This window comes from Caretta caretta, chromosome 2, assembly GCF_965140235.1.
Source record: "Caretta caretta isolate rCarCar2 chromosome 2, rCarCar1.hap1, whole genome shotgun sequence".
Taxonomy (NCBI): domain Eukaryota; kingdom Metazoa; phylum Chordata; order Testudines; family Cheloniidae; genus Caretta; species Caretta caretta.
Genome location: NC_134207.1, coordinates 54,177,998 through 54,250,086, shown reverse-complemented (window position 1 = coordinate 54,250,086; position 72,089 = coordinate 54,177,998).

Sequence of the window (72,089 nt, the reverse complement as noted above, 5' to 3'; positions counted from 1 at the left end):
ATGTTCAATAGTGATGTATAAACAAAATTTATGGTTTCTGAGAATTTGATTATATTTACACTCACAAAATCTCACTAGAACTAGGATAGTTTTAGTGTTCTGTGCTGACAGGGGTCAACCTTAACAACCATTGAGGAAAAGAAAAACAGCCTTAATTTGGTAAATACTGAATGTAGCAATATAATAAAAATAATAATAAATATAAAAAAATGAATGGAGTTTGATTTTTTAATTTAATCATTTTTATCATTTTTCTTGTGTGTTCTTTAGTCCTTGGAATTTTAGCTTTTGTGAAAGTGGTTTATGAAAATATAAGGTTTCCTTACAGATCTCTGGCACTCTGATGCTAAGTGGGACAAAATGCTAACAGGGCATTCCCCGTTAAAATTTTAATGCCACCTCACAATTTTCTAATGGAGCTATCAGAATTGCAAAGCAGTGTAACTCCACTCAAACTAACAATAAATCAGGTGTTGTGACCAGCACCTCCTGCAAATAGTGGACTCTAGCCAAGCAATGGGAGACTTACAAGGACAATTGGTTTCTTTCACTTAAAAGCATAGACTCCTTTTCTCAAAGTGGCCAGAAAATTAATGAGATACAGTATCTTCTTTATGTTTTATGCAGAATTTTATTTTGTGTATGTTAAAGAGCAATTAAAAATAAGCAAATGTTGAAAGTTGAAATAATATTTTTGCCTTAGACATAGTACAAGGCAGGACAAAAATAAAGTTATTGGTATATATTTATTACAATTTAAAAATGCTCTATTGCTAATATATTCCTTCTCGTCTTCTAGACATATTGTGAGTTTTGCTAGAGATGAGCCTGAAGAAACCCCTGAAGCAAGCCCTGTCCCTGAAAGCTCCTCCTCTAGGAGCAAAGGAGAGGACTATGGACCCTGAACTCTCCCTGCAACTGGGAAGGTTTCAGAGATAGGCTAGATAGGTGACTTCCTGGAGTGCCACTTTTCAGGGAGGCACCATAGCTAGGGTAGGTGGTCCATTGTAGCAAGAACCTTGTCAGCAAGGGTACCCCTGCACTTTGGGAGCTCATTATCAGACTTCAGAATTGCAAATGGTAAGGGAAAAATGATGAGAATGCTGGGAACATTTTTAATTGCAGTTACATCTGGAAGAAGAGTGAAAGACACTTTTCCCAAAACCCCATTCTCATTCTTGAGAAACTATACTCAATACCCTACATGTCAGGAGGCCTTTGAGTGTTTATTTCAATGGACCCGCAGCACTTTGACTTTTTGTAGCCTTTGGCATTCAATGTAAAGGGAATAATATTTCCACTCCGCTTGCCTAAATGAATTAAACTCTATATCAAGACATGTAATGCATTAGCCAGTGTGTCAGTACCTCAGTGTCTTAGGGATCACTCTTCCAGGGTTAAGGCAGCAACCATAACCTTGCAGTCATGGTTCTCACATAGAAAATCTGCAGGATTACTACTTGGAGGTCAGCACACACATCTGCCATTTTGGGCCAGTCTGAGTCACATCACCCTACCTTTGTTTCAAATATGCAGTGTTGTGAGAGGCTGGAGACACCAGTTTCCAGAAGATTCCTTAAGCACAGTGCCTTCAGGAGGTGCATCTCATAAGTATTAATAGACAGAAGCAACACTCTCAAATAACCATAGTTAGCATTTTTTAGGTGCTCACACTGTCGGGTCTGTGGCACACAACTGAACAGTTCTGATTCCAACCGAAAGAGGACAGGGGTACACATGCTGCTAGTCAGTTCATTATACTCTGTTAGTACCAGCCTATTGTTGCTGAGGACCTGAGATTAAATCATTGTTGGGGGTCACAAGTGAAAATGAGTTTGACGGTCTCATCTGAGACTTCCATTATTTATTTCACAAAACTACCACAATGTGCCATGGTGAGCAGTGTCTGCCCAAGGCCCATAACTAGAATAGCAGAGTAGCTGCAGGTCAGAACTGAGATGTATTGAAAGAGATGTGTGGAGAAGCTTAGCCCCTCACTTTCATGAGCACTAAATTCACTCAAGATTTTAATAATGAAAAATGCAGGGTTGTCTGACAACATTCATATTTTTTTCATGAACCTGTCTTCTCAAATTCTCTGCCTAATGCCGCACACAGTGACACAGTCGGTGTCACTCATGGCAGTGTTTACCTGCATTGCAACAACATGACTCATCTGTCAGCCCTAAATGTTTGACAAACTGCTTTTTTTTTTTAAATAAATACATAAATAAATGCAAGGTCTGGGAAATTGTTTTTTAAAGCACTGGCACCAGGGCTAGTTGGCTTTGTGGTTTTGGCCCCAATGCAGGTGGCTCCATGGTGGGCGGCAACATGTCAGTGATTGTAAAAATGAATCCCTAAAGAGTCCTAGCTGAGTCCTTCCCACCACAGCCCTGCCGCATTCTGAACTAAAATGTCCACAATCCACAATGTAAAACTCTCTCTCCAGCATGCTGTGCAGTAGTTTATGGGTAATTGTTTTTTTCCAGGATGCCAACTTTGCAGCATGTAGGCACATGATCTAGTTATACTGTGTAAAAAACAATGCAAAAAAACAGATAAAACATTATATACCAAAGAATAAATAGCACTATGATTTATATGAAGGCTTTTACAGGTGAATGCTGGAAGCAGAATAACACAAACTGAACATTCTCCATGGAGAGTTGTCTCCCACTGCATAGAAGCCTAATGCTACAGCAGACATGGCAAGCATGGCATAACCAATTTTCGAAAAAATGCCATTGTTCTGCATATAGTATCTTCTCTAATGAAAGCAAGAAAAATATAATGGATTTTTGTCCTTCCTCCTCCTTAGCTGATATGGTGAGAGCTCTCCCTCCTGTTTCAATCTACTGTAACCGCTGAGGTAATGCATGCTGGACAAAAGGAGGATACCTTGAGACGGTGGCTCTCAACCTTTCCAGACTGTACCCCCTTCAGGAGTCTGATTTGTCTTGTGTACTCCCAAGTTTCACCTCACTTAAAAACTACTTGCTTACAAAATCAGACATAAAAATAGAAAAGTGTCACAGTGCACTATTACTGAAACATTGCTTACTTTTCTCATTTTTACCATATAATTATAAAATAAATCAATTGGAATATAAAGATTATACTTACATTTCAGTGTATAGTTTATAGAGCAGTATAAAAAAGTCATTGTTTGTATGACATTTCAGTCTGTACTGACTTAGCTAGTGCTTTTTCTGTAGCCTGTTGTAGAACTAGGCAAATATCTAGATGAGTGGATGTACCCCATGGAAGACCTCTGTGTATCCCCAGGGGTATGTGTACCCCTGGTTAAGAACCACTGCTTTGAGGTATAGTCTCATCTCTTCCATTGGTGTTGTTAACTCTGTGCACTTCACGGCCTGTATTATTAACCTTGGGAGGTAGGCATTTCACTTTTGGGTGAAATTACAATCTCAACATTATATAAATTATTACATAAAAAATAAATTAAAGCAAACAGTTATCCCTGGTTAATAATTACAGATCTAGGGCCAGATCCCCACATGGTGTTAAGTGGTGTAGTGCCAAATCAATGGAGCTATAATAACTTGCATCAACTGAGGATCTGGCCCAGAATGAGGAAATTTGTTTAGTTTGGGTCCACAATGGCAAGGGCAGAGGTGCATAAAACAAAACAGCCTACTACAGCAAAAATATACATAAAATAACATACATGCAATAAAAGTACATATCTAAAGGGCTGGTCCAATAGTGAAAGACTATGCAGCCTAAATAATTTGTCTCAATATCCATTAAATAAATTATATGCGCAACCATCTATTTCATTTGGTCAAATATATTTGAGATTAATTTATTCAAAGTAATAAGCCAAAAATTATTCAGTAAATTATCCACAGTAAATAACATGGCCAACTCTACCTACATATAGTTGTAGATGCAGCACGTATACACAGTAAATCACTTCAACATAGCAGAAATGCATGTGAGTATGCAAGACAAAAAAATCCAGCTATGTGCATTTTTCCCATGTTAGTCCTAGTTTATTGTGTGCATGTGTATTTTTTCCTGTATTCATGATGGTTTGATCGATGCCTTTTTATGTATTTTTTTCTGTGCTACTACCAGATTACTATATTGTCTTATGTGCATTTCTGCAGAGGAGGCCCACAGTAAAACGACCCCAGCATAGTTAACTGTGTTTTTAAGCACCCACAGGACAGAAAATGTATAAATGCATTAAAATTTAGTTCAGGTAAGAATCTTAAAATTCAGATGCTTATACTGTGAGTCCCCACCAAGTTCAATGACCCTTTGTCCAAACACAATCCAGTTCCCCTTTCCCAATGTACCGAAGCTACAGTTCCTTCTTCTCACCCTTGAAAGTCCTACACCATCCTTATCTGGGTTAGCATTTTCAAAATAGGCATTTTCAAAACAGTTGCCTGCTTCTCCCTCCGTCATCATCTTGGAGCAGATAGCAGGCCTACACTATCTCCTGTCTGTGCCCAGGGCTCATACCCTTTCTCTTTCCCATCTACAGAACAGCTCCTTGCTTCTGCCAGCTCCACAGGGCTGTAGGCTAGAGATGCTTGGCATAGTGACTGGAGAGTAGTTGCTATGGAAACTCCAGGGTTTCCCTAGCTACTGCTCAGGTCTCAGAACCTAGGAACATGGGAGAGCTGCGGGGTTGGCAGGGAAGAAATACAGTTTCCCCCCATAAATGCAGAACCTGAAATTAGGACCCTTCTGTCATTCTGGTTTGTCCAAGATTTGGTTGTGCTTATACAGAATGCGCTCTGGGTCAAGGATTGACAGCATAAGTAAGAGTGTACTAGACTGGGGAAGAATTCCTCTTGCTTTACACTATAGGAACTGAGATAATTCAAAACCAGCTGGCATGTCTGATTAATCCCATCACAGGGTCTCACATGTGGTTTCCTAGTGACGGACACTGATAGCAATATATTCTAAACAAAAGCATACAGATTTTCTGAGGTTACTTCCATCCATTGCTTGCCTATTGTTTTAATCTGATCAGGTTGAGTTTACCTGGCAGTGAACATCAAGAAATGACCACATCATCTGAAGTACACAGTATGCACATGTACTTTAGTCACTTGATGATAGTTTGAGAGACTCTTGCCAAAATATAAAATGCAAAGACCTACTTGAACAGCTCATTCAAGACATACAAACCAGATGGGGTCCCATCTACTTACATAATTGCAAGTAGGTAAGAAAGTATTCTTCCTCAGCTAATAACAGTCATTCCGTGCATCAGGGAAGATTCAGAAGGGATGTTTAAGGTGACATAAGTTAGACTTTACACTCATTTACACCTCATAGATCTACTTAAATCTGCTCAAGTAATATATTAAGGGAGTCTAAAGGAGTAACTTGCACAGAGGAGGTAGCTCCCATCTAAAACTGAACATACATAATTTTCTGTAGAGACCTGAAGAACAATACAGTGCCAAAGGAGCTTGGATAGGGATTGTCCTTCAGTGGAGCGTTGTCCCTTCTCAAGCTCCCTATTGTGTAGGGGGAGTCTGCAGGTTGCATCATCCTATAGGATGGAAAAAATAGAGCCTGGAAAAATGAAGTCCAGCAGGCAGTGCAGCTTGCTTCTTTGAGTGTGCAGTCGTGCAACTGTGGAGGAAGGAGTAGAGCCGTGGCTTCCATCTCCCTCCCTGCCTCCTTTGGGGTGATGAATCCCAAGGCTGCATGGATGGAGCAACCCCTAGGTCAGAGACTGCGATGGTGAATGGCCCCTGTGTTGGATGCAAAGTGGAGGAGGCTTCTTGCCTCCTCCCCTATAAAGTCCTAAATGTACCTTTAGTGATTTTTTTTAACTGAAAATATCTGTGTCACAGACCTTCATTTTCCAAGGCACTCTCTCATGTTGTTACTTCCTGTCCATATTTCCAATTGGTTTAGTCATTTTCTATTATTCCTTTATCCTCAGCAGTGTTTGAAACACCTCCCAAGTTAGTATCAAATTTATTGACATGCTGCAAGAGTATCAAACCAAGATGGATTTAACACTGATCCCTATAGCATCTCCTTGGACACTTATTCCAATTTGATACATTGCTTTTTACTTTATCTTTGCCCATCTTTCAACCAGTTGCAGTCCATATGGCGTATGATCATAGCCAATCCAATCCAATTCAAATAACATTTCAAGAGGTACAAGCAACTGTCTAGATCTTATATCTATTATATCTTCTGTAAATTAATTAGAAAAAAATTCATCAACTTTATGGCCATAATCTGTTATATAGAGACCCATCTTGCTGGTTCCAGTATCCTCTAGCTGCATACATATTTTTTTGCTTTATGTTTGTTTCTTTCCTTTACGAGGGACTGAAGTTAGATATACTGAATTGCAAGATTGCTTTTGTTTCTTCCCTTTTCCAAAGTCTTACCAAGCCTGCCTTATTCCAGTTCTCTGCTATATCCCTATTTTTCCATAGTTTTTCCACAAACAGTATTTTGAAGGGCAAAATAAAGAGAAGGTATAAATGTTTAACATTGTGACAAGTCTCAGCAGCACTTTTGTCAGTAGATAGCATGCACTTCTTCAGGGAAGACTTTGAAGAATGACACACATGCAACAAGTGGAAGGCGACGGCTTTGTAAATGACAAGCATTTCTGATAAGTTGCATGCCTTCTTTTATATCCTGAGGTACAGAAGTTCTCTCTGACAAAAGTCACAATGTGCCCTCTAAGTCTCCTAAATGAGGAAGAGAAAACAAAATAAAAACCTACAGCAAAACCCAAGCTGCTTTGTCCTCTCCTAGCAAAGACAATTTATATAGCACTTCTGCGTAGTGCCCGTTCCTGTACCAGAACTTCTTGCAAAAGGAGATCTGTAAGAATCCCCCATGAGGAATGTTCAGGGGAAAAAAAGAATGAGTCAACATGGAGCCATGGTGTTCTGATGCACTGGATCCACTAAGTCTGCATCCCTCCCCGCAACTCCCCTCTAACTCCTCCAACAAAAAAACAGACCCAAAACCATCCGGGCAACTGTGATTATTTGATGTGACTAACCAGAAAACATCACCTTTAGTAATTATCTTCAAAGTGAATTACTGGAGAAGCTGGCTGCGTTGAACTGAAACAGATACTAAAACTGTAAATCCCTCAAACTACATGATGGAAAGGTTGGCTGGGCAGCAATTAGATCTAAATGTATACAAAATGCACATACCACCATTTGTCACATAAATTCACAACCTGGGAGCCTAGTGAGAGTCCCAGCTCCCATTTAATGATCACACAGTGGCAGTGATCTGGATTTGTTCCTTTGCCACCTGGCCAAGACGCCACCAGGTCAGACTGGCAGCCCACTATCCTGTTTCTAATATTGACCAGTACCAGATGCTGCAGAGGAAATTTCAAGAAACGCCACAATGGATAATTATGTAACCAACCCATGGGGAAAATTTCCTCCTCCAATATATTTTTATTGGACCAATTAATTTTCGCTGAATGTCTCCTTTCTATTTAGAGAGACAAGGTGGGTGAGGTAATATTTCTTATTGGACCAAATTCTGTTGGTGAAAGAGAAAAACTTTTGAGCTACACAGAATTCTTCTTCAGAACTTTTTTGTTTTGCTTTCTTTTATTTCTTTATTTTACATGAGAAAGGTAAATAGAAATGCCTAATTTACCTTCTCAATACCTTACTGTACCACCCATTATTTCGTAAACATTCTGTCCTCTTATTCATTTCCCCTCTACAATAAACTGTACTCATTTCAGTCTCTCTTCACATGGGAGTATTTCCAAGCCTCTGATCACTTTTTGTCACCAGTCTCTGGACCATTTCTATTTCCACTATGTCTATTTTCAAAGAGGGTGACCAAAAATGTACTCAAACTCAGTCGACCATCAGTTCATATAAAGACATCCCATTATTTTCTATCATATTCTTTATACATCATGAAAATGAAACAACACAAAGAGACCTAGAGAGAGGATTGGAGCACAGTAAGGAGATAAAATGAGATTTGATCTAGAAAACACAAGTACATAAGTATTGGCAAAACATATGGGGTAAGCCTACAAAACAGGTGGGAGTTTGCTTCCCAGCCTGGGTAGAGAGACTTGCACTTGACGATGCTAAAAACAGCAGCAGGGTCATTGCAGCATGGGCAGCAGTTCAGGCTAAGCACTGAAGTTCAGACCCCGGGAGTCAGGCGGCCTTTGACTTCGGTGTTTAGCCGGAGATGTCACTTGTGTTGCAACTGATATTTTTACCACACTACCTCAAGCAGTGCTACCACAAATCTGTCTACCCAGACCGGGACATACCCCAGAGTAGACATACCCTTACAGAAAAAACAAATATCAGAGCAGCCCAGGTTTGAACAGATCAACTGATCAAGACCAGCAGAAAATCTTCAGAAGAGCTGGATGCTGTAATGGGAATACTACTAAAGAAAGGAGAGGGATGCCAATACTTATGTAATCCAGTACCTAACAGAATGAAAAGAAGCTTTGAGATACAGTGAGTAATATGAATAGGTACTGTAAGAGCTTCACTCGTACAGAGATTTTCTCCTGTACCTTGACATACAAAGAGGTATTGTAAGTGAGGCAAGAGACAAACACAATTTCATGAGTGTCACTCTGATGGATGTAGGGGGGGGCTTGCTAATAAACATTGATCTATGCTCCAAAATGTGTTTTATGCATTGGATTTCTGAGGCGGTGTGTTTCAACATCAGAAGAAGCAGACAGTTTCAGCACCCTCTAATTGCCAGACAATGGAGCAACCATCACTGAGGCATCGTCTTGCATGGCCAAGCTAACTAATGGAAAAAAAAGAGTCTCAGGCAAAAGGAAAAAATCATACATAGGCCCTGTAGCAAAAGCCATTAAGATAGACAGTAACTGGGCTCAGGTTCACACAGTGAGGGTGGCGTTTTGTAAAAAAGGTGTTTTCCCTGAGAGGGGGAAAATAGACTGGGGACTTGTCTGCATGGTGTATTAATCTGTTACAGCAAGGTGTAAATTCTAGTCTGCACTAGTGAGTTGCATACTAACTGGCCTGTGCGGACCACTATGGAACTTTTAGTGTGCTACAGCAGGGTCCATGTGGTCCAGTAAATGTATGACAGGCTGGTGCAGATCACACTCCACTGGTGTACTCTAATGCTGGAAGGCAAATTGAGACCAGGCTGGGTCCCAACAGTCCCTGGGCTTGCTAGTAGTCCAGCAGTTCTGAAGACTTTCTGCTGGTCTTGATCAGTTGTTCTGTTCAAATCTGGGATGCTCTGATGTTTGTTTTTTCTCTAAGGGTACGTCTACTGTGGGCTCTCTTCTGTTCCTGGAGCTCAAGAAGGAAGCTCATCTAACACAGCTTGTAGTTAACTGTAAGATTAGATTAATCTAACCATGTAAGTAGGCTGTTCGTTGCTCTAAAATCATTTTCTCTTATGTTTTGTTCCATTTGCTAAATAAACCTACTTGTTTTAACAAGGCTCTATGTCAGTGTATAGCACTGGTCATAAGCACTTGACAAGAAGAAATTCAGGTGTCCAGCTGGACCTGTCGGTAATAAAATATTGAGATAGATGGGGTGTTGCACCCTGATCCCAGGCTAAGACTTGAAGCTCTGCAAACAACACGAGGCCTAACACCTGAGGGGTTGCCCTCAGAGAGGGGACAGAGGTATAAGCAGCCCCATAACCATGACAGTCACACAGCAGTCTGATTATCACCCTAAAAAGCAACTAGAAGTGATATTCAAAAATAGCTTTAATTCTGGGTTTAGTAAAGATCACACATTGTCAGCAACCTATTGTTTCAAAGTTTTACCTTGGCTCAGGAGCTACACCATCTTCTAAACTAGAACAGCACCATCTAGATACAGGCACCCAATTCTGATTAGGAACTTTGGGCACTACCATAATACAAATAATAAATTTTAATACATAACACAATACAATAATACATAATACAAATAATAAATAAATGATCATTAATAATAGAATAATATGTGGCTTTCCTCACAACTTGAGAGACACACATTCCTCATCTTCATAGCATCTTCTCTCACCAGTCAGTCCCCTCCCCAACCCAGTGACATCAGCAACAACAACAAAAATCAACACCTCTCAACCCTTCCCCAAGTTCTGCCACTCTCAGAGGGATTCACTAACCCCCAACCCTCCCCATGGTGGCACGCTCTTGGCTGGTGAGGAGGAATGAGGAGGAAGGTGGAGGCTGGAGCACAGTATCCCAGTGGCTCCCAACCTGTTCCTACCCCTAAGCTTGGAGTAGGGGGCCCCTCTTAAAAGGACTCACCCCAATGATGGGGCAGTCCCATATGGGGTATATGTATGTGTGTGTCAGAGGAGAAGAAGGGGGAAGTGTTGTGGCTATGACATCCAGAGGGCTCCCAGACTTGTGGCTGTGAGTTGGTTGTTGGATTTATCTTTATTTGATTTAATCTTTTAAGCAAGTTTAAAAGGTGCTGCAATTTTAAATATTTTCCCATAAATTGAAATTAAACAGTAGATACAATCGATAAATGAGTTTGGACAAATGACTGGATTTTGTCACGTTGAGCTGCGGCTAAGTTTGATGTCAGTACGAACCAGGCTACTTGCTGTCAGCTAATCCCTTTCATCAGTTTTCTAGGAAACAGAATGAAAACTTTAAAGGTAAGACTTTGAAAAATATAGTGTGAAGCCAGTTAATGTTCCATAAAAGTCTTCCCATTACCTCTTAGCTACATTGCCTTGGATGGAAAAGACAAGTGCCAATAACATACCATACCTCACTCAAAGTGACCCAAAGTAAAACATAAATGGTGCAGTGATTTCTTTCTATAGAACTAGGTCGCCACTCATGGTGTTAGTCTCAGGTCCTCAGCTGCAGATCATACAACTTTGAGGTAGTTCTACTTAAACATACTTGTTGAGTATATCACTCATTCACCATTCCCAAGCACATTAAACTGTCTGAGCCTCTGTTTCTCCATTAACATCTCTCCCTGTACTATCGGGACTATTAATGTTAGTGCATGTGCAGATATACAGAACATATAATTGCATCCTGCATATCTGTCCATACAGTGACATATACTTACTGTTTCTCTCCATTTTCCAGTTAGACCCTAATAACGTGAACAGCCTGATAGGATTACAGATAACCTTTTTATCAGATGCAGAGAGCTTGCCAAGCCAATTTGTGGCAGCCTCATCAGCGAAGTGAAGAACTCTCCTATCACCATTACATCTGGTCAAAGGGCAGTCATCAGTGATGTGAGACATTGTTTGTCTTTGGCCCCGGCTGCATGTGGGATTCTTTCACTAGCCCCAGGTGTGAAGGCTGGCTGCACAACAATCCTGGCCAATTCCAAATTGGTTCAGAAAAGCCAATGAGCAGCATGGCAAATCAAAGATGGGCTTATGCATGGTCTGGTCAGTTATAGGAGATTGGTTTCTGATATCAGCTGCAGCCCATTCTTCATGCCACAGTGACACTGAAGAGAAACCTCGGCAGGAAAAGTGAGCCTATAACAGGTGCCTCAACAACAAGCACTTTCTTGGATGGTTGAAGAAGTCTGTGTATAGTGGTAAGCTAAGATTTGCCCTGATCTTTTCAATCATTCTGGCTGTAGCAGCTTCAAGACAGATGTGTGTGGGAATGATGTGGCTTAACATGGCATGGGTCGAATCATCCCCGTTACAATGGACATGGTTGAATATGGTTGTGTGTCAACCAGTTTGAGGTGAGACAAATGGAGCCAGACTGGAGCACAGTATTCTGCCGTAGAGTGACAGAGAGTATGATTGGAGAGTTTGAGCATTTGCCCACATGAAGTGCTGGCCAGTTTGCTTAGAAGCAGTTTATGTGACCTTGTGACAGGGTGCACCTACCCTGCCCTTGTTCTGCAGGGGTTAACTGTGCATTGCAGGCTGAGGAAGCCACGTCCCTTCACCTCTGCAGGGCAAACTCGGTACAGAGGCCAGGTATAAAAGGAAGGAGCCAAACTCAGTCTAGGCAGGCTGCTTCAGGGAGAGGATGCAGACTCTCTCCAGGGAGCTGCTACAGGCCCCAACCCCAAAGTCAAGGCACGCAGGGCCCTAGATGGATTCCAGGCTGCAGGCAAACCCAGAAAGGAGGCCATGCCATCTGGAGCTATGAGGACCCCAGAGACCCGTGGGAGCTGTGGACCCTTGCTAGTGACAACAGGGTAAGAAGCAGCCCAAGGGATTTAGACTTTGCTCTGGTGGGTGAACCGGGAACCCTGTCAGCATGTTTTGGGAGGATCCCCACTGACTTAGTGGTGAGTAACCCCGCCACTGCCAGGGTCCTGGGCTGGGACTTGGAGGATCAGGGAGGGCCCGAGTCCCCCTACCCGGGGTGCCACACCACTTCCCCAATGGGCCAATAGGCTATGCAACACCACAAAGAGATAAGATTTTATTGCCTCTGGCTACTGGGCCACACTGTCCTGACTGTGAGGGGCTTTTGTAGTGACTTTGGCCATCAAGCCACATTGCCCTGATGGTGAGGGTTGCTTTAATGATTCTGGCCATTAGGCCACCTTATCCCAACTGTAAGGGACTCTTGTATTGACTCTGGCCAGTAGGCCACGCTGCCCTGAGTGGAAGGGTCACTTTATTGACTCTGGGCATTGGGCCACGCTGCCCTGTATGGAGGGGTGGCTTTATTGACTCCGGCCATTAGTCCGTATTAACCTGTTTCATTGTAACAGACGTTCTCACCAGGCCTAACCAGCAGTGGTGCAGCCTCTTCCCTCTCTTGTAACCACACACCCCATGACAGGGTGTACCTACCCTCTGACAGACCTCACCTTAGCCACAGTTTTCTTCAGATGGTTAAGATATGTAAGAGAGCTATCAAGGGTTATTCTGAGGTGGGATTCATGTTTCTAGCGATGCCCATTGAGAAAGATATTCAGTTATTGGGCTGTTCTGGCATTGTAATAGTGGAACACACTTGAAACTGTCTTGGTCACACTTGGTTGTAAATGACACCGACTACAGTATTTGGCCATCTTAATCAAGTTAATATATAGGGCATCTTCAAGTTCAGGAAATGACTGTGCTTGGATGCCTAAGGAAATGTCATCTGCTTATGTGAACTTGTAGGACTGGGTAAGTGGAAGGTCATTTGAGTACAGGTCGAAAAGCACGAGTGCCAGCACAGAGCCTTGGGGTAGACCACTGGTTTGTCTTCTCCATGTGCCAACTCTGTCTCCCAAGTGCACTTGGAAAACAGCAGAGGAGAAGGTCAATGACATTGGCTTCTACTGCTGCGAGTGCTCTTGACAATTTGATTAAGAGCCCCATGTGCCAGACCAGGCCACATGCTGCTATCAGGTCCAGAAATATGGCTCCCATCTACAGGTTTTTCTGAAAACCATTTTCGATTAATATTGTCAAAGGTACTCCCTGATTGCAGGTGCTCCAACCTCTCCAAAAGCCTGGTTGCTCAGTGTTTACTCCAGCACCTTGAATGGCACAGACAACAGAGATATCGGTCAATAGCTTGCAACATTATGCAGGTCTCTCCCTGATTTCAGGAGAGCAATGATTTTGATATTCACCATGTCTTTGGCAGTTGCTCTTCGTTGACTGCTCATGTAAAGAACAGCCACTCATGAGCACAAGTCCCAAGGTATTTCAGGAACTGTGGCAATAGGTTGTCATAGCCAGCAGTAGTGTCACTTTTAATGTCACTTAGAATTCTGTCTAACTCTGTGGCTATGAACAGCTGTATAAGTTGCTGAGTTGTGTTTCTTCAACGGAACTGATGCCATTCATGATGGACTTGTTGTCAAAGGCCCCAGATAATAAACATGTCAGACACATTCAACAGACTGCAGGTTGCTTGGTTGTGTGACAGGTGGTTGACATCGGGCTGGTGGTTTTTGAGCTGTGCTGAGATGATGAATTAAATTCCAGCATTTCTGGCATGAGTGACTGAGATCTAGATGCCAAGTCATCTCCTCACATCATGCCCATCTAGCAGCATTCAGTGACTCAATTAGGTGATCATCAATATTTGAATTACTAGAAGATTCATATTGACTGGGCAGTTTAACATCAAGACCAGAGCCAGCCTTATGGAAAATGGCGCCCTGGGAGAACTTGTATTTTGGCTCCCCTGACCCCCGTGCACACAGCGTGCTCGCTGCTCCCCCAGAATGCTGCTCCTCCATGCACCCCTAAAGGTCTCTGAGGGTGGGAGCGAAGAGCAACATTAGGTGCTCCCTGCATTCAGATCACTTTCTCCATGTGGGCTGCATAAGGGAATGGCAAGGAGCAGCAGCTCCTCCTACTTGCCTCACAGCACAGCACAGATGGGGAAAGTGACCTGGACACAGGGAGCACCTGACGTTGCTCCTCGCTTCCTTATTTATATTTCCTCACACTACTAATACTGGTGTGCCCTTTTCCCATAGGTTACTAGGCCTTTTACCTCAAGTTTATTAGAATAGATTCTATTAGTCAATTAATTAGTTACGATGGCACTCTTGCAGTCAGACATCTATGGATTTGCCTAACTTAAAATATCCCAAGCTGGGTATCAACTAGAATCCGGTGGTTACCTATTAGTAGTTTAGTCATTACAGCATTCTCTTGTGATCTGGGATTACTCCTAGTTAATGTGTATGCTAAGGCATTTGGGCCTTATGCTTTGTTTAGTTAAGCTATTGGCTTACAGGCTTGAGGACTGTAGGCTCATTGCTTTACTGCCTTAACATACGCCTATGACATACCTAGCAAATAACTACACAGGCAGCTTTGAAGATGGCTCCTTGTAATCAACTGAAAGCTTCGTGGACCAGGATGATGTGGGATGGTATGAAGACTATCCTTTTTTGTTTGTTTGTTTGTTTGTTTGTTTTTTTAAAGCATTGGTGTACTTCTTCCAGTCTGCCTTGCTGAAGCTCCATCTTAGTTTGCTAACGGTTCTAATGATTGGGAGTTGGTAAGCCAATTACAGATAATGAACCAATGATTATTTTTACAATCATGCTCAACTGTTTTCTCTTACTTAAATATGTTTTAAAATAACAAGCATTCATTATGTATTTTATTCATGATCACACTTACACCCACAGTCAGCCATGCACACATCAATATAATTTGAATGCTTGTTGCTCATGTCACTGAATTTTTAAACTAGCAAAGTAACAACCTAAAGTATTGATGGTACAACTGTATGGTCAGAGTCTGTGCTAAACCTTACTATAGAATCCCTCATTGATTTCGTATCAGCCAAGAAAGAGACATAGGCAGTGAAACATAGAAGTTGTTGGTTTTTGATCAGTGAGAATATTGCAAATGTATTTCTATGCATTTTTGTTTCAGTTTTTAAAAGAATGTGCTTTGACTGCGTTCATGCCCATTTTGTGATTGATTTCCCCAAAATTTCCAAAGCATGAGTTTCCTGGCAGAAAGATTTGTGGAAACAGGGAACTTTAAACAAATATTGGATATCAGCGAAACACGAATTTTGAATTTATAAATTAAAGTATTTCCACAAGAGACCTGATTACAAGGCCTATCCTCAACCAATCAGGGAATAAATGCATCACATGACTTAGGCATCCAACCAAAACTAAACAGTGTATCTTGAATGTTGAATACTTACAGTGCAATGTTGGCAACACTACCTACAGATCAAGAATTTTCCCCCAAAATGATTAGGTATATTATGAATTCTCCAATATGAAAATTATGGATAACAAATATATTTGAGAAAATCATAAGTTTTTTACAGACAAAAGATGACATAATAAGAAGCTAAATTCATTAGACAAAGTATTCACTGCAAATTTTTAACACTGTTCTATTTCTATTACATATATGTATGATAAATAAGGAGTACAACCACATTACCTGTGAGCCTGTGTGCCAAGGCTGCCTGAAGAAAATACCTGACATTTTGCAATTCTAAAGAATTGTTTCTTAGCAGATATGAACTCTGTATAAAATGTAAAAAAAAAAAAATTACTTGTGCAGATAGGTCAAGGTTGGAGAAGATGTGTCTCAACACTCACAGTATTTCTCTCCAGTAGCCAAGTGACAGCAAACAAATGCTGTCTTGGATGCAAACAGGCAGAATTTCAAAGGAGCTCAGCATCCAACATGCTGAGCTCTTTTGAAAAGCATGGGTGTGGAGCACTTGAAAATCTGACCTTGAGCTCTTTTCTAATCTGTTCTCTAGAATAGAGCTCTTTTCTGCCCTTGGACACACTAGTACAATTTGGAAACAACTGGACTCTTAGAGCCTTCTTCTTTATACTGCGGTAGTTCTCAAAATGTCCCAGCCACTATGGAGACCTGTAAGAAGACATAGAGGTTTCACCAAGCAGCCTGCACCCTAAGGCCTTGATCCTGCAAAGATTTACACACATGCTTAATTTGATGCACTGTGAATAGTTCCACTGAAGTCAGTAGGACTCCTCACACCGCACAAAGTTACACATGTGCATAAGTCTTTTTCGGGATCAGGGCCTAAATAGAGACTGCAAGACAAGAGGAGACAATACAGAGAAAGGAGGCATAGGAATGGGGAACAAGATGATAACACCTCTTGTTTATTTTATTCAATTCCCAAAAGTTGGCCCCACTCCAGACACATGATTGGTCAGGCTCCTGACCCCGTGGGCCCACTGGGAAGGGTTGCTCAGTTGGAAACATCATGCACTGAAAGGCTTTCTGTGCGCACTGAGCCCACGGGCTGAGGGGCAAGGGCGCACATCAGCTCAGGCAGCCTCCAAGTGCTCTAGCTTTAGAATGTTACAGCTGGATAACAGCATTTAGCCACAACTGGCTAAATGTTAGGTGTTATGTACCTAAGGAATCTCAGGAGGCATTATTCCCAGGTAGCCTCAGTTCCTACAAGAGTGCTTGGAAACACAACTGCTGCACCACCCTTGAAAAGCATGAAGTTCCTGCTCTGCTCTGTGTGGAGATGCTGTGGTGTTAGCCTCTTCTCTTTTCCATTCTTTCCCACCCCACTTTGCAGAGGCGGGTTCTATCAGGGGTGTGAGCCCTGTGTAGCCTTCAATTTCCCTGAACATAAAGGCTCCATATGGAGCTCCTGTGCTCGGGTGCAATGAGGAAGGGACTTTGTACGGAGTCTGACCCAGAGTGACAATTTGGTGCAAAGAGGATGCTTTACAGACTGGGAGTGCTACAGCACAGGCACTTTGCAAGACGAAACTATATTGAGTCATACAAAATGTGTTTAAATCTTAATTTGCTACAATACTTGAAGTTGGTTCTTACAAGCTAGAAGCTCATTTACAAAATGGCTGCTAATGAAATCACAGAGAAAATATGTTGGCTTGAAAGCAAAAATAAAATAAAGACAAATGACGGAAGAATTATTGTTTTCAATAAGTTCTTTTCTCATGTGCTAATTACAAGGTAGTAAAGTGATTCAAGTATCTCTTAATCTATTGTCTCTTTTTTTTTCTGCCAGGAATTTATAAAGAATGTGAAAATGAAGAGCGATGGTAATAATTTAATTTATGTTTTAAAGCAAATAATCAGAGTAGCCAATATTTAATATCTGGAGCCTGAGGATGCTATTTGCATGGGTTTGAAGGACAAATACATTATTATCATTGATGTCAATGACAGGAAAGATGGGATCTCAAGCAGATGTATTTATTTATATATAGATACAAAATCATCTCATCAAAGGAAGAACTGACACAGGAAAGAAATCCATTGGGATATGAACAGATATTCATTTTGTTATGATTACTGCCATTATTCAGATTTTAGAAAAACAGAGCTTCAGTCCTGTTAACTGGGATATACTTTCTATGCACAGTCAATGGGGAAAAAATGGCAGTTTCTACAAGCATTTCAGTTTCTAGGATAAAAATGCCTTTTGAAAGAATGTACTTATTACAATGGGGTGAATGTTGCAAACTGCAATCTCCTGGCATACTTTAAGTGAATATAGACACATTCTTGTACTTGGGAATTAAAAGCAGAGAGGACAAAAAACATTCACTGTGGTAACTACTACTAAAAATAATTCTATATTAAAGTACCTTTTAAAATAGGGGATAAAATTCCTCTCATTTTTAAATGCTGGTGGACCCTGAAGACTGATAACATACTATCTTTCTGGATTTACCTAAAGCACCTTGCCACAATTCAATCTAATTTTGCTTAGGTGCTTTTCAAAGAGACCTCTGTTTCAGTTCCTCTCAGTGCATAGTGCTGCAGTCAGAGCTCTTACTTGTATCAGTATTAAGTTTTCTCAGCACATCACTCTCGTAGTTTGGGCTCTGCCATGGATGCCCATTAAATCTAATATTACATATAAAATTGCATTGCTGACCTTCAAAGCGATGCACCAATTTAGTCCCGCTTTCCTCACCGACCTCTTATCTAACTATTTGCTTAGTCATTCCCGGAGGTCCTACCCTGTTGGTCTCCTGTCAAACCCTACATTTAAAGTGAAAGCCTTTGGCTCTCATACTCTGAGTTTTCTGCGCTCCTCAGACTTGGAATTTTGTTGCTGGTGAAGGTTCACAAATCACAAGGCTTTTTCCTCTTTGTTTTACAAATATTGGTTAACTCTTATACGCTTTCTTTAGTTTGTGCTCAATGTGCTTTAATACAAATGCTGCAGGCTCTGACTTCTTACCTTGAACTGGTGGTTGTATTTAAAAATAAATCCTAAGAGCCAGGAAGAGGCGGAAGGTGCTACACAGGCAGAGGGCCTGGTGAACATAGAGCATTTCTCCTGAATAACCCTGAAAGAAACCACCTTCCAGCCTGCCCATCCTAGCCAAAGAGATTTTCGCTCCAGCATGTAGCCTTTAAGGACTTTAATTACTAAAAAAACTTCCCAAAATAACCAAGGGCCTGATTATATCCCAATCCTCTGTGCAGCTGCCACAGATCACAGAGCATGCTATGCTTTGTACTCCTCTGCAGTATCTTCAGAGTGCACCCTTCCTAATGATAGGCCCTGGGCCTTCCCTTCACTTCACTCCCAGGGGAGTCCCATGACTCTGCCACTCTCAGATTGGGTCCCTGGGCTTCAGCACTCCTGTTCCACACCATGGCTCCTTCAGCAGAACCAATATGGCTGGGTCCCTGCGGGAGGCTTCTCTCTTGTAGCCAGCAAATGTATGCAGTGAGACAATTAGGTCAGGCTTGACAAAGCCCTGGCTGGGATGATTTAATTGGGGATTGGTCCTGCTCTGAGCAGGGGGTTGGACTAGATGACCTCCTGAGGTCCCTTCCAACCCTGATATTCTATGAATTCAGCCTTTTCAAAACAGTGTCATTTATTAGTCTACAAGAATACAGTAGTCAGAGACAAGGATTAAAATAACGAAGAAGGCCTATATGAAGTATTCTTACATAACCTTTTAGCTTCTCTTTTCATAGTTTAGTAGCCCTGATTAGCCCAGGAAGCCTTCATCTTTGGGTTGGGAGAGCCCACTCACCTGCAGTTCCTACCCCTGACTCTCTGTCAGGAACTCCCAGGGTCCTTTTTTTTCCCTGTGTGACAAGAGTTGACCTTTTATCCAGTTCAAAGGTCTTTTTTTCCCAGATCTTCCCTCCATCCTTCCTCCTCCTAGGCCCTTAATCTGGGCAGAATGCTTCATGCCTCTCACTAGGGGACTTCCTCCCTCCTGATTTTGCTAGCCAGACTCCCATGGTAGGGGAGGGGATTCAGGCGTTAAAGGAATTCACATGTGTATTGTCTTTTGAATATGGTAATAGGGTTTATCTCAAGTCATTATCAGCACATCCTTCATACATTCTAGAGGATAGCTCAGGTCTGACTTAACCCTTTCAGTCAAAGTTGGCAGCAATATGAAATTGAGCAGGCACATATAATAATCACAGAAATAATATAGAAATCTTCCATGTTCTCAACAGCATCATTCATGCTATCATATAGGTACTGGGTGGACTGAAAGGGAAATAGAAAAGGAGTACTTGTGGCACCTTAGAGACTAACAAATTTATTTTAGCATAAGCTTTCATGAGCTACAGCTCACTTCATCGGATGCATTCAGTGGAAATGTGCATCATACCCTACCCCAACCCATGCTGTGTTGATTCTACAAGTAAGAAAACACAGCCCCAGGAGCAGCTGATGGCTGAGAATGAAATCCCTTCCCACATAGTTTGATTAGAGATTCATTGACCAGGAGCTGAGAGGAGAGAGATAGCAAGTGCCACAGAGTGTGTATGTGCATGGCTGTTGACCCACACTGATAACCCTGGCCATGATATATAAGGCTGGGGACTGGTTTGTGGCTTATTCACCCCTGATAAAACAACTGGAGCGAAATGTCGCAAAGATTTCCTCTTTACTCTTCTCATTTACACCCACACACAATTTTTTCCATGGGAGGGGACAATTGGGCCCCAAGTTTTTAACATTTTCAAACTGGGTACTAAGCATACGCATTAAGTTTTAAAAATAAAATTCCTATTACTCATTGGGAAGCATGTATATTGTATTGCCATAATAATAAGCAGAGATGAGCAAATAATTTGATGAATTTCATCGCTGTTTCTGTTCACAAAATTCATTGCAAGCAGTTAACAATGCTCTTGAGTTTGTTCTCATTCATCATTATTCCACCAATTATCTCAGTGACTTCATTTCAGGACTGTAGATTGTGCATGTAAATGGCAGTTTATTGCAAATATTGGAAATTTGAAATGTGAGCTACATTAGTTAGTTTGGATTGGACACATGTCACATAGTGTGTATAAATATTTAACATAAATACATTTCTTTATTTACACATATAAATACAAAAGAAAATGACTTTTATTTAGTCTCCATTTGCCAAATTCAGCCCTGTTGTTAGCAGGTGGGTTGTCACTGAAGTCAATGGAAGTTTCATCATGGTTAAATTTGGCACAGTGTGAAATTGCAAAATTCTAACTACAATTAATGGTAACAGAATTTATTCACTTAAAGTCACCGCACACGGATGGATGAATAGCAGTTCCCTACATATATAGCTTATGGTGTCACAAAACAGGCCTAGGTTTGTCTCCATCCTGGTCCAAATCCCAGTTCTGATCAGGTCACTGAGCTGTGATGATTGTTGGTTCTGGATCCATTTCCAAATAAACCCCATGCTGTTCTGATGGGACCGTATGACCTAAGCACATTGGCACAATTTAAGAGTGGAGCAACAGCCTTAGCTCAGAATTTTAGGATGTATTAGGTTTAAATCATCATTTAAGCTTTCTTTCTCATTAATAAATACATGTTTAAAAATAAAAAATAAATAAGTGCTCACATGGGTGGGTGTTGTTTTCCAAATATGTGATTCATTATGAAAAAGATCTTTGATTTATGCAGACATATAGTGGGAAAGGTTTTAGAAAGCCCATATTTTCATGTGGAAATTAAATATAGGCATTGGGAAAACCCTTTTTCTATATACAAGACTTGGTTGCGTGGTTAACATCTGGAATATATTAAATTCTTCTATAAACTACATATGTCTCCCCTTCTACTGCATTCCTAGAGCAGTGAGCAGCAAAGAGGCGTTAATGTTAACATGCCTTGAATCACTTCTACCCATTTTCATCAGCCGCCATATGCCAACAGCATGTCATTGGGCATGATGTCACTAAGCCTACCCCAAGCAATTCAAAAGGACTGTTTTACTAGAAAATGGGCCTTAAAAGATTGCCATGTAACTGTAAACTGTTTGTTAAGTTAAAACAAAGTACAGGCAGCTCTTTGACTCTCAGCTGCCTTTCCACAGTTGCAGTGGTGCAAAGGGCACAGAGCTGCCTCAAGCAGGCACCTGAGGATTCCTGCAGCACCAGGGAATCCTTAGATGGAGTAAAGCTGGCACCGTGACATTAAGAACCGCCCTAGGCAGAGGGCAGATATCTGGTAATGAACTAAAACCATGTGAAACAATTCCAATGTACCCCAATTCTTTAATGTCATGAAATGCATCTGATAAGCGTCATGCAAGGTGTCAGTGAAAAGTTCATGACTCACTAGTTATTAATATCATTACACAATGTAGGTGCAAGCAACTGATGAAAAATTATGGACAAAACCTGCAATTATAATTCTTAAAATGTCTTTGCCAGTCAAGCAGGAATTACCCAATCCCAGGAAAGGAATGTGGTTTCCCCACCTGAGAGTTTCTTTCATAGTACTTTGAAAGACAATGAGAATGTATATACACATTGCATAAAAGACCCATCAAGCTAACAAGGGGTGGAGGCAAAACTCACACTATCAGGTTTCAGAGTAACAGCCGTGTTAGTCTGTATTCGCAAAAAGAAAAGGAGTACTTGTGGCACCTTAGAGACTAACCAATTTATGTGAGCATGAGCTTTCGTGAGAAGTGAGCTGTAGCTCACGAAAGCTCATGCTCACATAAATTGGTTAGTCTCTAAGGTGCCACAAGTACTCACTATCAGGGTTGGGGAGGAGATTGTCAATTACATGGCTGATGTTCATTCATCTACACAAGAAGGGTCTGGAACTAAATAATTTGCATTTTAGCAGACACAACTCAGCAGGGGAAGAAGCAGCAGTTCATCTAAGTGTTCGATAATCTAGTTCTTTACTATAGTTTCAAACAATTTGCCTGGCACTGAAGTTAGGCTTACCTCTGGAACCATTTTAAAAATTGGCCCTACATTAGCTATTCTCCAGTCATCTGGTACAGGGGCTGATTTAAGAGAGAGGTTACTTGCTACAGTTAGTAGCTCTGCAATTTCATATATGAAAGACAGACTCCATGTTGCCTATCTCACAGCTGGAAATAGACATTTATCTGGAGGAATCCTTCAAAAAAATCCATTTCAAAGATTCACTGAACTATAAAAGAGGGTCCAAGAAACCCCAAGTTATCTACCTTTCATCTAAGAACATAACACTGGCCAGACTGCGTCAGACCAATGGTCCATCTAACCCAGTATCCTTCTTCAGACAGTGCCAATGGCAGATGCTTCAGAGGAAGTGAACAAAACAAGGCAATTATCTAGCTATCCATCCCCTGTCATCCAGTCGCAGCATCTAGGAGTCAGAGGTTCAGGGACATCCAGAGCATGGAGTTACATCCCTGACCATCTTGGGTAATAGCCAGTGAGGGGAGGGACCTATCCTCCATGAACTTACGTAATTCTCTTTTGACCCCATTTATACTTTTGGCCTTCACAACATCCCCTAGCAATGAGTTCCACACTGTGAAGAAGTACTTCTTTTGTTTGTTTTAAACCTGCTGCCTATTAGTTTCAATGGCTGACCCCTGGTTCTTGTGTTATGTGAAGGGATAAATAATGCTTCTTAATTCACTTTCTCCACACCATTCCTGATTTAATAGACTTCTATCACCCTCCTGCCCCCATTTAGTCATCTTTTTTCTAAGCTGAACAGCCCCAGTCTTTTCAATCTCTCCTTGTAGGCAAGCTGTTTTATATCCCTAATCATTTTTGTTACCCTTCTTGTATCTTTTCCAATGCTAATATATCTTTTTTGAGATGTGGCAACCAGAACTGCATGCAGTATTCAAGGTGTGGGCATACCATGGATTTATATAGTGGCATTAAGATATTTTCTGTTTTATTATCTATCACTTTCATAATGGTTCCCAACATTCTTTTAGCTTTTTTGATTGTAGCTTCATGTTGAGTGAATGTTTTCAGAGAACTATCCACAATGGTTCACATCACAAAAGCACCATGAACACAAGTGGCACTGGTTAAGCAGTATCAGTAAAGCAGTTACAGATCAATAAGACAGGGAGACAAAAGTACCTTTTCATCCCCCGATGTAGTCCTTCTAGGATATAGATCAGGCACGTTGGTGATGTGGAGGTGTATGTGGCTGGGGAGACTGCATGCAAGAGGGAATGTGAAGCATGCACTGGCCCTACTTTTTTATATATATCCCTCTTATTATATCTCTTCTGCAGTAAAATAGAGTGAACTGTAGTCTGCATAGCTGTTAATATGCAGTCTATTATGAGCACTACATTCACTAAAAATTCTGCAAAACATTGGGGCACTGAAAACTAATGCTACCTCACACAGCTGTTCCTACTGATAGAGAAAAGATGGCTTTTACTACACCTGGCTTTTAATATAAAATTTAAAGGTAAAAGGGCACATGAGATGATGCAATATTTTGAGAAAACCTCCATTCTATAGAACCTCAACAGAATATTTGAGGGCTACTCTCCATCTCAAGTTTACAGGTGATATTCAGAAGAAAAGTTCTTTTCGACTTCTCCATTTTAAATATTGTTTACCTTGATTTAATGCTCAAGAAATCTGATCAGAAATCTGTGATCTGAGTTAAAATGTAGTCTTTAATTACATAACTTAATATTTTTCAAATAAATATAGCACACCATTTTTATACCATCTTAGAAGCAAATGTGTAGCAGCATCTTGTAATTTTTTAAAAAGTCTTGTATATTTGAACTATCTTCAAAATTGTTCTGTATAGCTTTACTGACTTAACCTTTGTATATGGCAAATTCTCTTATCGCTGAGCTATATATTTTAATTATCTAGGTAGTACCCATGTACAATACATTTTCTTTTCAGTCAAAAGCACAGTTTCCCTTAACTGCCTCATCACTGAATAGCATCTAAATGTGTAACTAATTTAGCTGTTGTTTTAATATTTAATATGCTGTTACTTAATTTGTATTATACAGTGTATGAGTTACTGTGTATTTTTCATAAAGAAGACTTTATGAATGCCATTAATGTGGGATACACAGAATATCACAGTACTACATGATGCTACACATGTGTATTTAAATGATGGAAAAAACTGATACTATAGTGTATCAACTCAGAAATAGTACGAAATTAAAGACCGCGTCATAAGACATATGTACAAAGTTCCACATGCAACCTTAACTTTCATATTTATTGCCAACTGCTTAACCTTAACTCTCTGTTAATATAGGAAATTCCATAGAAAAACTAACTTTTTAAAATTAAAATAAGTGATAAAAAGGGAGCTTCATTCTCTGGGAGTTCAAAACTCTATAAACACCATGTGTGAACTCTATTAACTAAAAGTAATATATGTGACTAAACACCACATGAATGCCCCATAGAGGCTCTGCAGTGAGGCAAGGTACCCAGCACTGTTGCACCTTAACAGGTTTGCAGGTTAAAGCCTTTCTTTAGTTCATATTGGGAGCTTTAGAACTATCACTTTGTGACTCTTCCAGCTACAGAGTTCCTGAGGTATGCTGGAGCTTAGCTCTTTCTTAACCAAGGGTATCACTTTTTCTGTGCATCTTAGCATCTCTGAACCACCTACCCCAGAAACGTATCTTTAAAGGAGGTTCCAAGTTGGGTTCTCTAGTCCAGACATTATTTAGAGTCTCATACACACCCATACCCACTCCCTTTAAAAAAAAAACTGGGGGGGCTGGGAGGGGCAACTAACATGCCAGGGGCTTCCAAACACCTTTCCTTAAAAAGGTACCTTCCTCTCTAGTTAGTCTATGTGACATACAGTGTTATTTTGGTACCAGGTGAGAACTAGTATTTTCATCTGATTTGAAGACAGAGCTGCTTCTGGCAAATTCAGGTCCTGTAAGGCCATTGTAACTGGGACTCTCTACTGCAATGCCCAAGGGTCACTGTGCAATCTTTCTCCATAGAATATAAGGGTTGGAAGGGACCCCAGAAGGTCATCTAGTCCAACCCCCTGCTCGAAGCAGGACCAATTCCCAGTTAAATCATCCCAGCCAGGGCTTTGTCAAGCCTGACCTTAAAAACCTCTAAGGAAGGAGATTCTACCACCTCCCTAGGTAACGCATTCCAGTGTTTCACCACCCTCTTAGTGAAAAAGTTTTTCCTAATATCCAATCTAAACCTCCCCCACTGCAGCTTGAGACCATTACTCCTCGTTCTGTCATCTGCTACCATTGAGAACAGTCTAGAGCCATCCTCTTTGGAACCCCCTTTCAGGTAGTTGAAAGCAGCTATCAAATCCCCCCTCATTCTTCTCTTCTGCAGGCTAAACAATCCCAGCTCCCTCAGCCTCTCCTCATAACTCATGTGTTCCAGACCCCTAATCATTTTTGTTGCCCTTCGCTGGACTCTCTCCAATTTATCCACATCCTTCTTGAAGTGTGGGGCCCAAAACTGGACACAGTACTCCAGATGAGGCCTCACCAATGTCGAATAGAGGGGAACGATCACGTCCCTCGATCTGCTCGCTATGCCCCTACTTATACATCCCAAAATGCCATTGGCCTTCTTGGCAACAAGGGCACACTGCTGACTCATATCCAGCTTCTCGTCCACTGTCACCTCTAGGTCCTTTTCCGCAGAACTGCTGCCTAGCCATTCGGTCCCTAGTCTGTAGCTGTGCATTGGGTTCTTCCGTCCTAAGTGCAGGACCCTGCACTTATCCTTATTGAACCTCATCAGATTTCTTTTGGCCCAATCCTCCAATTTGTCTAGGTCCTTCTGTATCCTATCCCTCCCCTCCAGCGTATCTACCACTCCTCCCAGTTTAGTATCATCCGCAAATTTGCTGAGAGTGCAATCCACACCATCCTCCAGATCATTTATGAAGATATTGAACAAAACCGGCCCCAGGACCGACCCTTGGGGCACTCCACTTGATACCGGCTGCCAACTAGACATGGAGCCATTGATAACTACCCGTTGAGCCCGACAATCTAGCCAGCTTTCTACCCACCTTATAGTGCATTCTTCCAGCCCATACTTCCTTAACTTGCTGACAAGAATACTGTGGGAGACCGTGTCAAAAGCTTTGCTAAAGTCAAGAAACAATACATCCACTGCTTTCCCTTCATCCACAGAACCAGTAATCTCATCATAAAAGGCGATTAGATTAGTCAGGCATGACCTTCCCTTGGTGAATCCATGCTGGCTGTTCCTGATCACTTTCCTCTCATGCAAGTGCTTCAGGATTGATTCTTTGAGGACCTGCTCCATGATTTTTCCAGGGACTGAGGTGAGGCTGACTGGCCTGTAGTTCCCAGGATCCTCCTTCTTCCCTTTTTTAAAGATTGGCACTACATTAGCCTTTTTCCAGTCATCCAGGACTTCCCCCGTTCGCCACGAGTTTTCAAAGATAATGGCCAATGGCTCTGCAATCACAGCCGCCAATTCCTTCAGCACTCTCGGATGCAACTCGTCCGGCCCCATGGACTTGTGCACGTCCAGCTTTTCTAAATAGTCCCTAACCACCTCTATCTCCACAGAGGGCTGGCCATCTCTTCCCCATTTTGCGATGCCCAGCGCAGCAGTCTGGGAGCTGACCTTGCTAGTGAAAACAGAGGCAAAAAAAGCATTGAGTACATTAGCTTTTTCCACATCCTCTGTCACTAGGTTGCCTCCCTCATTCAGTAAGGGGCCCACACTTTCCTTGGCTTTCTTCTTGTTGCCAACATACCTGAAGAAACCCTTCTTCCATATACCCTACGTCCATTCACAATGACAGCTGTTAGAGCGAAGGGCTATAGGAAATGTGGTTGTGACGATGGAAGCCACCCCCCTCCATAGACTTCAGAGCACAAGCTCCAGCCTGAGCCACAACTTCAAAGTGCTGTCTCTGTCTTTCAGCTCTGGGGGCCCCCAGTTTAACCACTAGCCTCAGCGAAGATGGTTGGTGGCACTGGAAGCAGTAAATAATGCACTAGCATTTCCTGGTGGATGAGGCTCCCAAATATGCAGGTACTTTTAGTGGATCCAAGTTCAGCAGCCTTTTCTGAGCTGACCCCATTTGGCGATTTCTGTCTTTGGTGTTTCATATCACACTGTTTTGCTTTTTTAAAGAGGGTTAATACAATGTTTTTTACAAATAAAGGAGCAAATTATTTGCTTTGGCTGACCTGCACTTGGCAGATGACTAAGAAGCAGGGGCAAAGGTGGTGTTGAGCCACGTTTGTACTCCCCTGGTCTCTGTGTGGCTGGGCCTGTCCCCAGCATTGCCCCACAGTTGATGACCCCCGGGAGCTTTTCTGGTAGGTGAGGAACAGCAGGACACAGCAGCATCCCAGCCACACTGCGCATTCCCAGGCACTGTAATGAGGTGGCATGAGGAGCCACTACATCTGTCCTGTGTTACTGGAGATTGGTCAGACAATCTGTGGGGAGAAGATCTGCTTGCTTTCCAGCTGCCTTTTGCCACCAGAGTGGCACAAAGAACCTGGAGCAGAAGCCAGGAATTGACCTTTGGTCTAATAAAACTAGGGAGAGGGGGATTACTTTAAATATGATATAAAATAAAAGCAGGCTTCCTGCCACATGTGTAATTTGTAAGAATGCAGCAATGTCTCCAGGAAGCACAATCTGGACCATCTCCCCCACCCCCACCACAAAATTAAGGCAGTGTAGCTAACTATGCACAGAACCCACTGAACTCAAAGTAGCCTTCTAAAAACAAACCATTCCATTCTTAAGCAATCACTGTAAACTGCAAAAGCAACAAATGTTTTAGCCACAAATGAAGGAACCACTGACTGTCCGCAAAGCTTCTTAAGAAATTTGCCACATACTAAGGAAACATAAGAAGCCATTTGCTGGTGCTAAAGCAGAGTATGATCTGTGCTTTCTGGGAGGTATGGAAACCCTATTTTTCTGGACACCGTGATAGGTGAAGATAATGTAGGAAAATCCATGCATTGCAGCTGTCAGACGCCATTTTTTTCCATAATGGAATGGTTGAGCAGCAATGTCCTTGAAGAAGTGGAATTAAAAAAAAACGTAATCATTTTGATTATTGATGAGTCCAGTGATACAGAGGATACCATAAGAAAAGCAATACCACAGAAGGGTTCCTGAAAGAAAACACACTGAATGTAGACAGATTATGATGAAAAATACTTACTACAATGTGGGATTTATTTTCAGAAGCATGAGATTGCCTCGGACAAGCCTCATTAGTGTGATGAGGACCTTTCTATGACAGATCATGAAGATTTGTTGCTCTGCTAAGTCAAAAAGTTACCATTCCAACTTTTCTGGATTAACCTTACTTTGGTTAAAGGATTGAAGCTATAGTGAAAATATTCAGCTTCTTTAGTAGTGATAATTGTGAATTTCCTGCCCTAAAAGGTAGAAATGTGTTTTATTGTGCATTGTTAAAGAACTACCACAATCCACCTCACAGGTGGCTGCATTTCCTTTGTGAGTGAAGCCTGACCCTACAAGCCCTCCTAACACGGAACTCCAGTTGATTTAAATGAGGTTTGTGTGTACACCATGTTTGCAGGGTTATACCCTACATTTGTAAAGTGCTATGCGATGAACATCTTCATATAACTGCAGTACCCAGCACAATAGGACTTTGATCCTGAATAATAATATTACACTACATCCAAAAGAGCTGATCTATCAGGTCTTTGCAAGCTTCCCTAAGGGAAGCTCATTACCAGCAACTTTCATTTCGATAGTGAATTCATGGATCATAGGAAAGGAGATCACTTCTGAGACTTCTTACTCTTCTCTTGAACTCAAGAATGTAGCCCAAAATTTTCAAATCTAGATGCCGAAAATTAAGTATTTAAATCTACATTTAGGCACCTAAATATGAAGACTATGTACGAATCCCAACAGACTTCAGGGACAGCAACCCAGGATGATAAATTCCTTCTCCTGGTAAAATTCCCATAAAGACTCTTATTTGTGAAGTATTTTAAATAAAAAAATTTGGGAAAATAAATTTTTCCTTGAATAGTTCAAATGATGCTTGGTCAGCTGCCACAACTGGGAAAACAAGAGGAAAGGGAAGGAGAGAGAGTGAGACAGAGAGAAAGATGAGCAGTGAAAGAGGAGAAATAGGAATGGGAGGAGAGAGGTAGAGAGGGAACAAAGAGAGGAGATTCAGAAAGGAAAAAAAGGAATGTGGCAACGTAGAGAAACAGATATAGAAGCAAGACGTGAAAGGAATGGGAACGAGAGATACAGAAGTAGAAAGATGATAAAATGAAGCAAAAATAGAATTTTTAATTTTGAAAGAAAGAAAGAAAGAAAGAAAGAAAGAAAGAAAGAAAGAAAGAAAGAAAGAAAATGGAATCTGGACAGAAAGACATTAAGATGGAAAGTAAATGACAACCCAATAAACAGCAAAGGTAAGGAAAATATCAGTGGGGTTTTTGCTTGTTTCATATATTTAATAACTAAAGATGCATGAATTATTTGCTGTGTGTTATGGGGACAAAAGCCACCAAGATTCTGATTGAAAACACAGCAGAACTATTCAATCATTTGATTTTATTGTACAGAATTTAGGGCCAGCACCTTCTTTAAGGTTCTCCTACCCTTGATGTCAGGGGCCATGGGCTCATTAACATTCTTAGGGTCCACATGTCCTCTTGATTGCCCTGCTTTAAGTCCAAATGGATGTTTAATCTTTACCTCTGTCATCACTAAAATCATCCCTGTAGATTAAAAATAAAAATCCCAAACCAGCTAAATTATATAGCTGTGGGGTGTTTTTACACATACTTTTAAAAATGTGCATAATTTAGTATTGTGGTTCATAATAACTGTAGAGAAACATGGCCCCCTTTCAGGAACACCTAATCTTAAGAAGGCAGATATTCAAATGTCTAGTTTTGTTTATGGAAATACATAATTTAAATATAGAAAGTGGTTTGGGGTTTTGATCTTCTGTTTAAAAGGAAAAAAGTGATTCAATAAAATTAGTAACACTTGCAGCACATCAGCCCACTTTCTTAGAGAAATGCAATTTAGCAAAATAGTGTGTGGTTGGAAAGTCAGGTCAGAATAACAACTACTTACTTCAGATCCACCCAAGGCTTGTATGGGGGCCATACCAATTAGCATAATAGTTGGGTTAGCTGGAAAGTGAGGTCTTTTTTCTTGGGATGCTTCCCAATTAAAGATTTCTATTTGAAGTGGGATTTAATTTTAACATTTCAATGCCAGAGTATTTACTTACAATGTCTGTTTTTTATTTCAAGTGATGGTGACATTACATTTTCAACTTGGCATTGCTGTCATCAAGTCTCCCCACTGTTTTTATTTACTGAAAAGGGAGTGACGGTGTGAGGGGACAGTGCCAGGAATTATGGTTTTCCAAGTTTAACCCAGAACGAGTTGTACAGGATCTCAGTCCTGCAGATCTTACTTGGGCAAAATTCCCACTGACTTCAATTGAAGAATTTCTTGTGAAAGGACTGAAAGACTGGGTCCATACTTTGCACACTTTATATTTAGGCTCAGAGAACTGCACATGAGTAAAGAAATTATCCCTTCTAGATCTGAGTAAATAATTCACAAAGAACAACATATTCACTGACCCTAACTTGTTCATGGCCAATCCATGAGACAAACTCAATTCTCTTGATTTTATCCATTGAAAAGTATCTTTAAAAAATTTATTCTATGTACTATTAGTATTCTATATACTATTTGTTGTGACTGGTCAGATGAGTCATGTGATTCCCTCCCCACCTCCCCCCACCACACATACTAAAAGATATGCTCTAGTTCAAACAGGACTTAATTCAGGGAAGTCCTATGGCCTGTGTTATACAGGAGGTCAGCCTATATGATCACACTGGTCCCTTCTGGCCTTGCAATCTATGAATTTATGCTGTATATGCACGTTGACTGGATGAGTGTGCACAAAACACTTCTGACGCAAAAGCTAGCATGTTAATTAAAAAATTAATTTCCAAGAAAACTCACACATGACCATGAAATTCACTTTCCACTAACAGATTTACCAGTGAAATATGATTGCTTGAAATTTCACAAAGAGGACCCTGAACATAGTTGAAGCAAATTCATTGAATCCCAGATCTACTGGGCTCTAATACAGCTGAGCAAGGGGTTATTGTTAGTACATAAACAAATAAGTGAAGTGGAATAAAAGATAACAGTTGACCCCCAAAGCCACTAGCATCCAGGTTATGGACAGTATGAGAGGTACAAATGGCATTTAAAAATCAATATGACATTTTATGGATAGCTAATATGAGTTCAGGGAAATGTACAGATCAAGTTCAACTATGCGGAGAAGATGCCTGACATAATTTCACAATTAGAGAATTACACACACACATCCCGTTAAGAGCCTAAACTAACACCTGAGTGTCCTCAACAGATACTACTGATTTAAGCTGTAGTATCTCTCTCAGGGAAAACAAGACAGTTTAATATTTACATGGGTCAAAAGAGACAGAGTAGAGTCAAACATAACACCAAGATTTTCGCCACTGGGACTGATGCTATCTGAGAACGGCCAACTTTAAAAGTAATGGAAGATAGTTGAAGGACCAGGGTTAAGGTCCAATCAAAAGGAATATTACTTCTTATCTGGATTCAAATTTTAGAAATGTTCTCGCCTTCCAATAAAAAAATCAGGCAAACAGGTACATTGGAGAGAGACCATAATTTTTTTCTTGAAGTGCAGAAAACAGTCTACATGACATCTACATATATAAGGTTGGACAGAGCATAGGCTTGATTCTCTGCTTGCTTATACTGGTGTAATTCCATTGGCTTCCATATAGTTACTTCACATGTACCAGAGAGCAGAACCAAGCCCTTAGTTTACATGTGATATCTGTCTATCTGTGATATACTTATATCTAAGCATATAGTGGCTCTAGTCCCTGAAGTACCTGATTACACAGCAAGACATAATTAAATTTGTGGATACTGAAATTAAACATGAAATTAAACCAGTCTAAAGCAATGACAGAAAGAACTTTTGCAGAAGTATAATTTAGTGCAAACAATTTGGTGAAGGAAAGGGTCAGCAACTGATCAGTTCACAAACATCAGAAAAAGCATTTGAGTATCATATGAGATACACATTTTAGTTTCTAACTTTGTGTAGAACAATTTATGCACTATTATTATTTATTGTCTCTTGAAGCCTCCCCTCTCCCCCCCCCCCCCCGCAATATGCTAGGCACTCTACAAAGGAAGCCACAGTCCCTGCCCTAATAAACTTACAGTCCAATAAGCCTGACTGCGATTCATTCTCAATCTGATAGTTAAGACATTTCTGAAGCTGAATGGCAAATGGTTTTGCACTGGTCTTAATTAAAAACAGGTTGGTGTAAATTAGTAATATTGTCCTTTGGTGAGTGAAGGTATTAAAATAGCAGATTTTTAAGATGTTGGTAATTTACCAGAAGCCAAAGAACTTAACAATGAAGGGATAAACTGAATCAAGAAATGGAGTATAGCCTCTCTCAAGTGCGAAAGGCCAAAGATTAGCATTGGAAGTGGAAGGGTAAAGCTTTGGGATCAATATAACTTATATACTCAACAGAAAGCAAATTAAAGTGAGAAAAATCTTGCTTGCCATATCTATCTATCTATAGACTAAAGGCTACACAAGGAAATTCAAAGCACTAAGAACTCCTGTGTAACAGAATGTGAAATGTCAGAGTGAATAGTGAAATCTCAAAATAGGCAATTTCTTTGAGTTTATAGTGACAGATCCAAAACTAACTGAAAGACTTTCAAATAAAGGTTTGAAACCTAACACTGCAAAAGAATTAAAGGTGAAAAGGACACAGCTTTATTTCCCCACATATATATTTATTTCACAGTTTTATTTCCCCACATATACACATATGTCGTTTGCACTGATTATAATACATTTAATTTACCAGGCTGTAAGAGTTTATTTTCCTAGGAATCTTGTCCTTCTCCATTTGACAACCATTGATTTTCCCTGTTCTGTGTAATAAGAAGTACATGCCAATAAGAGTCTGCTTTGTTTCCTGTCCCCACGGCACATGGATCTCTCCCTTCCTGTGTGTGTATACTGAGGGAATGGGTCACCTGTCTCAAGGCGCTCTTCTCTGCTGTGGGCCCTCTGTGAGTCTAGAGATCTGTAACTGGGGAGGGAATCAACACATCATACCCCGTGGATCCAGCAGTTGATCCTTTAAAAAGTTAATGCAGTCTGAGGACTTTAACAGTTCCCTGGACTCCCCAGTGCACTACAGAACCACTTTTAAAAGTGAGGTTCCAGGAGCAGCTGTGGGAAGGGAAAGCCTTGGTAGTACCCTGTCAAGGTTCCTCCCCCACTCTGAACTCTAGGGTACAGATGTGGGGACCTGCATGAAAAACCTCCTAAGCTTATCTTTACCAGCTTAGGTCAAAACTTCCCCAAGGTACAAAATATTCCACCCGTTGTCCTTGGACTGGCCGCTACCCCCACCAAACTAATACTGGTTACTGGGGAAGAGCTGTTTGGACGCGTCCTTCCCCCCAAAATACTTCCCCAAAACCTTGCACCCCACTTCCTGGACAAGGTTTGGTAAAAAGCCTCACCAATTTGCCTAGGTGACTACAGACCCAGACCCTTGGATCTTAAGAACAATGAACAATCCTCCCAACACTTGCACCTCCCCTTTCCTGGGAAATGTTGGATAAAAAAAGCCTCACCAATTTGCATAGGTGACCACAGACCCAAACCCTTGGATCTGAGAACAATGAAAAAGCATTCAGTTTCTTACAAGAAGACTTTTAATAAAAATAGAAGTAAATAGAAATAAAGAAATCCCCCCTGTAAAATCAGGATGGTAGATATCTTACAGGGTAATTAGATTCAAAAACATAGAGAACCCCTCTAGGCAAAACCTTAAGTTACAAAAAAGATACACAGACAGAAATAGTTATTCTATTCAGCACAATTCTTTTCTCAGCCATTTAAAGAAATCATAATCTAACACATACCTAGCTAGATTACTTACTAAAAGTTCTAAGACTCCATTCCTGGTCTATCCCCGACAAAGACAGACTACAGACAGACACATAGACCCTTTGTTTCTCTCCCTCCTCCCAGCTTTTGAAAGTATCTTGTCTCCTCATTGGTCATTTTGGTCAGGTGCCAGCGAGGTTACCTTTAGCTTCTTAACCCTTTACAGGTGAGAGGAGCTTTCCCCTGGCCAGGAGGGATTTCAAAGGGGTTTACCCTTCCCTTTATATTTATGACATACCCTATCAAGGAACCAGAAAGGACACCCAGAGCTAGTATGAAATCACTGTACCATCTGTGAATGGTCCTGTGTCTCCAACTACTATACCACATGGATACTCTCTCTACAGGCTCTGTAAGAGTAGAGCACAAAAAAGTAGGGTCTACAAAATACCAATTTTTTAAAAAAAATTCTCTGCAAAGGGATATTATAATTGTTGTTGTTATTTATTACTTATATTACGGTACTACGTAGGAACCCCAACAAGGATCCAGACACTGTATAGCCAAGTAACAAAGTAACTGCAATCAGTGTAGACACACCCAAGCTAGCTTTAATTTAGCAGTGAAGCTGTGAAAGAACAGGCTTCAGCACAGGACCCTGGGAATTTACTGAGCTGGCTAGCCCATGCTGCTATTGGTACTTGTGCTAGCTAAGTTAAAGCTATCTCAGTTCTGTCTGTATGTGCTACACCTCCAACTGCAGTGTAGACATACCCTAGGTGTCAAACAGGACATAACAGGTGGATGAAACAGACAATGTTTAGGGTTGGCTGGGAGGGTGAAGTAACAATAAAATGAAGAGCTGAACAGAAAAGCAGACTCTTTTCTTGGCCTAACCGTTGCCAGACAGTAATGCTATGTAGGCATAGCAGCAGACACAGGCTTTAAAGGAGAAATTCAAAAGAGGATAAGGTGATGGCTGGTGGATTATTTTTTAAACTATACAATGGATATTCCCCCATCAAACTAGAAGTTTGGGGGTTTTTTTATGTGAGTTAGTTTTTGGAACTAAACCTTTTGACAGTTTCTCTTAAGTGGAAAATGAAAGTCAACTGCTGAAAAAGAGCCATAAAGAGCTAATGGAAATATGACTGACTTTTAGGCTGGAACAAAAGAGAACTGTTATACTGTCACCTTTACCAGTACTTCAAGGGATAATGAAAAAATTCTGTGCTCACAAGACAAGTTTCAGCTAAGCTAAACATATCACCTATCTGACTCTGAAGCAAGGCTCAAGCATCCTCTTAAGTTATGGAGGGAGATACTGCAATGCAGTGGTGTTAGAAATCCTTAATTAATAGACTTTTGGAGACCATAAATCTGGAGTTTAATTAGACAATATTAATAGAGCTAAGCACTTAGAACACTTATGGAAAAAATCAAGAATGAAAAAAATATTGAAATTTGTTTGACTCATTTTAGTCATTACTTCATCAGAACAGACTCAGGAAGGGGTATTCCTTGAATCCAGATAGCCGCAAATCTAGAGGGGGCCAAAATGGACTAGAGGTGGAGTGAGGCACCATGCATAGCTCCTTCATCCTGCGCAAATAGCAGTAAGTCAACTAAAAGTTAATGTGCACACACACTAAAATCAGCATCCCCGCTTGCCCCATATAGGAGCCCAGAGTGGAAGCAGAAAAGCACATATGTAAGTCCTCCTCCTACTGTGTCAACATGAGAGGAGCTAACATGTAGGCAAGGGTTAAAAAACAATGCACATCAAGGAAAGCCACAGACCTAGAGGAAAAGCAATAGCTGTCTTATATCATTGGGACAGTATTACTTAGCCCTCTCTTATACTCTGGTCACCAAGGCAAGAGTTCACCCTATTTTAAGAGAAAAATTGATACCTGATAGTATGGGGTGCTTTTGTTGTCACATATCGAACCTAGGACTGATCCTTCATGGTGCTGAGTGCCCTCAACTTTCACTGATCAATTCACAGTAACTTCTGTGAGAGTCAAGGACACTCAGTACCAGGAGGCACTCAGCACCTCATATGTTCTTACCAAAGCCACTGTTATTATTTGTAGGGCCAGGCCTTCACCAAGCTACAGGCTCTGTTGTGTGAGGCACTGTATAAACACAAAGTAAGAGACAGACCCTGCCTGGATGAGCTCACATTCTAAATAGACAAAGATAGGAAAAGGGTTGGAGGGGAAAGACCAGCACGCAGAGGTGAAGTGACTTGCCCAAGGTCACACAGAAGCTCAATGCCAGAACTAGGATGAGCATAATGAGCTTTACAATTTTTTTTATTTTGTTTTATGGCTAAAGCATTATCCTTATGCTTCAAGCCCTCTTGCATACTTTCTATTGATTACAGTGGCATCTACAGATGACAGCTTACAGAGTCAAGAGTGGTCTTCTCATTTTGGGGCTAAACTGCTAAATTTAATTGTGATCCAAGTTGTATAATGTTTCTTTTCTTTTTTGCATCTAATATAACACATTAAACGGCATACAAGGAGACTTGTGAGATTACCATCTGAAGATGCAAGAACTGGTTAATTTTGCACCGTTTCTCCCTGTCATTATAATCTTTGCCACAAGAATGGTTACATTCTGTGAAATGTTCTGTTCTCAGTGCAGTCATTGTCATGTGAATGAGCTATCATAGAATCCTAATGCTTGAGATGTTTTATTCTTACATTCATGACATTTGTATTTCAGTGACAAAGACTAGAGCAAGAAAAGGGAATGGAAGAAATTTAATCTGGTCTCTGGATCATTTTAAAATTCTAATTTTATGGTCTTTTCTTTCCCAGATCTGTAGTACAGGTTCCTTCATAAATCTATTAAAAAGTCTCTATGTAGAGTAAGAACGAACTGATTAAACTAAACCTTAAGGGTGTTTGTATTTTAATGTTTTCTGCTTTTAGGTCCCATTTCAGTGTAAATTGCTGATAGTTAAGAGATCGAAAGCCAGGAAGTACTTGCTACCAATTTCCACCTATAGAATAGGTGCTCCAGTAAGACTGTGATGGGCTGCAGCAGAACGGGACCATATACTGCACCAGTATATCGCATAGATTATTTTTCAGTGATTGACAGAAGCAAAGTACCCCAAAATAGGCTAGAATGATTAGTACATACCTTCCAGACGTAATCAGGCCAGAATTGTATACCATAAATCAATCTAAATGGATAACCTCATAACATATAGGGCCCGGCTCTGCTCTTGCTGAGATCAATAGCAATGGAAAATTTCCATTGACTTTAATGGGACAAGGATTAGGACCTCACTCCAAAATCTCCAACCCATTTTGTGCCATTTTGTAACGCCAAATGTCTTGGTAGTGGCTTGTGCACATAGCAGTCTAGACAATCCAGTTACATTTTATTTCTCCATCTCAAATGCTGGGTAAACTGAAATTGCTGGTCCTGGAAAATATAACATTCAGCAGACAATTTTGTGGGGGTTTCTCAGTACACACAACAAGGGATAAATTACTATGGCAGAGCAAACAAAATATTCCTATTTGAAGTGTGTTATTTCTGATGATTTTTCCAGCCATTGGTACAAAATAATTGTTCTTCAATGATCTTTCCTACAGCCTGACCATAAAAAAGGGTATCTGAACTATCAAAATGTTTTTCGGATGGCTGATGTCAAGGATCTGATACAGAATCACAACAGAAGATTTTCGTTGCATTCTGACAACAGATTGCAAAGTCAAAAAGTGTATTTCCCCCCCACCCCACACACATACACACATTTTTTTTCAGAAAAGAAACTTAAAAAAAAATTCACAACCTCAATATTGTACAATATTTTAATCTGTGTGAATGCCATATCATTGCCTCTCTCTCTCTCTCTCTCTTTTTAAATAAATGTTGCAATTTCCACTTTTGATACCTGAACTGCAAGGCCTCATTATTTCCTATTTCCAGAGGTTACAGAGTTTTAATGTCAAAATGTAATCTTTGAGATAGTTTCATTTGCCTAGCCTAACCTCTATGATCAAATGAGCACCTTTTTTACTTTTCAAAATATAAGGCTTTCAGGACCCATGCATTCTCTTAATTATGGCTCAATTTCTTTTATCCATGTTCCTTTTTTCCCCACACTCATAACAAGACTGCAGCACAGACCTGCAAGATCTGAACTTTAGTCCATATTTTTAATGTCATGGTTCTATAGATTATATATATATATATATATATATATATATATAATTTTAGTTCACAGGTAACCTACTTAAAGATATCTAGATATGTATTTTAAATTCTTAGATAAAACGTTCAAGTTGATTTTAACTTGCAACAACAAAGAATTCAAAAAAGAAATCCATAGGGAACACACCTAAGAAGTACATGGTTTTACTTTTCTACCTATTTCATGGGGTTTTATTTTACAAGGGCCCCCTATTTTAATACAGTCTCCTTTGGCTTTAGTTTCCCTTTGATATTTTTCCTTTACAGTGAAAAATAAAATAAAGACTAATGATAACTATACAGCGGCCCCAGGATTTATTATCTTTGAATCTGTGGTGTTCAGAAGAGGCGGGTAACGTGGAAATTTTGTCTAACATGCATAACACCGGTATAGGTAGGTGCTGAAATGAAAGCCTCAAAACAACAATAAAGTGTCCAGTATTTCCATCACAGCCAGCACAGCACAAAAACAACTTTAACCTTTCCAAGCATTGTGTGGAGAGTAAGCCACCTAATTCCCACAGATTTAAATACTTTAAAACTGTTCCTTGGACCATTTTCCCTTGAGCTTGACAATATTTTTCAGCTGAAACTGATTTGGTGACAGCAACACTGTTTACAATTTCATGTCTGTTTCACCAAATTGTTTTGGTAAAAAAAAAAAATCCTAAGAAATTCCAGAAAAAAATCAAAACCTTTCATTTTGACATTTTTGAAACAAAACATTTTAATTTTTTGGTCCAAAATGGCTGCGTCAAAATTTCCTGTATTTTAAAACAACCAAAATGTTTCCAAATGGTCAAATTCAAGCCAATTTTCTGATTTTCAATTTGCCAAAAAAATACACATATTTCATTTGTGATTCAACTTAAAATATTTTTTTTTTATTTCTCAGAATTTCCAGCAAATTGAATAATCTGTTATTCACACATCTCTAGTTTTCTCATCATATATTGTTTCATTTGGGTGGGTTTGTAACAGCTGTAAACTTAAAAATGATTCAGTAGAGTAAACCCAAAGTGTTGACGGTCATGAGTTACGTTCCCAAAAATCATGTTACTGGATTAAAAATAAAGAGATTTAAAAAATAACAAAGTTTTGTTCTTTTTTATTTACCTTCTGCATTTTCATCCCTTAGGGTACACTCAGATCACGTTTTCAAGATTTTCTCCATGACCATGGGAGGTAGAAACTTAAATTTATTTTAAAATGAAAGCTCAGATTCTCACATAATCCGTGACCCCCAGAGGTAGGGCTTTACAAAAAAACATCCAATGTGGTGAGACCTGTGATAAAATCACAAGAGGTGGCAACACTGAAGACTCAGGAAGAGACTACCAACTTTTATGCCCATCCTCTAAAAAGAACACATCAGAATTAACAACCATTTCTCCAAGATCTAATTGCCTCTGTATTCAGTTAAATGGAGGGTGTAAGAGGAACTGTAATACCTCTATCTGGTGACTCACAGCACTGTAACAACCCCAGAAGACATACAGGAAGGCAGAATTCTTTGATTTAAATGTATAGAACACAGGCTCACAGCTATGTACACATCTGTAAAATAGGAAAAATAATATTTACTAATATCATAGTAAGGCTAAATTAATTCATATTTTCAAAAACAGTGACATTTCTGGATAAAAGTCCAATAAAAGACATTTCTGGATAAAAGTCACAATATATATATAAGAAAGTACTTTGAGAATGGGTTGTCTTTACAGTCCTTTCAATTAAATAGAATTGCAAAGATACTGCCATGTATTTGAGACCAATGGTACATCTCCTTGAGGATCTTGTCTCTTACAGTGGTCAGCACCAGATAACTGAGGCCAGGACTACACTACCACATACTTCAGTGTACCTTATGTTTCTCAGGGGTGTAAATGTAAGTTACACTGACCTAAGCACTGGTGTGGACAGTGCTATGTTAGTGGGAGAGTTTCTCCTGCCGACATAGCTACTACCTCTCACTAAGGTGGATTTATTATGCTGATGGGAGAGCTCTCTCCTGTCAGCATATAGCGGCTTCACCGGACGCGCTACAGCTGATGCAGCTGTGCTGATGTAGCACTCCCAGTGTAGACTAGCGCTTAGAGAGGAAGAGGTAAAACCCCCATAAGAGACACCATGCCCATAGTGGAAGTTAGAGATTCAGAAATGTACGAGAAATATATATGTATATATAGAGAGAGATTGAGAATTGGAGAAAAGCAAAACAAGAACTGCACAGGGAAATGAGAAGAAACACAAATGTAGGAAAAGAGACATAGAGATAGGAAGGGGAAGGGCAGCTCAGGCAGACTGTAAAATAACAAATACAGAATCAAAGAGAAACAGAAACAAAGAGCCTGAGTCTTCACACAGCTGAGCAACCCCAGAAAGTGCTGAGCTTTCTCAATCCTCAGGTAAGACTGGAAAGGTGAACTAAATAAAAATAGAAAACAGAAACAGAAAAAAAAAAGATCGTAATGACAAAAATTGCATGGAAGGAAAGAAAGAAAAAATTCCAGAGAGGCAAAGGCCAGGGCGTTGCCTGGTGAAAGAAAGGCTCAAGAAAACAGATAAGAAAAAGAAAACAGTGAGAAAGAGATAGAGGATAGTAGGGACAAAAAAAAATGAGAGCCGAAACCATAATGCTAATAAATAATATTTTTCTAACCTTTAAATTGCACCAGGGACATGTTGTTACAAAATTATCTATTATGGGTGTTTTAAACTTTTCCTCTGAAGCAGCTGGTAGTGATCACTATAGGAGATACTGGACTTGATGACCATTAGTTTAATCCAGTCAGGCAATTCTCACATTTCTGCTGTTAACAGGACAGAGATGAGCAATATTTCAATTATACAATTTAGTATTTTTTCATGTTACATTGGCAAACCTTCAGGTTTCTCTGAAACACTGGTTAAGTTTGGAAAGGTCCTAACCTTTCATGTTTGCACTCACTTCCTGTCTGCTAATGTAGCAGAATCACAGAAGGATGGACCAGCAGACTTTTTTACTTTATCTATTTACCTACCTACATATAATATAAATACTCAATGGTTAAAGTAGATTGAAAAAAAAATAGGAGTTAAGCCCTCTCTCGCGACACGAGCCAAAGAGACAAGGGAGCTTCAGAGGAGCACTGCTCCCCCAAGCTAGGAGGAAGAGAGGTAGCTCTAATTCTGTTGTTATCAGAGGAGAAGGGGGAGCTGTGGTCCTCCTTCTCCTCCTTACTTTAAACCCTGTGGATACTTATCTACTAGTTTCTTATTGTATCATCCATTGCCCACTCCATTCTGACAATGATGCACTTGGAGGTACACTTCTCTCACAAATGATCTCTATACTTTCTTCCATACTGTCCCATATAGGTGTAAAGCTAGAACTGAACTGTAAAGCCTTGGCTCCCTCTTTCAAAATTCTACTCAAGATCGCAATTCTGCTGTGACACTCCCAGGAAAACATCCATTTGAGTGGGTGAGGCTGAATAGCCATCAGAGACTACTGGTTGTAATTTATTTATTTTCTGAAACTTCCAAGTGTTTGGAACCATCAAGCTGTGCACAAAGCTAGTCTAAGTACCAGTAATCACATGAGCTTATTACTTTTATACTTGCCTTCCCATTTCACTTCCCACCTGTTATTTGGAACACACACTTCTAGTGCCTTGCTTTAGTTTCGGTCCCCCTATTGTGGACCACTATGTCTGTGCAGCATGCTATTGACTTCAGTGGGGCTCAGGATGGGCATGGATTTGCCCAGATGAATCAGACTGCAAGACTGGTGCTAAAATTGCAACTTTTTCCCGTGGCAAGGACTGTGTTTTTACAGTGCCTAGAGGAACGGGTCCCCAATCCCAATTACTGTAATACAAATAAGAGTAATATTATAGTCACATTTTATATTGTTCAAAAAGCATGAAACTACAAAATTACCACTGATTTTGAGGACAGCATGTATGATAACAGCACATAGACTTTAGGGAACCAGGGACCCCTCTGTCCTCAGTGCAGAAATTGATTTTTTACATAAGTTCTCCTTCTTACATTTAATTTAAACATGGAAGTACAGAACATGGTCCTGTGATAATTCCAGCAATAGGATGTTCCTAAACTAAAAGGCCATACTTACAAACATGAATACCCTATTAAAGAATGTTTTTGGTGAAACAAAGTCAACCTTGTTCTTTAAACTAGAAATAAGGTTAGAAGCAGCTACTGAAAAGCAGTAGTAAAAATGGTGTGATTAAGGTGGTAAACTGTGAAGCCTTGACTCTCTTTGTCACACAGCATAGAACCTACTTTACCCCAATTGCTGCTGGCTTCATTCTTAATTGGACAATTGCCATTATACTTTTACTTAGAAATTCTATATTTCAATGTTTCAAAGATTGACTGCCACTGACTTGCACCCTCCCCCAGTTCATTCATGGGTAGCTTTGAAAGGTGGTCTGCTTTGACATCTACATCATTAGACAGAAGAGGGGAAGCAAGGTATCAATATCAGAAATGAGCAATAGCAGGAAAATAATGTGGCAGGAAAGGAAAACAATTAGAAACAGTTTGGTGTCCTGAAAAGAAGAAATGTTAGTGCCAAGTTGGGCTGATAAAATCCCTTCCAGGGGAATGAAGAAGAAAATCAGAACTCATTCCCCTCTCACTGTACAGCTTTATCAAAGAAATAAAACAGAAGAGCCCGCTTTTTAAAACTCGAATGAGAATGCATAATCTGAGAATTCTTTTTCTCGGTGTTAATGATAATAGGATATTCACCTTCTGGACCATTTAATATTGGTGGGCTGGCTAACGATGCAGAAAATGAGCACCGCTTGGCTGAACTTGAGGATCAGTTCTCCTCATTTTAAATGTTCTGCTCAGATTTTCACCAAACTTTGCAGGAAAACTTCCCTGTGATAGAATGCAGCATGCAAAATTTCATAGGGAAGGGTATATTTTGGGGGAAACTGGGGTGGGGGTTAGGATCACAAATTGACATTAGAATGGAAAACTAGCTGCTTCAGACTTAACTATGGAGCACTTACCATTGCCCCAAATGATTCTTACAGAAAGCTACCCAGTGATAACTGGAACACAAATATCTTCATGTATCGTGAGTAAGGCTATATTTATGTCATGGAGGTCATGGAAGTCATGGAATCTGTGACTTCCAGAGACCTCCCTGACATTCTTGGCTTCAGCTCCAGGGGCTGCAGGACTCTGGAGTTGGCAGCCAGTGGGCCCCTGGCAGAGTTCCAGTGGCAGGTGACAGGCGACAGACTCTTGAGGGCGTCCTCCTCAGGGTTCCAGCGACGGGAGACAGCCTCACGCAGGAGGTGCGGGGCAGAGGTCGCCTTGGGCAAGTGACTGGGGGTGTCCATTTTTCTCTTTGGGAAACATGGTCAACCTGCAGCTTCCAGCTGCCGCAGGCAGAGGGGAAACCCCACAGCTCCTAGCCACCACAGTGGTTGGGGAAACAATGGAGCCACAGCAGCAAAAGTCACAGACAGGTCACAGCTTCTGCGAATTTTTGTTTATTGTCCGTGGCCCATCCGTGACTTTTACTAAAAATAACCATGACAAAATCTTTGCCTTAATCATGAGTGATATTTTCAAAATGGCTCAGTATTGGTCTAACTGCTCAGTGATGTCAGAGGTAAAAACTTCCATTGACTTCAAAGGCAGCTGAGTTAACCAATGCTGAGAGCTTTTGAAAACCCAAACCTAAAGGTTTTATATGCCATTCTCCTTCCCCCTCCAATTATACCAGATATTACAACAAATAATCTGATGTTGAATTTCACAATTTGCTTGTTGTTTGTAGTGGTCGTTCTTTATATATGACACAAAAACATTTTAAAAGTCAAAATATTGCTCTAGTTCTGCTTTGGAGGCTAAATACAGGTGTTTGAAATTCTGCAGTTTTAGCTGAAACTAGCTTGCAAACCTTTTATTCAGTTTCAATTTGCCTGGGTTCATACTCCCAAAATGTCGCTTTCATGTTCAAACTGACTTACAAGTTCAAAGTGATATTCAGCTCAATCAACAAAGTATTATCTGGTTTATGTTAAAATTAACCCATACATTGCTCAAAACTGGGCCTGAGTTCTGTTCAAAAGCAAACCTGAAAAAGAAAAGGAGTACTTGTGGCACTTAGAGACTAACAAATTTATCTGAGCATAAGCTTTCGTGAGCTACAGCTCACGAAAGCTTATGCTCAAATAAATTTGTTAGTCTCTAAGTGCCACAAGTACTCCTTTTCTTTTTGCGAATACAGACTAACACGGCTGCTACTTTGAAACCTGAAAAAGTGTTTTGATGAACCTAGGTTTAAGGTTTTAATTCTAAACTGAAACCTAAAACAAACCAAATATCCCTTTGGGGTTCCATAATGAAAATTTTGCATCACTCTGTCAAATTTATTACGTTTTACCCACCCATTTTGCAGTGAAAACTTTTTATGCTCACAATTTCCTCCATCCTGTGTGGCTTCTGGGAACTGTAATGCATTACAATGGATGGAGCTTTCAGAGAGGGGCATAGGAAAAAGAATAGAATGTCTGCTGGAGGTTGCAGAGTGTAAGGTAATTTGTTTGTGGTTTGGCAGGGAATCAGAGAGAGAAAGAGCTCCTTTATCCAAACATTTTCAGACACTGAAAAGGTTAATTTCAAGAAAATGAGGTGAAATGGATCCGTTTTTGTTTTAATGTATCTTTGGTCCCAAATAGTGATGTGAATACTTCCAAAGCTTTGCATGGTTTAGTTTAGATAAACAATTCTCAGGCCTGCAAACTGATTTTCACTGCTTCCTACTTTCAGCTGGGCCAGAAAAAGGCAAAGGGATTTTTATTGTACTACTGTAAAATCTTTGCATGCACTTTGGGGTTTCAATCTTCACACACCAATGCAGAAGTGTGCATCTTTCATTGGTGTCAGATAGCATAGTGAGACTAACTTAGATCCTCTAGACAACGTGACCAAGGAGAGGAAAAAGTGCAGAGAGGAGTGGCATAGAACCCAGCAGGAACCTTACCAGCCCTGCAGGAAGTGGACCCTCACCTAAAGATAAGGGCAGGGAGCTGCACAGACAGCAGGTTTTTGCTGGAGGGCTGGTGACTGGCAAGGTCTTCCAAACAAATCTTTTTAAAACCCCTTATTTGCTGGTGGCAAAAGAAGCTAAATTCTATAGAAATTACTCTAAAAACCCTATAGGACAGATTTTAAGAGATAGTTATATTTTTTCTATACATTTTTAATCAATTCCATTGAATTCTATAGCATCTGGATAGATAATCTCTATTAAATTCTATCAATTACTTCAAAAACCTATTGAAAAATTACAATTTTCTATTAAGTTCTATTGGATTGTTCCTTAATGACCACCGAGAAGGTTTGGGTTCAGTTCAGGGAAAGGGTAAGGTTTGGGCTAATTGTTATGTAGCTGAAGCTAACTCAAACATCCTTAATTCATTTTTCTGTACATGAAGCAGGCATTTTAATTAGCACTGCTGAAATATCCTTCCCAGAGATTACACCCATGAAACTGAACATGACACAAAGAGGGCCCAGTTTTGTTCCCATTCAAGTCAATGACAAAACTCATATTGACGTCGAAGAGAGGAGGATCAGGCCCCGAATAAGTACAGCAGCAGGAGTGAATTAAAACGAAGAGGTTAATGAGTTTATTCTGGAATTAACTTCTGTCTCACCCAAGATGAACACGTTACGCTAAGAAATAAATAGAGGTCAATGTTAAATCCTAATCATAGGAGTGGGTGTGTATAGACATTGGTGTGTTACAGTGAATGTGTCTGGAGGAAGGAAAGAGTAGCTTCTCTGCAGCTGTTGGCCAATAGAAGTACTGGAAGTCTCCTTGGTTATGCTGCAGTAGCAGCACCTGACCCTTATTCCACTGGGGCACTTTTATTTCAGTAGCAATCACACAGGTATCATGCTGGTGCCCAAGATTTAGGGTGACCAGATAGCAACTGTGAAAAAACAGGAGAGGAGGTGGGAGGTAATAGGCACCTATACAAGGAAAAGTCCCAAAAAACGGGACTGTCCCTATAAAAACGGGACATCTGGTCACCCTACCAAGAATGCCTGCTACCCAAAGAAAGAGTTATGAATTACATCCAGCCTGAGCACTGTATTGACATCCCAATTTGGGGAGCAGGTTCTTACTGTCAGTTATGGAAGGAATTTATAAGAGCTCAGCCAGGGAAAATAATAGAGTTCATTACATTTATGCCTACCAATGTCAGCATCGCCCCCTCAAACCAAATGATAGCTGGGGGTGTGGGAGATAAGTTTTGGAAATTAGCTCTCAGTTGTAAAGATCAAACCTTTGCAGAATTCAAGGAAATAAAGGAAAACTGTATGAAAAATAATGGATAAAGTTTATTTTATGAGACACTAGCCCACAATGTTTTGTTCATGAGGCAAATCATACATTGTTATCAGTTTATATTCTTTGCATGATTGTTTTAAAACTTGCTTCTAATTAGGTGTTTCTTAATAGCATCTTCTGGAATGCAGGATGTGGGACAGTAAGAACCAAACAAGGGATGTCCCTTAAAATACCAAATAAATGGTCACCCTACAATGAAGTATATACAGATTAGCTACAGGTCAATAACAGAACACTCACATTCGTGCTTAAAATGGTCAGTGTCATTTCATAACCTTTAAGATGCATTGTTAAGGGACATTGTCAACTTAAAATTCACTCTTACGTCTAACATTTTTAACCTAGTGTTCCTTGGCCATGATCCTGCACTGTGTAACATGCAGGCAAACTGCTGTGTGCTTTCAGCATTCTTCCAGGTGCAACAGTCTGCTAATGTACTACACAACACAGAATCGGAGCCTAGGTTCACTACAACTCAGACAAGAGGAAATTATTTCTGTATGTTTTCAAGTTATTTTGTGAATTTGACAGCACTTCAGGTTTTACTGTTTCTCCTTTATAGACAGTCAGTCACTCATCCCTGTTGTTTGTGTCAGTCTTTCCCACAGGAAGAAAGGGGAAGAAACATTAAATACCAAACAAGAAAAATGTAACTTTAAACAACCTAACTTTAAAATTGGCAGGAAGACTCACAGGCTGAAAGTATTAACTCTTTAAGGTGGAAATACTTATTCTATGAAAAGCCATTGAACACCAATACATAACAAGCTTCTTACACCTTCCCCTGCATAAACATACACACACATACTGAGTCCATTGGACGCCCTCTCCCCACCCTGAAACTGCACTGGAAGGAAAGAGAAATGTGTCTATCCTTCTATTCACACATTAGATCAGTCTGATCTTTAAAAATGACCCACTGACTGGCTGCGACCTGTCCCTTTTCTTGGGGCATTGTTTGAATGTTAATTCCAATTCTAGGGAACTCCAAACAACAGGTGTGTGGCCAGGGGTGGGTGAGGGTTGAACAGAGAGGCAGTTTTAAACTAGGGATCTCACAGTAGTGAGATATTCATTTACACAAGCTCTCTGTTCTACAACTCCCTAACCCACAGGATTGGGATTTTACATGGGACCTTTCATGACCTTGTTCCTGCATAGATTTCCAACATCCATGTAATCTTCTACAGCCTCAAAAGCTGCAGATTACGTCCAGTGGCTGTGGACAGGTTTAAAAAAAAAAAACAAATACAAAAAACTTAGTGACAGACACAGAGTCTGAGGCTGACAACCACTAAGAGGCAAAAGGACAGAAAGCAGAACATGCTTCTGCAAACAAACAGTCACGCCTCCGGAAACGTGCACATAACGCAAGAGCAGCAATATTGATTATCAGATAGCATTTGACACCGTTAATAGATAAGCTCTTAGGCCAAAGTTGTTGGTTATCACGTATGTATCACTTTACACTACTTTAGCTATAATAGTCACTCAGAGAGAGAGAAGGAATAAGGCAGACAGATAAATGATTTTAGAAAGGGGGAGGGAAAGGTTCTAACCTTCAACACAGTCGACAACTTTCTGTTCAAATCTTTCATGACATAAAAACCATAAAAACTAAAAAACATCCTTCATGGTAAATTACTGAGTCCAAAAATAATCTCTTTCTGAATGAGCATTGTAGGTTACCACAGCATGTGCCGAGGAGCAAAAAAGAAAGAAAGCCATTAAAGATACCTTTGTTAAGGAATTTTTAACCTGTCAGCAATATATGCCTTTTGTTCTTCAATCTCTTAGGTTAATAAAATCAAGGCCAGTTCCCTTAGAGATGCTGAAGCTATTATATATCAGTAAAACTTAATGTACCACTGGGACTGTGTAAGAAAAAATGCACTTAATTGAGTGTTTAGAGTCAGAGCCACCCATCCACCCACCCACTGTAAGTATATTCTGGCGATTGAGATGTTATTATTGCCAAGGCTCTGCCACATGATGTTATAAATGCATCTTTTCTGAATGAGAGTTCTGAACACGTGGATGAAAAGATGGCTGTGCATTGAAAAAGGACTGCAGCTCTTTTATATTTTATTCTCCTCCAATTCATTAGAAGCAGTATCTTCATTAATGGTATTACATTTATAACATATGTGTAAGTAAATCTAGCATGAGTGACTTTCCAAACTGAGAGATACTCTGCATTTTCTGGTGTGAATTTGCATTTGTAATAATGCCTCTTTCTCAATGTTAACCTTATTATCAGTCTCTTAGCATCAGGTTCTCAGTCCCAGTGAAAAAATTAAGCCACGCCTTCCCTTTCTTATTTTATTTCTCCTGTTCAGATGAATGATGTATGAGCTTTTCCAAATTGCTTTCAGGCATATGAGGGCCTTATTTAGTAATGCACTGGAAGTGCTTGGAGTGAATGAAGATAAAGAAACCCAATGAACAATGATAACTATAATTCAGTGTCTGATTACTGATCCACATCACACTGGACAAAGCCAGGAAAGGTTTAGGTTCTGGAAGAGGCTCTGCAGGATCAAACAGTACAGTAAAATTCATATTTGTCTGAGGAATCCTGTTCTTATAGCCAGATTCTTGCAGGGTTTCACTTAGGAAAATAAAACCAGATAAAATATCTAAACCTCTTAGGTGTAGCTCTGATTTATAGATTTTCACTTAGAAATTTCTAATACTTGAATTAAAGGCACATGAATTGGAGGAACAAAAAGACTTCACCTGAGGGAACATTTGTTAAAGTCTGCGGTTAGAGCTGGGAGAAATTTTTCACATGAAGCTTTCTTTGATGAAACATGCCAGTTCAGTGACACTGAAATGTTTCTCACATGTGTTGATGTTTCCAAACACTTTGTTTAGGAGAAAGAAAATCTGAAAAAATAATCAAAATGGCCAGTTTTCAGATTTTAAAAATGAAATGTTTCGATGCTTCTATTTCAAATGGCTTTTCATTTCAAAATTCCTTTTAATTTCATTGTTAAAATACCCAAAATTGGTTAAGATTGCTCCACATCAGTTCAATTTTGTTGAAATGAAGAGTTTCATTTGACCCAAAGTGAATTGTTTCTCAACATTTTAATTCACCAATATTTCAAAAAAATTCATTTTTGGTCTGACCCAAGATATTTTTTTTCAACTTTTTAAAATTGCCAGAAAATCAAAATTCTGTTTTTCTCCAAACTCTCGCTCCAGTTCTTATATATAGTTTTTATCAAATAGACAGCTATAGTCACAGGGATGTGAAATCTAAGGCTGGCAGACTCTCATTACCAAGTGCTGGATTTGGTAGAGTCTTGTAGGCCCCACAAACTTGAAGCCACAATCTGGGCCTAGAAATAAAATTCTGAAGCTTCTGGAAGTGTTTTTCTTAAAAATGTGTTTTAGAGCTCAGAGGCTTTTTTTTTTTTTATGAGATTACAAGTTTGGTTGATAAAGGTAACTGTGCCGGTATAATATAATATATGAATAATACACATAATTCTACAATGTAAGGTTTATAGAAAATAATGAATACCTTTCATTTATCCTCACTACCCAGCATCTTTTTATCACAACATTCCCATTTATCACTGCACATTTGACAAGGTTATTCTATATGGGTCCCTGGGTCCTTTCAGTGCTAAGCCAGACATGCTACTATCTGAAACAGCCTTCATTTTGGTACAATTTCCCCTTCTCTGATGTCCTTTCCAGGTGTGCCTTGCCCCTTCAATGCTTTTTCTATGAGATGGAGGTGTGCCAATCTGGATCACTTCATCTTGCTCTCTTCCCTAGCTGTATTCTTTCTTTTTATATATGCTCTTAGGATTCACGATGTCTTTCACGTCCTGAGCTTCCCCATAAGCTTATATATTCAGTGCTATTACATGCCTACTTACCAATTAAAGAAATACCTAAAAGCAAAGACAGCATGAACTGTGCTTAAGGCCTGAGACCTGGGTGGAGATTAAAAAAAAAAAAAACATTAAAAAGGGCTCTATCCATATCCAAATTAGATCCCGGCCGTCTATAGCACACCCCAAGCACTATCCCAGGGGAGGCTGTAATAGTTTTCTTCCCCAATGTAATTTTTGCCCAGACGGACTCAGTCATATCCATTTCATTGCTTCTTATTTCTTTACATTCTACCTCATCATTGATATACAAGGCTACTCCACCACCTTTACCTTTATTTCGGTCTTTCCTAAACAGCACATACCCCTCAATACCTGTAGTCCAGTCATGACTACTATTCCACCATGTTTCTGTTATCCCTATAATATCTGGTTTCACTTCCTGCACCAGTAGCTCTAGTTCCTCCATTTTGTTACCTAGGCTTCTCGCATTAGTGTACAAACATCTTAATTTTTGCTGTTTGGCCTCTCTCACATTCTGTACCCTATTAGGCACGGTCATTCTACAGCCAGTATAACCTATTAGACTGGTATCCACACTGCCCTTCCTCCTACCCACGGCCGTATCCTTTCTTACTTCGTTTTCTTTCCTCTCAATGCTAAAATCCGGCATGGAGATTACCTGGACATCTCCCAACCATCTCCCCCAAATTCCTAGTTTAAAGCTCTCTTAATCAGTTGTGCCAGTCTCCATCCTAGAAGTCTATTTCCCTCCCCTACTCAGGTGAAGTCCATCCCGAGAGAACAGTCCTCTGTCCATGAATGCCTCCCAGTGGCCAGACATCCCAAAGCCCTCCTTATAGCACCACTGCCTAAGCCATCTGTTGATAGTCATAATCTTGTCACACCTTTGTTGCCCTTCTCTAGGAACAGGCAGAATCCCACTAAAGATCACCTGAGCCTCAATTTCCTTAAGCGTCTTCCCCAGCCTAGCATAGTCTCCCTTAATATTTTCCAGCGAGAATCTAGCCGTATCATTTGTTCCCACATGAAGGATAATTAGGGGATTCTTTCCTGCTCCCTTTAGAATCCTTTTCAACCTTAGGTCTACATCCCGTATCTTAGCACCTGGAAGACAGCACACCCTCCTATTCTCCGGATCAGCTCTGGTTACAGGCCTATCTATTCTTCTCAGTAAAGAGCCCCCAATCACATAGACCTGCCTTTTCCTAGTGACGGTGCTATTCTCCAGTCTATCCCCTGTTCCCTCCGGCTGCAAGTTCTTTCCATTCCTATTCTCCCTTGTAAACCTCTTTAACCCATCCTGTATCCTCCTGGGGCTCATCTTTGGTGTAATCTCCATTAACTCTTCCCCTTTTCCTATAGGTCTAGCCGCTCTTCTCTTCTTCCTTGCCCTTCCACCTTCAGTGACTACCTGCTGAGCCCCTTCTTCATTTTCCAAATCTGCAAACCTGTTCTTGAGCTCTATTTCTCCTTCACTAGCCCGTCTTTTCCTCTGCCTGGTTCTTTTAGTCACATGCTTCCACTGACCACTTTCCTCACCCAGTCTCCCCTCAGAATTCCCCAGCCCTAATTCCACCTGCAAGTCTGAGATTTTCCCTTCAGATACCTCCATAATCTGCTCAAACCCCTTCCTAAACTCTACCAGACTTTCCACCTGCATCTCCAAACCTCGGATCTTTTCCTCCATCAGCTCTATCAGACGGCATTTCATACAGACAAAACTCTTACCAGGTGCCCCCTTCAGGATCATGTACATACCACAGCTTCCACATCCAGTCATCTTCATTGTGTCTTCTGCTACATGGGTCACTCCCACTGCTGCCTCTGTATCTGTCATAGCCTTGCCACCTAAATCCTGTTAATCTGGGAAACACAAACCACACCCAAAACACCACCACCCACAGCAAAAAAAAAAACAAAAAAAAAACACCAAACAAGCACCACAAGACAAACTCCCCTTACAAACTCCCACTCAAACTCCCCTGTTTACAGCTCTGTTTGCTAGCTCCTGTGCCGCTGCACCTGTCTGTATGTACAGACTCCCTGTATGACTTTGGTCATGCCATGTCCTCCCTTTGTGCCTCAAATCCCTATCCATAAAATGACATGGCCTACCTCACAGGTGTGGCTGTGAAAGGAAATTCATTAACTTAAACAAGGTGCTCATATATTATGGGGATGAACACAATAGAAAATAAAATCTATAAATAAAAGCAGGAGAGCAGGAGTATTAGGATTCAAAATAAGGTATCTCAGAGGGGGTAAGTGCAAGCACTGAAATAAATTTGGCTGGAGGCATTTCAATTTCAGGAGAAGAGCTGTTGAGGTGGTTAAAGGAAACTGATTAGATTAGTCATTTATATTCATTGGTAGAGAATGTTGGAGTAAGGGGCATCTGCAAGAGGGATGCTGTTAACTCACATGTAACTATTAATAAAAAAGATATGTCCGTCACCACTGTGAAGTGAAAATAGTACTCTGCATTGAGTTTTCTATTAATCTTTAACCCACTCTTTCATGGGTCTTCTCCCTCTTTGCACTAACTCCCTTCTTCCCCACAGCCTGGCTCGCAACACCAAAATTCCCCATTATGAATCCAAATACCCTGGTGTCATAATTGTCCAGGAATATGAAACATGTTCAGATATTAGTTGCGGTCACTGTACTGTAGAATCTTCCTAATTTAGGAACAGGATGATAATTTATAGATTTGGTTATTTTGCAGGGTCTGAGGGCATTTGCTCTATATAAATGGGAGATGAGAAAACATCTCTCTGGCAAGGTTCTGCTAATAAAGATGTGGTATATATTGTAACTGAGGTACTCTGATGGCTGGGTGAGGCAGTCTTTCTTGGCACTCCCACAGGCAGCCTTAACGAGTGTGGTTCCTCACAGAATGAGGGAAGGACCCCTATTTCAGGAAGTAACTCCCTGAGCAAGTTCAGGGTGGGATGTGCTTTAAGGGTGGAGGAGAGGGGAAACCTTTTTTGTACAGCAAATACCAGTAGCAGGCTGGGCACTGCCTTTGTACCCTCCACCAGTAATAAATAGATATGGCTCTGCTGCTCACTGAGGTCACCCCTGTGCTATTATTCTGGGGACTCTGAGTGGCTGTGCAAACACACCAAGAAAGCATCTGTGAGACCACATAACTGTTTGCACACATGCCTGGCTTGAAGAGTCCATGCATCCACTTACTGCTCATGAGTTGTAGCTTGCCTGGGTAAGTGGGGGGAATACATCAGCTGCTTTTGCAGAATCTAAGCTCTCATTGTAAAATAAATTAAAAGTCTCTAGCTCTTAGGATTGCTAAGATCACCTTCCAGTTGTGAACTGTCAACCAATGCAGTGTCATCTTTCTCAGGCTGAAGAGAGAGTGCACCACTCCTTCAGCAGCCACTCATCTGCTGAGCAGCACAGAGTGAAATTAGAGACTCTCCTAAGTTTTGTTGTTGCACTTATGTGACAGCTGCCATCCAAGCCAACTCTGGGATCCTCCAGAACTGAAACCACAAGTCCCTCTGATTGAGATAAAGAGCTTGTCTCTGCAGCATGGGCCTGTAGCAGACTCACCAAGGCAAAGCACAGACAGGGACACAGTGACCTGTGTATTACATGAGCAGGCACTTGCATTATTCACAAGGGAAGAAGATCCAAAAATCAGAGATGAAGGGAAAGAAAGAATACTAGTGACTTATTGCCCCTGCAACACTTGCAGCAAACCAGGGAGTTGGGGTAACCTAGTGTAATGGAGACCTTCCTCCTTGCAGCAGCCAGCTTAGCAGTGAGGGTGGAGCTTCAGTTTATAAAATATCTACAGCGTTAGCCAGATGCTGTTATGAAAGAGGGAATATCAAACAGGATTCAGGGACATCACCCTGACAGAAATCCTGTCACCCTTACCCTTTCCCACAGCTGGTGGCAAGATGGCAGTGTTTCTCACCAGGGTGATAGCTCTGGGCCTTCCCCAACAACCCCTTCTTTCAGTCTGCCTGTGGCTAGTAGGTTTAGTTCTCAGGTAGCAGGTGGCTGATAAATGTTTCCAGCCCAGCACCTACGATGGGTTACATTTGTCCTGTGGTTTCCCCTCTGTGCTGACATTCACTGTTGGGGTGGGCTAGCTTTGGGTGAGGCCATTGGAAAGGCGGCAGGAACTCAGCTCTTCTTGGGAAGGCCTAGTGGACCTAAAGGGTTTGGTGTTGTTTTTTGTTTTTTTAACAAGGTTTAAGTGCAGGGCCAAAATGACATGTAAATTACTTGGTAAGTGCCTTTATTTGGTAATGCTGCATGCTAAAGATGAACTAGCTCTGCAGATACACATTCTGATATTCCAAGGGCATGGATTAGGTAGAAGGTGTTCCATGTGAACATATAAATAAATACCAGATGTTGTAGCTGGAATAGGGTCCTATTTTTGTCCACTCCCAAATTATTTGCCCCCAAACAAAGTAGGTGGAATTTTTGGGACTGCAACATTTCTCTAAGTCTGTGTTCTATAGAAACAGAATAAATATTTAGATGCCGTAGATTTCCCATTTATGCAGTAGGTACAGAAGGCATTCATTTGGTTGGTCATCTGGAAATGGATTAATTACCAAAACATGCCTGTTTGCTTCTTCTTTTTCTAAGCCTGAGATACAATGGCAGACTATAGTCCTAAATGCTCAGACTCTAAAGTCTTGCAAAACATACTTGATCACATCTAATTGTTAATATTTATAATTTTTAAATGCCGAGTATACTCAGTAAAACAGAATTTACTCTGTTGATGCGAGAGTTGAAATATTTTTTTGCTTAGATGTAAGCAAGAGGTTATGATCACTCAATATTCTGATTGGTACAAGCACGTTACAGCGCCAGGTTTCAAATATAGAGGTGTTACAAGGGAATAGACTGCAGAAATCTTTTGAACAATAACTTTGTATGCATAATATACACAGTACTCTACACACATACTTGTACCCCCTTGAATTCTAATGAGAAATTGCAGTCACATCCTACAGACAATGTGGAGTGAAAAAATGAGACTGAAATATACTGGTCTAATGATGAGTGTGAGAGAGTCACAGGTTAAATTTGCTCACCAGTCTAACAAGGGGCGGGAGAGAGAAAGAGAGAGCACACAAAATAGAGAGAGTTCCCTAGGCTAATTTTCTAGCCATCAGTCAGCTTATTGTTCCCACTAAAAGAGAATAAAAGAGAGAGAGAGTGAGAGTTATTATAATAAATACAGACTGGCTTCAGCCAGAGGAAATTATACCGGGGAGATTGGGAAGGGTGGTGGGGAGGGGAAAGCACATGATCTGCTGCAGTAATTGCAGTATAATTAGTTACATATATCCGGTATCCACTTCTCATAACTGCATATTTGACTTTTTATATAAAAAGTGTTTGATGCTAAACACAGTAGTTGTTGTCCTAACTAATAGCAATTATATGTTCTGCAGAGATGTTTTTCCTCATATATTGTTGGTACTGTATTAGCTTGTAAATGTCAAAGAGAATTAATTCTAAACAAATGTGGAGTGGCAAAGATCTCTCATTCACCAGACCAGTTTGAAGATTACAAAAGAGAGAGAGACCAGATTGTATTTGTGTATGTGTACGTACACAGCACCACAGCATAAATAGTGTCTCTTTATATGCTCTAAGTACAGAGAGAAAAAGCACAAGGTTTAAGCCCACAAATTCACTTATTAACAAAGGTTTATCTGCATGTGTGAAGAGGTTTCCTCCAATGTTCTTCCTCTATCCATTGATTCCTGAAATACAGCAATATTTAGACAAAAGACAGTGTCACAACATCTTGTGTAACCCTGGAGGAAACATTTTTGTGAACACATATGCTATTTCTGTTTCTGTATTTGTATTAGGCACAAATTACTCAAGACTTCATTTTTGAAGTGATACAAAAATGGCACAATCACCAAGATGTCTCCTGCTTTAGGATTCCCAATTTCTGTTCAAGGAGGAGGTAGGAATAGTAGGTATCTAAATTAGATATAAAGTCAGCAGATAGAATAAAAAGAGTAGTGTATTTACTGCATATACAGAATCCAGAAACAGATAGTACTGTTCTCGGAGAAAATATAACTATTTATTTTATTGTAGCACGTTTTAAAACAGAAAGTATAAAACTCCTGGATATTTACAAAGAACAACATAGATGTAGAGTGGAAGATCACGGTTGACAGAACCCCTGAGTTCATTTTAAAACCAAGGCCCTATTCCCACAAAAGGAACTACGCAGGCTAACACTAACAAGGTGAAAAGAAAAGGAGTACTTGTGGCACCTTAGAGACTAACCAATTTATTTGAGCATGAGCTTTCGTGAGCTACAGCTCACTTCATCAGATGCAAAAAAGAAAAGGAGTACTTGTGGCACCTTAGAGACTAACCTTAGTCTCTAAGGTGCCACAAGTACTCCTTTTCTTTTTGCGAATACAGACTAACACGGCTGTTACTCTGAAAACTAACAAGGTGGAATCTCACTGAAATAAACAGGACTCAGTGCAAGTTCTTTCAGAATCTGGGCCTAAACACTTATTCCACTCATAAATTACCCAATTGCAATCCCACTGTCTTTTCTGGGTGTTGCCTGTACCACCCACAACAGGCTTTTAGACTGCAATTTCTTTGGGGGCAAAGATACCATCTTGTGCATATTTTTAGTTCCGTAGAACACATCATTCACAATGGATAATGTAACCTAATTTTTCAAGCACATCTGGTTTTTTTATTTGTTATGAAAAAATCTAGAAATATGTTTCTGAAAAATGTTTTACAAATCATTTTCGGCAAGTATTCACCATTCCACTGCAGCTGGTTAGTTGCAACTGGTCAGAAACAAACCAATGTGATCTATCTGTTCTCTGAAAGGATGAGAGTGCAAGGACTTACAAGCACCAGTATTCACACATTTGAGTCTAAATGTTCGTTTCTGTGAATACCTGCCAATCTGACGTCAAATTCACTTTCTGTGACTGTTCATGCAATACAACCTGATGGAACAAATGCCCATGAAAACCAAATACAAAAAGGTGTCTGGCTAAAGCAAATTGAAGGTCACTCACATTTTTAAATGAATGTGGGACAATTTGCAGTATTTGCTCAGCTCTAATTTTTACTGCAGCAAGGTGTTAGGTACATATCTGATGCTATACAAATAATAGCATTTATACACATTAATAATAGACATAACTCTGAAATTAAGTAGAATCACCAGCTTGCTTTGGGCAGATGGAAGAATCACCTGGATTTAATCAGTGGCAAAAAAGTTTCCTACCCCAATATTAAAAGACTTAGTGACCAACTGATAAAATTCTGTTCCACTCTGCTAAGTGTCTCTTCTTGTTTGTTTCAGATCACATTTCTCTTGTCCAGTGCATGGCGCCAGGACCCACTTACAGGTTAATTGTATGCAATGCACGTTCATGTAATCAGTGGAGTTTGTTTTTGCCTATGTGCCCTTTCGAAGGAAAGTTTCTTGTCTTCCCCAGTGCTGCAGCAGTAAGAAATTTAATTAGCAGGCAGAAAAGTTGTTACTGAAAGATTCAAAACCAGAGGCAGATAGTTCCCAAATGTAAGGCTTATACCAGGCCAACTAAACTAACCAATTGCAGACTCAGGTCCTTTGGGATGACCTATTCCCTCCCACAGCTTTGGTATGGAGAGAGCCACTAACTCTGCTCCTCATTATTATTGTCTCAGCTTACTGCCCTAAAGAGAGGGGCAGTGGGAGGATGAGAGAGGTGCTAATCCATGAAGCAAAATACAAAAAGATTTGCACCAGAGCTGAGTCAATATGGGCAAAGAAATGAACCCACAGTCTTTTTGAACAAAATCCTCTGTAAATAATTTGCTTGATAAAACACAGCTCATATTCTGGCGGAGAGCTATGCTAGCAGACAGAGTGGAAATAGCATGAAACCTCCTTTAAGATGGCTTGCATAATGTCAAATAGGTTAAAGAAACCCTGCTTCCCAAATTAAAACCACATTACAGTTAAAGGAAAATTTACTTTGGACAATGGGAGTGGAAAATGTGACTAAATAATATAACTGTAATTAATTGTTCACACGTGAACAGTATATAGTATTTGTGATTGCTTAGTGTCAGTAACGTACACAGGGAAGTAATTGATGCGGTTCTTTTGTACTGTCTGACCATTGAACAGTGCCAAAACAGGAAGGGAATAGGGAGCACATGCTGAAAGTTTATGTATATAAGAAGGTCCATGACAGCTTTGAAAGGGTCTTCTGGAATGTGTGCATCAAGTCAAGAATTCTTCAAGAAAAACAAGTTGGTCCCCGCACCACACAAAAAAAAGCCCAGTTCCGAAATGCAGTTTTCTTCACAGAATAAACACACCTAACTAAAACCAGGACCTGGGCCTGCGTTTGAGGAGAAAGCAAAGATTTCCAAATGCCATTCTTCCTCTCTTGATCTCATATGCTTGTGTTAGTGAAAACAGTAGAACAGTATTTACAAGATTCTGCACAGCATGAAACCATTCTTATGCAGCTCTGCAAAGCAGACAGTTTGTTCACTATACAACAGTGCAATCTAGTGGCTGCACACAGAAGCCCGCTTATTATGCCTGCAGCCCTCTGACATCTCTTCCAGACAGTTCATTATGTGAAAAACAGCACCGCCATCAAACCCTCCTCTTCTAAAAGTCATTGATCTCATTAGGATCGGTACAGGATGGAGTTCTCTTCATTAATTCCAAAACATTTAGAAAAAATGTATTTAATATGAGCAATTAATTTTGGGAGGCTAAATGACAAAAGGCTGTTGGGTTATGCTACCCCAACAACCTTTACTCAGGTTGAGCAATACTTACACAAGTGGTCCTCAATTAAAACAGCGTGACTACTCACACTAGTAAGGATTCCTCTCATGATGAAGGATTACAGGACTGGACCCTAAATTACAAAGCCCTCAGCCAGCAGTTCTCAGCATCAAAACAAGGTCACATTCCATTCTTGAAGTCATCTTCTCTAACTATTCTGAGTGGACTAGAGTTGGTCAGGAATTTTTCAACTAAATGTTTTGGGGATTTTTGGTCAGAAAATGCCAATTAGTTGAAACTGAAACTTTGCGCGGAAATGTAACAGTTCTGATTAAACATTCACTGGGAATGTTTCTCTTTTCCAGGATGGAATTTCTGGTTGAAAGATGAGAGAGAGAGAGAGAGAGAGAGAGAGAGAGAGAGAGAGAGAGAGAGCCTAACCTGGAGCAGGGACTTAGTTTGGATCTCCCACATCCCAGGTAAGTAAACTAACCCCTGTGCTATAAAGTCTTTCTCTGGCTCAGCAAATAATTATTTATACAAAGTAGAACCACTCCAAGAAAAGAGATTGAGAGACTGACTCTGTAGACTGGTGGTTAGGGCACTCACCTGGGATGTGAGAGTAAGATGGCTACTGCTGCATCCATAGAATACTGGACATTCCAGTTTTTTTGAGAATGGCATGGACCCACCCCTGCTGGTGTGACCTCGCACACATAGTGCATGTGAGATCATGCCACAGAGAGGATACCATTTTGAAAACTGCACTGACATGCTCCTACTGGAATGACCTCACGTCCACCATGTATGTGAGGTCATGCTGCACAGAAGATGCCATTTTGAAGAGCACCCCAATCCTGCTGGCGTGGCCTCACATGCACATTACTTACGTGAGAGCAGTGCACTCTTCAAAATGGCATTCCCCATCTGTGATACTGGCCAAAACCCTATCCAGTTTTGTCTCAGTACCAGACAGGGAACAAAACCATAGAAAAAGAGGATTGTCCCTCTTAAAACTGGCTAAATGTCCTGCCTATGTGGGAGACCCAGGTTCGAGTCCCTGCTCCAGGTTATTCCAAAGTGGGATGGTTTTCTGGGCTTGTCTATATGGAGAGTTAATGTGAAGCAAGCTGGGGTATAAATCTGCAGTGCGCCAATCCACTGCTCATTTAATGGTCTTGTGGACCCTGTTATTGCGCATTAAAAGTTCTGTTGTGCCCTTTGATGTATTCCCATCTCAAACTGCAGTGTGTCAAACCATGCTACAGAACTTTTAGTATGCAGAAGCAGGGTCCGCAGCCAGTTTGTATGTGGTAGGCTGGCGTGCTGTAGATTTATACCCCAACTTGCTGCACACTAACTCTCTGTGGGACGAGTCCTCTCTCTTTCAGGATTTGTTGTATTATTTGTTTTTTGTTTGTTTGGTTGGTTTGGTTTGGTATTTTGCAAGAAATTTTGAAAGGTCTTGTTTTGTTCGCTGCAAATGAAAAATAAATATCAATCCCTTGAAGGTTTTCACAAAATTGAATTATTTTTTTCTGATCAGTGAAATTTGCCATGGTAATCACAATATTTCCCAGTCTACATGTAGGGAGAACTGCAAGTACTGGAGTAATGGCAAATATCACAGCCTGGTACACTCCATTTTAAAAAGCATGCTGTCCACAGTAAGGGCCTGATCCAAAGCCCATTTAAGTCTTTCATTTTACTTCACAGGACTTTGGATCAGGATCTAAATGAGTATCTACATAAGAGAAGGAAATATGTGTCTGGTGGGGGGCTTCACATGCTCTCGTCTGCCTATTAGACTAGAACAAGAAACTCATTTAACACTGACACAAAGTTTTTGACTGAAACCTACAGAAAATAGGACATAAGGACTTTAGCGAGACCATTTAAGTAGTTTGGAAATAATTTAGAATTCTTTTTAAGGGCATTACGTAAAAATCTAAAAGTCTCAAATGGTACCTGTGGTGGTTTCTTTTTTTTTTTAAAGAAAATATCACCTTAGGCAGGAAAAAGAAAACCATTAATCACGAGTGGAAGTATCTGCATATTTTGAAGAGCTGAGTGATACTGAAATGGCGACCTTCTGCAGATCTATGCATTCCATTTAAGAATCTTTTTTCTCCCCCCACAGAACACATGGGGACGTGGGGAGAAGGGGGCAAGAAATCATTCACTATTCTGGTTTATATGAGATGTTATAGTTAGAATTAAATGTAATTTAGTGGGACAATAAGATCTTCTCAAGTACTGATATTCGACACGGTACTGTTGTGTTTGGGGTGGATTTGGGGGTGATTAAAGGAGTAAATCACACAGATCTGAAACATTTTTTCACCTCCTCAGATGGCATCTTGATCGTGCATGCACTGTGAACACCAAAAGCCTATAGGTCAGACCTGAAATTATAGCTAAACCTCAGCTCCTGAGGTACATGGACTGTTTATATCGATGGAAATTTATGATCTCTATACCCTAAATCCCTGGCCTCTCTTTTACATTGACTTCTTTACTATTTGCTGCTTTATTTTATGGTGATCCCTTGCCCTCTATAAATATATCACAGTTATTTAACCCTAGATCCCAACCCTAGTTTTCAGTATTTCAGGAGGGATCTATTCTGTTACATATTCTGCTACGGGGGGTTTCATAACCCGTCTAAATTAGCAGCTATTATTTTATTGGATTTAAAATGTCCACTATTTTCATCTTGTTATTTAACTTGGTGCTATTTGGTATTATAACCAAGAACAGAAAACTGTCTGCTGTTTTTCTAAGATTATATTGGGAGTAAAATTCTTCTTTAATCTCCTGCAGTGATTGAGTTATTTTCTATTAAATATTTATCTGTGGAAAAAATGAATACATTTAACTGTAATAAATTAGAGTTTGGAAGACTTAATTGCCTATTGTTATTTAAAAAAAATATCAGCCATATAAAAATCTGACCTAATGCTAGAAACATGCCATGGAGTAATTAAAGTTTTCTGTGGGGATAGACTGCAATAATTATCTTGTTTTGACTGAGCTTCTTATTATTTTAGCCTGAAATATAAAACTGGAAAACAGGAAGGGAATATAGATTTGCAAAACCTATTGTCTGATGTTAAAATTGTTAAGAAAATATGAGTCAGTATTATGCAAATTCTGACCTAATCCCAGCAACATATTGGTCGGTAATTGTATTTTTCTTTAAAAGGGGACAGACCCTACAATAATTATACCTTGTTAGTGTCCACATTGCTATATTTTTGATTTATGTATTTTTGTGGGAGCTGACAGATAAGCAAGAAAAATTGACATATTATAAACGAATAAAAATAAATAATATCTGAATCTGCCTAGCAGCAGTGCACATTGGGAAGTTAAATCAATGCATTACTCATACAATTTTTTTTTAGTATACTTTGTGCTAAATGAAAAAGTGACCTATAGTAAACAGAGCTAAATATTAAAATCAGAAGACTACTTTTATATGTTTTTTAATTCCTCAGCTCAAATGAAATAACAATTTGACCTGTATTATTCCAAGACAAACATGTGCTATTCTGATCTTTCTAAAAAATTCTAATAATGTTTCACCTGCTACAAAGATCTTGCTTCCTTAGAAGAAAATTTGAGACTCCCTCTGAGTGAAAACTTTGGTTAGGGCTTTCCCCTCCCCTCCCTTTGTTAGCCCAGCATTTATTTTACAGCACTTGTTTATGAAAATGCTCTTGCTTTTGTGTTTAATGGCATTGCCTGTTAAGTGCCAGAATGAAAAAAAAATATGCAATTTTCAGAGTACAGTAACTGCTAGTTCTGGGAGTTATGCTCTAGTACACCGGTGTTGCGGACAAATTGACAATGTAAATATTACAGAAATGAGCTTAGGGTTGGGTGGAATCTAGCAATTGATATTGTCTAACGCAAATGGCAGAAGACTGATGAACTGTGAATGCCGTACCTTACTTCAAGTTTCTGCACATTTAATCTCATTTTGGTGACATGCATGTAGACATGATGGGCCAAATCGAAGCCTGGTGAAATAGGCACTGACATCAATGGATGAGCTACATCTGTTTACACGAGGTCTGAATTTGTCCCAGTGAGTGTTATTTGAATATAAACATGATGCCCAAACCCTTGGAAACAAATGATTTATAGGTTTTATTGTCTCCTTTTATGTTGCCTGCAAATGTAGCTATACGTCATGCTGGCTTGGCATTCCCAGTGAAGTCCTCTATTTTAAGAGCTTTAGAACTAGTTGTGAGAGTGCCTGGTGGAGAAAAATAAGTCACTACATGCTAAATCCATTGATCAAATAAAATCACTTTTCACCCAAGTTCTTAGTATAAGGTCAAATCAAATTCACTGCAGCGTGAATAAGACGGGACTAGGTGTAACCTACTATTGGCAGGGTAGCCTGCAATCTGTGCCTCAAGATATTTCACCAACAGACCTGCACTATAAGTAAGTGGAAAAGGAGTACCATACCATACTATTTCCAGGTAAGAGATATGATCAATACCTAATCATAGTCAAATTTTGGATTTTTACAAACTATAACAAAAACTCCATCTCATGCTCTAGGTCTGACAATCTTGAAAAAATGTACTAACAAACATGAATCTATTAAGTCCAATCAAATCAAATAACCCAGCAACAACATAAACAATAAATAGTTGATCTTGCTACATAATCTCCACCAAACACATCACCAGTATCACAATGTCCACATTTCACAGGCAAGGAAGAAAGGAAGGTCAAAATTGATTTAGACAATAAAGTGCTTTAAGACATCTTTTGAGGACCCACTCTGTTCACCGGTGGCGCCCCTTTATTATATATTGCTGCACTCACAACAAATTAAGTCAAAGCACAGGAAATCAAATACCCAAGTCATAGATTACTTCTTTTTTACTGAAATTATTTGGAATCAAAGAAATTGAGCAAAATAATAATTTTGAATTTTACTATTTCCCAAATAAAGACATACAAAAAATAACAATTGTAGCTGTATGACCAGATGTGAAATTCAAAATTCCCTGTGCCAGCATTAGGGAATATTAGGCATACTGTGAGGAGACAAGTATGCAAAATAGAAGCCAATAAAAGGGATCCAGAGTTATTGTGTCCAAATTTCTGAGACATGAGATGTCAGCAAAAATTCATGCTAGTCACCCACGTGCAAACGCATGTCTCTGCAAAGCCAAAGATTATTCTTGCCCCCTGGGTTTTGAAATTAAAGATGTTGCAAGAGACTTACAATAAAATTTCTGTGTGAGCAAATGAAAGAGCAGCTTTTGACACACAAATATCTTACATGACCCAAGAGCAAAGCTGCCACGGAACTGTTTATAGTAGAAGAGTTAAAGAATTTAAAGCAGTTGATTATTACTCTGGAAGTTCTATTCCCTTTAAGACAACATCACAAATAAAGAGTGCAGAGTATTTTAGCTGCCATGGCATTCCTGATACAGTCACATTGAACCACATGAAAAGGCCAAGCCAGCAGTCAAAACAGATAAATGACTACTAAAGAAAGCCAAGAATAATGGTAAAAGTCCATTGAAAACTTTATTGGACTGGTGAAGTCTTAGGAATCACACAAACAGCTTTTCTAACGCTAACAGTGAAACGTCTTTGAACACTACTCTCGACAGCCATCAAGCTACGGCAGCCAAAGGTCTTGAAATAAGCAATAGGCACCAAAAAATTCAGTGTCATTGGAAATCAACTGAATAGCCTAATCAAGAAGCTAAAGAATGATCAGAGCTGCAAATAAAACAGAGTTTTAGCTAAACTGTTTTACTCCACAACTGTAATCTTATGCCTCGGAGCACAGAACAACCAGAAGTCACATGCAATACCTAGCTCTTACATGGCATTTTTATCAGTATAGATCTCAAAGTGCTTTACAAAGAGGTAAATATGATTATTCCCATTTTACAGATGGGGAAACCAAGGCAGAGAGGGACAAAGTGACCTTTTACGATAAATATTTGCTCTCAGATCAAGTAAAAAGTTCATGAGCCTAAGCCTCTTCTTTGTATGGTTGTACAAATATTTGTTGCATATTTCATAATCCCTCATAACTTTTGCCTTAAGAACTCATGTGGCCAGAAATACACATCACTAGCTTTTGCTTCTGCAAATAGGTCTCTTGCCTTCTTAGTATATATTTATATATATATTAGTAGTATATAGTATAAAGTATATATTTTAGAGCTTGTCTACACTTAAAACTCTACAGCGGCAGGAGGAATTTACACACTACCTATGCTGCTGGGAGGGATTCTTCTGCTGGCATACGTAATTTGACCTCCCTGAGAGGCAGTAGCTAGGTCTATGGACAAATTCTTCCATTTGCACTGTCTACACAAGCAGTTAGATTGTCTTAACTATACCACTCACGGCAGACATGCCAAACCTGTGAAAAAAAACACTGAAATCAGGCTTGTTTTTGGCTTAATTGGCTTGTGATTTGCTTGTTGGCTAGTTTTTGGCTTGTAGCTTGTTGTTTGTTTGGCTTGTAGCTTGTTGCTTGTTGGAGCTTGTTGTTCTTTTTTTTTTTTTTTTTTGGATCAGCTCCCGGCAAGCAGGGGCAAGGGGGGCAAGTAGGAGCAGGGACCAAGCAGGGGAAAGAGGGGGAGAGAGTCAGGGGTGCACAGTGGGCCCCACCAGCGTCCCAGACTGCACGCTGCGGGGATCTAGTCACATAGAGTGTTGGGGTTCTTAGGGATAGGCTTGTTTTGGCCTTATTTTGAAATGGGATTAGCTTGATTTTTGGCTTATTGTGAAAGTCGAGGTACTTATTTACCACGTGAAAGTTGGCAACTGTGTAGATTTTTCACACATCCCTGGGTGACGTAGTTATGCTGACTTCATTTTCTAGTGTAGATGAGGCCTTAAATTTCATGTAAGAAAAAATCCAGGGCATTTAAAGTAATATGTCCCAGTTTTACTTACTTGCTTTTTTATATGATGTCCCTGTGTCCCAGGAACTTCTTTTGGACACCTGAAAGGTCCTAGTTTTTAATTTCATCTGTCAAAATATCTGAATTTTAATAACTATAAAATGTTTGCTTAACTTCCACACTTGGTCAGAGAGCCTTCACCGGTGACTCAAAGCCCCCTTGGAGGTGGCAACTGAGTAAATCACTCAGTGATACTCCTTGATCAAAGGGATACACTGTAAAGGCCAGGATCCAAGTAATCAATAGGAGGTGGGAGGAGATGAGGCCTAGTTATAAATTTAGAGGCCTTCTGCGAGACCTCCTCAAGCAAAGAAAGCCCGCATCAGATTGAATGTAGTGACTCAATGAGCTGCCAAGATAAGGAGAGTTCAGCTGCAGGGAAAGGAGTCTGAGGGATTTAACAATTAGAAAGGCACCAAGTCCCCAAGAAAAACAACTGACAGAATAAAGAAAGCCCAATACACTTAACAAACATACCCTACACTTAGGCTAAATAAAAAAGCCCTAAGAGTTAAAATTCAGGCAGAAGACCAGCAATGCAGGGCGGGAGCAGTTACCCAGTTTATTTCAAAGAGTGCCACATGTATGATTACCTGCCATGGGGGCAGGTAATGTGTGTGCATCCAGTGCAAGCAATTCACAGCCCTCAGGGACACAGTAATGACACTGGAGGTTATAGTGGCTAAACTGGAGGAGCAAAGGGAGACAGAAGTACATAGAGGAGACTTCCAGAGATATAGTAGATCAGTCCCACCTCCTGTCCAATGGCTTAAGGAGGATGAAAGTCTTAGGGCAGGGGAGCATCAAGCTGGAGAGACAGAAGGATCCTACAGTTGGGACCCACCTTCCAGATGTCTTGATACCCTCAGTGCAAGAGCATATCCCTCCAGGGGTGTAAGGAGGACTCCAGTTATTAGGAAGAGATAGGGAATAGTAGTGGGGGATTCAATTATTAGAAATATAGATAGTTCTGTTGTGATACCAGGAGAATCACCTTTGTAATTGCCTGCTGGGTAACAGATCTCACAACAATTCTAGGTAGCCTTATAGGAAAGGCTACAATTTAATCACAGGTATTTTTAGTAGAACTCACGGACAGGTCACAGGCAAGAAACAAAAAATCACGGCCTGTGACCTGTCCATGACTTACACCATAAATATCCCTGATTGAATCCGGGGGGGGGGGCGGGGCACTGCTGTGTGGGGGAGCCCTGGGGGCCCACGGCACCATCTGTGTGGAGGATCCTGGGAGGCCCGCTGCTAGGGGGGAGCCCTCGGGGGCCTGCTGATGGGGGGCAGCCCCAGGGGGCCAACGACTGCTCCAGCCGCCCCAGGACTGCTGCTTATGTGATCCCCAGGGCCAGCTGCATCAGCCACTGCTTGGGCGGTCCCTGGGGCCAGCTGCCTGGGGCCGCCAGAGCAGCAGCCAGTGTGGCTGGCCTGAGGCTGGGGCTGCCCAGGCCGCTGGCTGCAGAGCCACTCCAGCAGTGGTCAGTGTGCCTGTCCCTGGGGCCACCTGAACAGCTGGCCCTGGAGTCAGCTGCTTGGGCAGCCCTGGGGTCAGCCCCGCGGGCCACTGCAAAAGTCATAGAAGTTGCAGGAAGTCATGGAATCCGTGACTTCTGCAACCTCCGTGACAAACACAGAGTCTTATTTATAGATAGTGCTGGGGAGGAGCTGATGGATGTGGTACATGTAGATATCAATGACATAGGGAAAGTTAGGGGAGAAGTCCTGGAGGACAAATTTAGGCTGCTAGGTAAAAGAGTAAAGTCCAAGACCTCCATGGAAGCTTTCTCTGAAATGCTTCCACTTCTATGTCCAGAGCCAGTAAGACAGGAAGAACTGCAAGGACTCAAATGCTTGGATGAGACAATGGTATAGGGAGGAGAGATTTAGGTTTATTAGAACTGGGGCAGCTTTTCGGGAAGAAGTGTCCTAAACAGGAGGGGTGGACTCCACCTAAACCAAAATGGAACCAGACTGCTGGCATATAAAACTAAACAGATTGTAAAGGGATTTTTTAAACTAAGGGCTGGGGGAAAGATGACAGATGTGGAGGAACACAACGTTCAGGCAGAGACATATATTTGGGATGAATCTATGAACGGAGGCACTCTGTATCCTAGTAAAGAGGATAGGAAAGAAGCTGGTAAAGTACAGGTAGGTACTAATGAGGAACAGTCAAATGAAATAGAGTCCCATTTAAAAATAACACATTAAGGCAACACTGACAAACTGAACATTGACAAAATGTACAAGTGCTTGTACAGAAGTGCTAGAAGTCTTAATACTAAGATGGGTGAACTAGAGTGCCTGTCATTAAATGAGGACAGTGGTACAATAGGCATCACAGAAACTTGGTGGAGTGAGGATAATCAGTGGAATGCCTGACAGGATTGACAAGCCATAGGTGATAAACCACGGCATACACACTCACTCACATCCACCCCTGCTTAAATGATCTGCAACTTTTAAACAAATAACATTTGTAAATTTTAATTTACCATTGTGTGCACTCTTTTTATTCTGCTTAACTCAATTGTGTCCACCGCATTCCTCTGTGACTATACTGAAGCAGAGTTTTACAAAGTATCGTTTTTTGCCCCTGAGATTCCACAGGCCCTTTTCTCCATGGGTGCACTGAACCTTACTTCTTTGAAGTACTGAGACAATAATGCACTGGTCTTTTGTCTGCTTTCAGGCCCTTCCACTTCTGCAGGCCCGGCTACCTCAGCAGCCCAGCCACAATCCAAAAGCAGCTGGGACTTCAAACTGTCTCAGGTTAAAGCTGTTTCTGTGATGAATTTATGATGGACATCCTTGCCAGGGCCAAAAAGCACATAAAATACCCCAGGGAAAAGGATTCAGAGCTAGTGCACAGACAGGCAGCAAAGCGTGAGGAGAGAATTGCAGCACATGAGAAGAGATTTGCAGTGCAGTTTCTGGAGCAGGAACATTGCTTGCGGGACGAAGATAGAACACACCAGAAAGACCTACTTGAGAGACTGCTTGGGCTAATGGCCACAAGACTTCAAGCTTCTGCTCAACCCGCGCTGCACACTGAGCCCCCTCCATGCAAACTAGGAAAGCATTGGACAGTAACATGGTTGGGTGACCCGTGCAACCAAGACTGAACATAGTTGGACAGGACAAATGCACCCCCAGCAGTCCTTCATCCCAGTGTAGCGGCGCTAAGTACATGCTAAATGTGCTAGAAAAGGAAAGGAGAATGGGGGGCCCATGGATATGTGAGCATAGGGAATTTATTTGTTTGCATTGGTTTCACTGTTCAATGTTTGTGTTATGCACTTTATTTTATTATTGGGTTTGGTGATGTTTACTGGTGTTTTGGTGTTGTCATGAGATCTGGCCTGCCCAACAATGCTTTAACATCTTTTTTGTAATACAGTTATGTTCACAAATAAAGGCTTTTATTTTATTAAAAGTATTACCATTGCTGCATCACATCATATAATTGATTTCAAAGAATAAAGTAAAGATATGATAAGGTACAGCTGGGGAAGCTGGATCCAAACACAATTCCTCAATACGTCTATTCAGATAAATTTGTAATGAAAATCCACGATTCACATCCCATAAACTACTGTCCCCCCCCCACTTTGTATTAGCCGTCATCTCACCCACGATTAGCAATTCATGACAATCACTCACCACCTCCATTCACAGCATACAGCAAGAGTACTTTATTTACAGTAAAAAGTGTTGTGCAAATACACCCATAAATGTACTATTCTCCCTTTTCCATTGCTCCATGCAAGTCCACAATGTGGGTGCACAAAGCATGCGGCGGGCGGGTGGATGGTCTTGCAGTTAAGCACTATTCAGAGATCCAAGAGCTCTCGGTTCAGTTCCTGGCACTGCCACAGACTTTCTACATGAGTTTGGGTAAATCATTCCAATGCAGTGATATCTACAGAATGAGAGAGTTAGGCTACGGCTACGCTACATCTTAAGTCAACATAAGTTATATCACTCGGGGATGTGAATTTGCCACCCCCGTGAGTGACATAATTTATGCCAATTTAAGCACCGGTGTGCACAGAACTATGTTCGCAGTAGAGCTGCTCCCTTCTACCTCCGCTTCCACAGGCTGGAGTAACTAAGCCGATGGGAGATCTCTCTCCCGTCAGCTTAGAGAAATTACACAGTGAGCTTTGCAAGATTTCTAGTTTAGCCATAGCCTCAGTCTTGGAAAGCAGTGACACAGAGAAAGCCATAGGGGTCATCATAACTAATTGCCACAACATGAGCTCTCCCTGCAATGCTATGGCAAAAATGGCTAATGTGATCCTTGGATATATTAAAAGGGGAATATCAAATAGAAGTGGGAAAGTGATCTTTCCCCTGTACACTGCATTGGTAAAACGACTCCTGGAATACTGTGTGTAGTTCTTGTGTCCACACTTCAAGGAGAATAGAGTTCAAAGAAGGGCCACAGAAATTATCATGGTGCTGAAAAACAAGATTTACCATATGATGCTTAAGGAGCTCAATGTATTCAGTTTACCGAAGAGAAGGTTTAGAGTAAAGCCCTGCAGCAGGACTGGGAACCCATGGGTCCTACAGGACCCACTGCATAATAGCAGGAGCAAATAAAATGTGCTTTGTTGCAGGAGGGATTGGGTGGGCAAAAAAAACAGACAGCAATTTGCAGGAAAACACTAAACTGATAATTATTTTGTTTTTTTAGCTTCTCTTTTCTATACGCGTTTATCTCCCTTGCTCTGAATCCGGTGAAGTACACCGGCTCAAGTTAGGGCAGAGAATCACACTCACAGGTTTTGTTGTTCTGTGACATCACACATGTGCAGACTGTCACGCTTGTATCAGCTTGCTGTCAGTGCTATGAGCAGGTTTTCACATGCTGTAAGCAGGTTTTCAAATGTTCACAAAGCAGTAATAATCCTCACACATAAATAACTTGAATGGTATGTTTCAAAGTTCTAAAAACGGTGCTTAAGCTGTTTAAAAAAATTCCAGGATTTTTTGAAACAACTCACTTTTTATATTCATGAACAAAATCTGCACCTTTTAAGGCAAAATTGTGGTGCAATTTGTTTTGATGTTCCATGTGATATACACATGGCAGCAATTTGTCATAAATAGAATTTCAGGGATAGAAAGAGATTTGATGTCTATTACA